The sequence below is a fragment of the Zingiber officinale genome, chromosome 9B (genome assembly GCF_018446385.1).
Source record: "Zingiber officinale cultivar Zhangliang chromosome 9B, Zo_v1.1, whole genome shotgun sequence".
Taxonomy (NCBI): domain Eukaryota; kingdom Viridiplantae; phylum Streptophyta; class Magnoliopsida; order Zingiberales; family Zingiberaceae; genus Zingiber; species Zingiber officinale.
Genome location: NC_056003.1, coordinates 77,213,874 through 77,285,962, shown reverse-complemented (window position 1 = coordinate 77,285,962; position 72,089 = coordinate 77,213,874). Strand labels below are relative to the sequence as shown.

Below are 72,089 nucleotides of genomic sequence, written 5' to 3'. Positions count from 1 at the left end.
TAAGTTAATTATAATCAGTCAGTGTTTGACTCGACTGATGAACTTTAATCTGATTAATATTTGAATTGTATTTAACGTCCAGACTTATACTGATGCACTGAAATAAGCATCTTAAGTCCAGACAGATGGCCTATGCATCTCACCCCTTTCTATGTTTATCAACCACAAGCAAGGTAAACCTAAGGTGTTGGTGAGATGCTCAAGAACTAAACCTATGGGTACATGCTTTCTAAGGATGTAAGACTAGTCTAAGGCCAAAACTGTTTTTGAAAGTTTAAAAATGGAAATTTTGAAAACAAACAAGTTTAGCCTACAAGTTGATAAAATCAGTTTTGAAAGTATTTATGAAGGATCCTAGTCTATTGAGCACATCCCTAATTGTCGTCGTAAGTTGCTAAATTCACTTTCAGGGAGTGGTTTTGTAAAAATGTCAGCTAAATTTGATTTAGACTCAATGTACTTGAGTTCAATATCACCTTTAGTAACATGATCCCTGATGAAGTGATGCCTAACTTCAATATGTTTGGTTCTTGAATGATGCAGGATTCTTGGTTAAGTTAATCGAACTTATATTATCAATTAATACTTTTACATTTGTGATATTTAAGTTGAAATCTTTTAGAGTATGCATCATCCATAATATTTGTGCAACACACTCGCCTATAGCTATGTATTCTGACTCAGTTGTAGATAGTGCAACACAGTGTTGCTTTCTACTAAACCAGCTGACAAGGGATGGACCAAGTAGTTGGCATCCACCACTTGTGCTTTTGCGGTCTAATTTGCATCCGGCATAATCTGAATCAGAATATCCTATTAATTCAAAGTTGTTGGTCCTAGGATACCAAATACCTACATTTGTGGTTCCCTTGAGGTATCTAAAGATTCTTTTGACTTGAGTCAAATGAGATTCTTTAGCACAGGTTTGGTATCGAGCACACATACTAACTGCAAATAAAATGTCAGGTCGGCTTGCAGTTAAGTAAAGTAGACTACCTATCGCGCTCCGATAATGTTTTAAGTCTACTGATTTTCCATTAGGATCATCATCTAGGATTGTGTTTACGGCCATAGGTGTTTTTATTTCTTTAGTATTTTCCATTCCAAATTTTCTAAGTAACTCTTTAGTATATTTTTGTTGATAAATATAATTTCCTTCATTTATTTGTTTGACTTGTAACCCTAGAAAATAAGTTAATTTTCCTACCAGACTCATTTCGAATTCGTGTTCCATTAGGTTTGTAAATTCGTTTAAAAATTCTGAGTTGGTTGAACCAAAGATGATATCATCTACATAAATTTGAGCTATAAAAATATCTTCTTTTATTGATTTCACAAATAGTGTTGGGTCAATTTGACCTTGATTGAACCCTTTAGAGGTTAAGTAAGAGGTTAGTCTTTCATACCATGCCCTAGGTGCCTGTTTAAGTCCATATAATGCCTTTTTTAATTTGTAGATATAATCAGGGTGTTCTAGGCTTTCAAAACCTGGCGGCTGACCTACATACACTTCTTCTTTTATCAATCCATTAAGAAAGGCAGACTTGACATCCATTTGGTATAGTTTGAATCCTTTATGGGCTGCATAGCTTAGTAACATTCTAATGGACTCTAGTCTAGCTACCGGGGCATAAGTTTCATCGTAGTCAAGACCTTCAACTTGACTGAACCCTTTGGCAACTAACCTGGCCTTATTCCTAGTAATTTCTCCAGTTTCACTTAATTTGTTTCGAAATACCCATTTGGTTTCTATTATTTTCTTATCGGTAGGTGGAGGTACTAGGTCCCAAACTTCATTGCGCTCAAATTGAGCTAATTCTTCTTGCATAGCTATGATCCAATCTGGGTCAAGTAGAGATTCAGCTACAGTTTTGGGTTCAATATTTGAGATTAACGAGATTTGACTTAGGTTTCTGAAAGATGACCTAGTTTGAACCCTCAGGTCTGGGTCACCAATTATTTGATTAGTAGGATGGTTTGGGTTGACTCTTATGGTTCTAGGAGGTTGACTTTCTTGTAGTTGTTCTTCTTCTTCATTATTTTGGGTTTGGTTTGTTCCCTCAGAATTGATATGTTCGTGAACAGAGTCAACTGGTTGAGGTTGGGCTTGTTCTAGGTTTTGATTGGATTCTTTGAATTTTACATTGGTGGTTTCTTCAATTCTTAAAGTGACTTTATTATAAATTTTGTAGCCTCTGCTATTCAGAGAGTAACCTAGAAAAATTCCATTTTCTATTTTGGAAGTGAAATTGCCTAAGTGTTCTCTAGTATTTAGGATAAAGGCTGGGCAACCAAATACCTTAAAGTATTTTATATTAGGTTGCTTGTTGTAAAATATTTCAAAAAATGTTTTATTGTGGTTTTTGTTTAGTGTTGTTCGGTTTTGTACATAGCAGGTTGTACTAACAGCTTCTGCCCAAAAATATTTAGGTAAGTTGTATTCATTTAGCATAGTTCTAGATGCTTCAAGTAAGGTTCTATTTTTCCTTTCTACAATTCCATTTTGTTGGGGAGTTTTAGGGCAAGAAAATTCATGATGGTAGCCATTTTCAAGGCAAAATTTATCAAAATTATGATTTTTAAATTCTCCTCCATTATCACTTCTGATTCTTTTAATTTTTATGCCTTTTTCATTTTCAATTTGTTTGCAGAAATTCGTAAAAATTTCAAAAGTTTCATCTTTATGTTTTAAGAATTTGACCCAAGTGAACCTAGAATAGTCGTCTATTATAACTAAACAGTACAGACTTCCATTTATTGATTTGACCCCGTGGGAGTCAAATAAATCTAAGTGTAAAAGTTCTAGGACTGAGTTGGTTTGGGATTCATTAATTGGTTTGTGGGTAGATTTTGTTTGTTTGCCTTGTTGACAAGCATTACATATTGTTGAATCTAAGTTAGGTAATTTTGGTAAACCTCTAACTAGACCGTTTAATTTACTTATGTTTCTGAAATGAGTGTGTGACATTCTTCTGTGCCATAACCAGGTTTCTTCTTTTTGCGTTAAATAACACTTGACTGAAGAAGTGGTTAAGTTGATGGCATAGATATTGTCTTTTCTAAAGCCTTTTAAGCTTATAGTTGGATTATCTAGATGTTTGATCAAACATTCTGTGGATAGAAATTTTACCTTATACCTAGTGTCACACAATTGACTTATGCTCAGAAGATTGTATTTAAAATTTTCAACAAGTAGAACATTTGAAATTATGAAATCTATTTTTAATTCAATATTACCTATACCAATTACCTTGAGTTTACCGTTGTTTCCAAAGGCAACTGTTCCTAGGCTTTTGTAGGTTAATTGAGTGAACTTGGTGTGATCTCCAGTCATATGTTTGGAGCAACCACTGTCCAAAATCCACTTGGTTTCCTACAACAAGTAGGATTTTTATGTTAGTCTTAGTTTATCAATTTTTTAATCAATCATTTAAGTTAAATATATATATATATATATATTTTTATTGAGATTAAAACTAATTTAGGTTTTAGAATTTTAAGTTTTAAAATTTTGAAATTGATTTAATTTTTAAAATTTTGAAATTAATTGAAGTTTTAAAATTTTGAAAATAATTTTTTAAGTGTAAAATTAAAATTTTGAAATTAATTTTTAAAATTAAAATTTTGAAATTAATTTTTAAGTTTAAAATTAAAATTTTTGAAATTAATTTTTAAGTTTAAAATTAAAATTTTGAAAGTAATTTTTATGTTTAAAATTTTGAAAATCATTTTTTAAGTTTAAAATTAAAATTTTTGAAATTAATTTTTAAGTTTAAAATTAAAATTTTTGAAATTAATTTTTAAGTTTAAAATTAAAATTTTTGAAATTAATTTTTAAGTTAAAATTAAAATTTTTGAAATTAATTTTTAAGTTTAAAATTAAATTTTTGAAATAAATTTTTAAGTTTAAAATTAAAATTTTTGAAATTAATTTTTAAGTTTAAAATTAAATTTTTGAAATAATTTTTTAAGTTTAAAATTAAAATTTTTGAAATTAATTTTTAAGTTTAAAATTTTTGAAATTAATTTTTAAGTTTAAAATTAAAATTTTTGAAATTAATTTTTAAGTTTAAAATTAAATTTTTGAAATAAATTTTTAAGTTTAAAATTAAAATTTTGAAATTAATTTTAAGTTTAAAATTTTGAAATTAATTTTAACTAAATTTTAATTTTAAAATTAAAATTTTGAAATTAAGTTTAAAATTAAAATTTTTGAAATTAATTTTTAAGTTTAAAATTAAAATTTTTGAAATTAATTTTTAAGTTTAAAATTAAATTTTTGAAATAAATTTTTAAGTTTAAAATTAAAATTTTTGAAATTAATTTTTAAGTTTAAAATTAAAATTTTTGAAATTAATTTTTAAGTTTAAAATTAAAATTTTTGAAATTAATTTTTAAGTTTAAAATTAAAATTTTGAAATTAATTTTTAAGTTTAAAATTAAATTTTTTTTTAAATTAATTTTTAAGTTTAAAATTAAAATAAGCCTTATTCATCTCACCCGATCTATATTATCAATCAGGGAATCCTATGATTTTGTGAGATGAAATTGGTTTGATTACAGACTTTTGGTTTAACTTGTGTTAGATTCAGATTTAGTTTTGGTTTCCACAAATAGGCATTCTTCGGATAAACTTCTAAGCTTGGTGAGTCACAGGGACATCATTAGAAGTAACCAACCTTTCGAAGTTTTCCGAATAGTCCTATCCACGGAATTTAGTACTAAATCTTGGTCTAACTGGTTAGGATTCGTTTAAGGGTAGCTTCGGTCAGTTCCACTTGGCCAAATGCACCAGATCGAAGCCATATCTTTCTAGACATGCGATGCCCAAGCTTCCCTAACGTACTATCATCCAAAAACTTCACCAGTACCATGAGTCAAGTTAACCTCGGTCTCTTTTTAACTAATCCTGATTACCCTGTCGGGTTAGTTTGTTTTGGGTTACCCTGTCGGGTATGTTAGTTTTGGAGGTGCCAGCTATTCTGGAGCCTCCCCCTGAATTATTGGCCATTAATTTAGATTTTGGGTTTGTGTCGATTCTTTTTATAGTTATAATCAACTTGGTGATAGTCTAAGTTTTGTGGAGTTTTGAATTTTGATTTTAAGTTAAATTTATTTTTTAGTTTTTGATCTGATTTATTCAAGTTTATATAATGTATTTTATCTTTAGGTATATAGAATTGATTAAGTCCTACTTGCGTGGTTAAGCATGCTTTCGGGACCCAAGCTTGTTTAGTTGCTTTGTGTTGGGTTAATAATGATTTAAAGGTTTTGTTTGATTTTGACTTATATCCAAGTCCGGTTTTATTATAGCATGCCTTTTGGTTATTTAGAATTAAATCTAAATTTTTAGATCTTGTTGTGAATTTTTCCAACAATTCTTTTAACTTATTAATTTCACTTTTCAATGATAAATTCTCCTCCTCAAGTGTTCGGTCTTGAGTTGGATTCGAATTTTTTAATTGTTCCTTGAGGTTTTGATTTTCCTCAAGAAGCGATTTATTTTCATTTTCCAATTTAACTAATTTTTTATTTAAACACGAGATAATTCTAAAGAATTTATGATTTAAGTTTAGGTATACCTCTTCGGAACCTTCGGAAACGAGTGCGGACTCGTGGCTCGATTCGGGTTCGGACCCGTCTTCCGATTCCTCTGATTCGTCTTCCGTTTCAGCTTCGCGAGCCATCAGCGCGAGGTGACTTTGGTGCTTTTGCCTTTCTCCTTCCGATTCGTCTGAGGAGGAATCGTCCCATGTTGCTTTGAGGGCTTTCTTCTTTGTTGACTTTGGTTTGTCAAGTTTCAATCTTGGGCATTCGTTCTTGTAGTGCCCCTTTTTGTTGCATCCGAAACATGTGACATTTCTTGAGTCGGTTGGCGAACTGATCTTCTGAAGATCCTGTTTGCTGAAGCTTCTCTTTTTCCTGGTGAACATTTTCCTTACCAGGTTCACCAGGTGTTCTTCGTCTTCAGAGTCTTGATCGGAATCTTCTTCAGATTCGGGTTTGTTCTTCTTTTCTTTAGAGGAACCTGCGAATAAAGCTACACCTTTCTCGACCCCGGCGTTAGTTTGCTCATGAAGTTCTAATTCACAGAAGAGTTCATCCAATTTTAATTTAGATAAATTTTTTGAAATTTTGTAGGCATCTACAATTGATGCCCACAAATTATTTCGCGGAAAAGCATTTAACGCGTACCTTATTAAGTCTCGGTTCTCCATTTGGTGTCCTATCGCGTGGAGACCGTTGAGGATATCTTTGACCCTCGCGTGGAGCTGACTTGCCGTTTCTCCTTCCTGCATTTTTATATTAAAAATTTTATTTAACAGCAAATCTCTTTTTGTTACCTTCGCGTCGCTTGTTCCTTCGTGCAGCTCGATCAGTTTATCCCAGAGCTCCTTAGCGTTTTCATGCGGTCCGACCCGGTTCAGTTCTTCTCGTGTTAGTCCGCAGTGTAGAGTGTTGATGGCTTTGTTTTCAATTGATGCCTTTTTCTTTAAATCATTTGTCCATTCTTCAGGGTCTATTATTTTTCCGGAGTTGTCTACTGGAATTTTATAAGCCTTTGTGACGCTCATCCATTGGTCGTAGTCTGTCTTCATGTAGACCTCCATTCTTCTTTTCCAGTACGAAAAGTCATCCCCATTGAATAGGGGAGGACGAACTGTGTTGAAGCCTTCTTGTTGAGACATCTTATCCTGCACACACTAAATTAACTGGAAAAAATCCCAAGACTTCGTCTTGGATTAGCAGTGCGGGAAAAAAATAGAAACTCTAAGTGTAACGGGAAAAAAAATCTTCCAAAAAGATAATAATATCAGTTTGGAATTAAAAAAATTTCACCCCCTGTCTGATTGGTGGTTGCACCAAATCAGAGCGGTACCTGCTCTGATACCACTTGTAAGACCGTTAGATTCGATAGAGGGGGGGGTGAATATCGATTCGAAAATATCGAGTATAAGCGCAGCGGAAAAGTAAAGTAGACACAGTTGTTTTTACTTCGTTCGGAGCCTGTGACGACTCCTACTCGAAGGCCCGTGGTCCTTGACCACTTTCGTTGGGCAATCACTAGCAATTCGAATATAATTACAAAATGAATACAGGAAATGCTAATGAAACAAAGTAATACCGACAAGGAAATTAAGAAAAACGAAGAAGCACTTTGTCGGAGCTTTGTTAGCGTCGCAGGAACGTAGAGCAGCAGGACCAGCAGTCGAAAAGTTCTCAGTTGATGATTGATTCTGAAGCTCCTGCCTGGGGCTTCTTTTATATGCTGTCCCGGGCGCCTGGATCCCTTCCGGGCGCCTGGAATGTGACGTAGCTGCACAAACCATGATGCTCCACGTGGCGACGACTCGGCTGGATGAAATTTGCCTTCCGGGCGCCCGGACCCCTCTTCTCCAGAAAGTTATCCTGCAAAACAAAGTGTTAGCACAGTTTATAGGTTTTATATGAGCAAGTATGACCTAGATTCCGTCTTTCCGAGACCGGAATCTAGTCACGATCTCGACTTAGAAATCCGAAATGGATCTAAGCCGGATCGACGCCTAATGTTCCCTACCCGGGAACGCGTCCTCGCAGTCACTCCCCTCCAGTGACTTACCTCACTTACCTGCCAGACGTCCGGTCAGCCCGTCGACCCGTCTGGACTTCTCGCCAAGCGTCCGGTCAGCCCGTCGACCCGCTTGGACTATCCGGTCAGCCCGTCGACCTAGCTGGACTTCTCGCCAAGCGTCCGGTCAGCCCGTCGACCCGCTTGGACTTCTCGCCAGCTATCCGGTCAGCCCGTCGACCTAGCTGGACTTTTCCTGCACACTTGATAAAAGTGTCAGACAACAACAAACCTAACTTAACCTGATTTGTCATTCATCAAAACCTGAGTTAGACCGTTAGTGCTAACCGCACCAACAGACCCAAGGTACTACAGAAGTGTAATAGGTAGCTTACTGTACCTAACTGCAAGTCGACCGGACATTCTTTTTGCAGTAGGTATGTGCGCAAGATATCAATCTTGCGCAAAAGAGTCACACTTAACTCACGTTAAAAGAATACTTAGGTATATTAAGAGAACCTTAAATGTAGGCCTATGGTATCCTAGGACTTACACCCTTGAACTAACTGACTATTCTGACTCAGACTATGTTGGGTGCAAACTAGATAGAAAAAACACAAGTGGCAGTTGTCAATTTCTATGTCAGTGCCTAGTAAGTTGGTCAAGTAGAAAGTAACATTGTGTTGCTCTATCTACCACTGAAGCTGAATACATAGCTCTAGGAGAATGTGCATCTCAATTATTATGGATGATGCATACCCTAAAAGACTACCAATTAGAATATCAAAATACTAAAATCTCAATTGACAACATAAGTTCAATCAACTTAACCAAAAATCTAATTCACCATTCAAGGACTAAACACATAGATGTAAAATATCATTTTATAAAGGATCACGTAGTTAGGGGAGATGTTGTACTTAACTATGTTCAGTCCAAATCAAACCTAGCTGACATATTCACAAAACCCTTACCTGAACTTGAGTTCAGTGCACTTAGAAGATAAATAGAAATGCGTTTAGTAGAATAGAACGTATTCAGCTTGATTTTTGTAAAATCTAAGAAAAATGTTGATTTCAAAATCCCAACTTTATTAGATTTCTCAAATTTTGGACTTACCATAGAAATCATGTTCCCCTAGATTACAGCCAGAGCATCTCACAAGCACCCTAGACTTAACTTGCTTGTGTTTGAATTAAACTTAGAACAGCGTGAGATGCATAGGGTACAGCCTATACTTCAGTATGCTTATTTCTGTGCATTGTAGTAAGTCTGGGCGTTAAATACCAAAAATATAGTAATCAAGTTAAGTGATCTTGACTTAGTCAAATCTAACTGGATTTTCAACTTAACTTGACTAACCAAGTGAAAGCTGTTACCTTCTAGGTAAGCAGTTAATAGCTAATGGGTTAGACATTTGGCCCAGGGGATTAAATGATTAATTTTAATTTCAAAATTATTTATGCTTGGACTTTAGGACTACTTGAATGTGAATGAATGACCTTAATTAAATTTTTTCGAGTTAAGCTCCTCCCTCTTTGCAGCTAAAATTTAACTAAGTCTTTCAAACTAAATAATCTCTTCTTAAAAACTTTTCAAAAAAAAAATTCAGTATCTTTCAGTTCAAAATCAAGCTAAGTACTTTTCCAACTTTAGCTATATTTTCTAATAACATTTCCTTATTAAAACTTCAGCTAAGTAACTTCTATAGTTGTTTTCAAATATACAAACTTAGCCAATTTTGAGAAAAGTTCTAATATAAATTCTTTCGAACCTAACTAACTTTTCTCAAAAAGGCTTTTTCAAAAGTTACCTAAGTACTTTTTTGAATTTTGCTAAATTACCTTTTAAAGTCCAAATAATCTTTCTTAGTTAAAGTTACTCTTCAAACTATCTCAAAAGATCTTCTCTGAATCCTTAATATTTACTTAGCTAAATGTTCCACAAAGAAAATTTCTTCTAAGTGATTGTGTACTTCTAAATTTAACTAAGTATTTTTTTAAAAGCAAAAAACTTTTACAAATTTAACTGAGTGTTTTGATATCACAAAATTAGCTAAGATAGTTCTCAAAGTTGAAATAATTTATGACAAATATTTTGTCACTTAGCTAAAAGTCTTACATCTCTTCTAAAAAGCTAAGTATTTTTCAAAGTTTCTCTTTTTACTCTCTTTTTATTTTGATGTATGGCAAAGGGGGAGAGTAGCATAAAATTTAAAAGAAAGGTCTAATTAAGGGGGAGCTTTACACTTTAAAATAAAAAAAAAAACTCTAATTAAGGGGGAGCCTTACACTTTAAAGTTTTAGCTTAAGCCTTGTGTGCGTCTAAAATTGGCTACTTATGCTTACTTACACTAAAACTTTAAAAAATTGTTACTTATGCATCTGTTTACTTATGCCTGTTTTTACTTAACTTTGAATTTTAGTTGCCATAATCAAAAAGGGGGAGATTGTTGGTGCAGGAAGCATCCGACGATCGAACCTGTGTTTTGATAATGGCAAAAGGTTCAAAGTTATGTTATTTTATGATCTAACAGTTTGAATGAGATTGCAGGAAAGTCCTAAGTGTACTTAGGTAAAAGTCCTAGCTGCGATTAGGCAGGTGGAAACCCCTAAGGGGTGGTAACCCTAGGTCATAGGGGGTGGTAACTCTATGTGGAAAGTCTTGGCGGGTCGAGGGCTTCAGGCAAAAGTCCTAGGAGTGGTAACCCTAGGTGAAAAGTCCTGGTGTCGCGAACCAGGTGGAAGACTGGACAGGTCGGGGAGCAGGCGTCCAGCAGAAAGTCTGGAAGCATCGAGTGCCAAGCAAAAGTCCAGTCGATCTGGAAGATCGTGCTGGCATTAGGTAAATCTCTTGCGTGGAGTATGTGAGGACGCGTTCCCTGCAGAGGGAACAGTAGGCGTCAGGTCGACCTAGGGTTTTCGGTTGGAAATCTGAAGTCAGACCCGGACAGTCCGGAGACCGTTAATATTGTATTTATGACTATTATGTGCTAACTTTATTTTACAGGGTATGTGTTTGGGACTAACACATTTTGCAGGAACAAATGAGCAAGTCACACCTCGGATGAACAGTGTCCGAGGCGCCTCCATGGAGCTTGAAGGCGCCTCCATGGAGCTTGGAGGCGCTTCCATGGAGCTTGGAGGCGCCTCGGGTGCAAAGTGTGAGCTGGCTGCAAAGAGGAGCTGGAGGCGCCTCGGACGGAGCTGGAGGCGCCTTGGACCAGGGCTTGGAGGCGCCTTGGAGTGGCCATGGAGGCGCCTCAAGCAGGATAAGAGATGAACTTTTCAGCATTAATCCACGCAGCTGACTCAGCGTGTTGGAGGCGCCTCCAGCAGTGCATAAAAGGGGGTCTCGAGACAGCAACAAGAACACAACTTTCTAAGCCATCTTTATGCAATAAGCTGCTCAAGAAACGACCCCGACAAAGCTACAACTCAAAGTTGACAACCCGAAGCTCTGAATCTGCTATTTCCTTTTGTTGTTGGTAAATTTAACAACTTTTATTGTACGTAATTTGTAACACCTTTCAAGCTTATAGTTGTTGCCCACTGGAAGCGATCAACGATCGCGGGCCTTGGAGTAGGAGTCATCACATGCTCCGAACCAAATATCCAACTTGAGTTAACGTTTGTTCTTTTCTTTTCCGCTGCGTTTATCTACTCTATACGTTTTAAATCGAACGAAATAGCCACGAGCGCTATTCACCCCCCTCCCTTTAGCGCTTCTCGATCCAACACAAATTTCATCCCTCTTTATCTTCCTCTCTCTTTCTTCTCCATCTATCTCCTCGTTTACAATAGCAGGTTCATTATTACTGTATTTTCTCCATAACTATAGTTTCTTTTTTAGACGACCAAATAGTAAGCTTTTTTCATTGCTCAATACACAATAGCAGATTTTTTTTCTCTGCTCTAGCATATGCAACCACCAAAATGCAGCATTCTTTCTTTGCTGCCTTTATTCCGGAGATAGATCAGATTTCAGCTGTCAAACAACAACTCCTCGTCTCCTTCTAGTTGTTGTCTTCTTTCATTAAAGACAAAGTTCAACAAATCTGTCATTTCGTTGATCGTACTGGTGGATTTTGCTCTAGAAGATATGATTGGTTAACAACCAAACTCAACGTTCAAGTATCTCCCGTTGAGTTTGTCGGGGGTAATGACGACAAAGATATCAATTCAGGAGATTCAGAGATTGATTTTAATTATTGATGATTTACCATGTTTGGATTATAATCCAAAACTATATTTTTCATTATTTCTATATTTATTATTACCATATTTATAATAATATATTTCCATATTTATCATTATATTTTTCATATATTATCTTGATAATATGTATAAATAAGTGAGTTATCCTATAACAATTATCAATCAATAATAAAGAAGTAATTGTCTTTTCTTTCCTTGTCTCTCTAGTTCTTTCTTATGTCTATGTGCTTCCGCATTATGTATTTCAACAAAGAGTTGTCCTTGTGTGAGAGAAGAAAATCATACCTCTACTTAGCTTTATGAAACCTTATATAGTCGTAAAGGTGGAAGGTTCACGTAGACCACCACGCAAGCCCTAGGCGAATCGCATGGACGATCACACAAGCGAAGCGCCATCCACTAGCCAGCCACACGAGCGAAGTGCCATCCACAGGCCAGTTGCACGAGTAGGCCATTGCAGTAGGGGTGACAGCCGTTGGTATGTACTACTGTTACTATTTGGTCATTAGCCTAATGTTGCTTTTGAAGTAGGCAACCTCACTAGATCTCTTTTGCATCAAGGACTGTCGAAGGTAAATGTTAGAAAGAGCTTGCTCAGCCAAGATTTCTCATTATCATGTATCTCCTATGGCCACACGAGGAGAGAATGTTGGAGCTTGATGAAACCCTATTATCGTGGAGGGTGTTGGTCTAACATACAAAGTTATGGTAGAGCGATGATCTGATCGGGTTCATTTGAATCACATCAATTTTAAATCTCTTTTAAAATTTATAATTTATATTACAAATTTGAACATACTTTGGAGTTTTTTAGAAAAAAAAGTTTATTTAAAATTAATTAATTATTAGTTGTTTAATCCAACGCGTGGTATAAGTTATTATTATTGTTATTTTAATAATTAAATGAGTATCTGCATGATTTTAATTTTGATTTTTGTTTTTTTTGTTTTTTTTGTTTTTTTTTTTTGACAGGAATGAGTATCAGTATGATTATTAATATTAAGTTAATATAAGTTAAGTGGCCAATGGAAACTCTTTGCTTTATTCGCATGTTGATGGCCGAGGCGCTAAGGTTGTCTTGCTTTCCTTGACCGCACACGGGATTGATTTTCTTTCCTGCACAGATAGACTCGTGAAAAGCGCCTCGCGCGCTGCCCGTCTCTCTGACTCGACTCGTACGGGATAGAATTGGGCTCCACGCCTCCACCACAAATTAACAAAAAGCAGCGCTTATGTTTTTTTTACCCATACCGATGAAACTACTTTAAAACGAAAGTAAAGAATAAATATCCTCCCCTCTTTAATAAACGGCAAGTTTCGCAAAGCATCCTTCGTCAAACGAATTGGGCAGTCCGAGTTGCTTCCCCCTCCAGTCGCTCCACCAAGCAATTGAAGCGCTGGGAGCCCCTTTTTGAGCTCTTTCTCTTGCTGCCACAGCTCTGCCGTTAAACTTTTTGCTGGGAATTCGCTAAACTTTTTCTAGGGTTTAGCGATGGATCCGTTCGACAACAGGTGCCGATCAATTACTTTACCTTTCATTTTTAGAGTTCTATTCCCGTTGCAACTGTTGTTGATGTCTGACAATCAGCAGGCGCGACGGACTATTTTAGGGTAATAAGCTAGTGACGATAGGAGCTAATATTGAGAAAATGATATTTTTTTTGCTATATATAAATTATAAGAAGAGTGTGGAGGTGGAACAAAAAGTTAAAGAGTAGAAGTCGAAAGAAGTTTTTGACCTCATTTTGCGCTATTTTTGGTATATTCAAACTTCAGTTTTAACCTTCCGGTACTTTTAAGTCTTTTAAATTTATAAGGATAAACCCTGATTTTTTTTTTTTTGAAATTTCATTCAACTTTGCTGGTAGTCCTAATTCAACCTGTGGCATAGAAGGGAATTTTTTGATATTTGTCCAGTTAGACTGCTTTAGATCTATTTGATTGACTAGATTTGGTTCAATGGTGAAGTAGCAATCCTATGTTGAAAGTTAGATGAATATCTAAATTGGTAATATTTCCAAAGCATGTTCTCTTCTTTCCACCAGCTCTCTCTCTCCCCCTGTTCTACCCATAGTTAGCAAATTCTACAAAATCATTTTTTGAATCACATAATTCAATTTGAATAACACCCAAAACAGATTGAACCTTATGGGAGATTTGTTTGGGTCTAGAATCTGTCCAATTCAATTCAATTTAGACCCATTTGATACCAATCAACTAAGTTTCTATTTTAAACTTAGCCATTAATTATGTGTTATTAGCCAAATAAGTAGTTCTTCATAAATAATATAGGTTAAAAAATCTTGTGCCTAATTCTACTCAATGATTCAACTTCAACATGTAGGATTGAAGTGAGCGCTAGAGGGGGAGAGGGGAGAGGGGGGTGAATAGTTCACGTCGCTTTTCGTTTTAAAATTGTTCTTTCTTTTTCAAACTTAAGAGTAAATACACAGCAAAAATTCAAACACGAAAGACATGATTTATTTTTACTTGGTTCATAGCCTCTGGCTATTAGTCCAAGGCCTTCGATCGTTGATCGCTTTCGATTCGGCAATTCACAAATAATCTCTTTTTTTGAACGATGGTTCTTATTCACCTTTTGCACAAGATCAAAAGTGGTAACAAGTTTACTACTCTGTAGATTCAAAAACACGAGTAATGTACCCTAAATAAAATACTGACAAAGTAGATTGTAGTAGCGCTTCTTTGTCAGAGTAGCACAACGGCATTACCTCAGAGTTTTTGAGCGAGACGAGAGCAAGAGGACATATGACGATTGAAGTCAAAGCCTCTGCTGGAGCCTAGTTTTATAGGCTTGGGTCGGTCTACCAGTCAGCCTATTCTGTTGCCTGATCTCCTTACATTCTTTCGTCGGTACGTTAGCACCTTAACGTCAATCCTCTTCCATGTTAGCTTTGCAACCCTTATCCTTGATCGCGCCTCGTGCTATGCTAGCCAAATGATTCTTATCTCATGCCACGTCAGCCAGATGATCCTTATACCCTGTCACTTCAGCCATCCGAGACTTATTCTTGTCCACCTTGGATGCCACGCCAGCACATAGGACATCTCAGCTGCTAAGTCACATAGTGCCATCTTAGCTTCCGGTCGGCTGAACATTACCATTTGGTTGCCCGGACCGTTCGATTGGCCAAACCTTGCAATACAAGGTTAGCATAGAATATGCAATTTATGTAATTGTATTTTACATAGTTACTCAACTGTCCGTTCTCAACTTCAGAATTCGAGTAGGATCCATAGTTGGATCGTTGCCTAAGGTTGCCTAAGGTTATCCTCGTAACGAGGACTCGACCTTACTCGTTCTTCTTTTCAGAAGAACCTCTTCTGTCTAGGAGCTTACCTTTACTTATCATTTGCTAAACATCAATCCTCCAGTTCTGTTTGGGCATCCTCTGCTAAGCGTCTGATCACTTAACTCACTATGTCTTTCTTTTATTTGATGTCCCGTCCTCACTGATTCATTGAACTTGTTTTGCCAGATGTCCGGTTCTGGACTTTATCTCTGGTGTCCTTGATCCGTTAAGACTTTCATCGCCTAGCATTCAATCTACTTGACCTACTAGGACTTTCATTTGCCTAGTATTTGGTCAACTTACCTACTATGACTTTTTTGGTTAAGATACTTGCTGAGCCATTAAATCACAACATAACTTAACTTTAAACTTTTGCCAATATTAAAACTTAGGTTTGATTATATGTTGCTCTCTGCACTAACAATCTTTCTTTTTTGATGTCTGATAACCTGATTTAAAGTTAAGGAAAATATGCTTAATAAAAAAATAAATTTTCAAACCCCCCCCCCCCCCCCCCTTCTTCAATTTAAACTCTCCCATGAATTTAAAATTCCCTTGAGGTTTTTGAAAAATATTTTAAAATTTTCAACACTTACTTAAAAATCAACAAATCAACACTCTTACAAATTTTAAATTAATACTTTAAACTCATTTCTCCTCCTTTGACATATATCAAAAAATGAGAAGCTTTAGTTTCAAGTAAACAACAATTTTTAGAAGGTTTTTAAAAATAATAAAAAATAAGTTTATGAAAGTATTTTTTGAATACTTTAAAAAAAAAATTTAAAGCACACTTTGCAAAAAAAAAGTTTTCAAGGTAGTTAAATAATTAAAACACACTTTAAAGAAAATGCTCTTTGAAATTTGAAACAAAGTGTTTTTCAAGTACTTAACATATTTTCAAAAAAAATAATTTTGAAATTAATTTTTTTTTTTTTCAAGCACTTAAAAGATTTTCAAAAAAATATTTTTCAAGTACTTAAAAGATTTTTCAAAAAAAAAAGAAAAGAAAATTAAACCCATTTTTTCAAAAAACACTTAACCATGTTTAAACCAGATGAGGCTTGAAAAATTTAACAGTTAGTTAAACAAATTAAAATCAAGCAAATTAAAACTAAGTAATTTAACTCAAATTAAATAAAACAAGATACTAAGTGGGAATGGTTAAGTCCTTAGAGTCTAAGCATGCATTCCATTTTGTGAATTAAATATTGCTAAAGCATGGTTAACTCACTCTAGATTTTTTAAAATATAATATTTGAAAATAATTCATCTAATAAATTGTCCTTAAAAGAATGTCTAACTTCTTTTTCCTCGACTCAAATGATATTAAATGATCATCAAGTCTAGTTGGGAAGTTAGTCACCTAAGTGATCAATTTGCATTTATACTCCTTGATTCATGTTGATGCACTTAGTCTACATCTAGAATCAGGAGTCAAGTTCTAACATCTCACGCTCATCTATGTGACTCAATACACAATCAAGTTAAACCTAGGTGTTGTGAGATGCAACTCCTTAAATCTATAGGTGCATGATTTTTAAGGTAAGACCTTAGCTAGTTCCATTATGCAAGTAAATGAATAAGTAAGCTATAAATACATAAACTTGTAAGAAAAACAATAGTCTATTCTATTAAGCACATTATGTTGGGACTTTCGAGCCGTAAAAATTACTTTTTGTGTTGCGGAAACCTCGAAGTCTTGCCACGGATCCGTGCGAAGATAAATAAAAATTCATGTACATGTTTGTTTATTCTAGATCTACCTTAGATCTACATGATAAGAGTGTTACCCTTGTCGCGATGCCCTTCGCTTATCCCGCTCGTCCAAACGGTTGCCGGATCTCGTAGAGTGTCAAGTGTACACTCCTCTACACGTATCCACACGGACAAAATGTGGAGAGAACCACTTAGAATGTGCTAGCACCCTTGAGTGGCTCGGCAATGGAGGAGAGGGAGAAGGAAGGAGAGGAGGAAGAAGAAGAATTGAATTGAGCATACACCTTGCTTCAATTCACCATAAAGTGGTCGACCACTTCATTGTGTGTTATATACCTCCATGTAATACCAAGAGTCATGGCTCTTGGTCTTCCTCATGAGGTGACACACAATGATGTAGCCATGATGATGTGGCCATGATGATGTGGAACACCATCATTGGTCGGCCCATGACAAGTCACAAATGAGGTGGCATTTGGGCAAGTCAAACTTGACCCTTCATCTTCCCTCTCAAGTCAAGTCAAACTTGACCCATTTATCTCCCATGGTTGATCAAATCTATCCTTTGATTCAAACCAATTTAATTTAATGAATCTAAATTCATTGGTTTAAATTGACTCAATGAATCATAGTCTAAACTAGACTCATTCGACACATGAATCAAATTGAGTCCAATTCAATTAGTCTAATTTGGATTACTCTTAATCCAATTTGGTTTATCACATGAACCTAATCCTCTTGGTCCATCATATGGACCTAATCTCCATCTAATTGCCTTTTGTGTGTGACCCTATAGGTTCTTGTAACGTTGGCAATGCTCCTAAACCATTTAGAAACATAAGTAATGAGCGGTATCTAGCAACACATCATTACTACCCAAGTTACAAGAATATTGAGATCCAACATCACCTTTGTGACTACTAATTGTGACTCTCACAATATGTGACAATGTCCTTATATCCTTGACATCTAAATTGATCAATTGAGGCATAGACCGTCATCCTCTAATCAATTTATGTCTTGAACTCCAAGTAGACTCACTTTAATCAACTGAGCTCAATATCTCATATTGACTCATTTGGGCATGGCCATGCATTTAGTTGTCTCACTCTATCAAGAATCATGATGTCACTCCTGTCATATAGGAGGGATAGATCCCATCTACATCACTCACATCCCTCCGCATAATTTGTTACATACCCAGTAGTCGCCTTTATAGTCTATCCATTTGCGGGTGACGTTTGACGAAGCCAAAGTATGCAACTCCTTATGTAGGGAACCATGGTGACTTCAGGTCCAAGGACTGATAGTCATACTAATAGTCACATGAGAAAGTATATGACACTCATATAACGATCCATGATACTTTGTCATGGCGAGTCATTCAGTATACATTCTCCAATGCATACCCATGTGTCAACTTGATATCTCTATATCCATGACTTGTGAGATCAAGTCATCGAGTTAACCTACATGCTAGTCTCATCGTATTAACATTCCCTGAATGTTAATACTTGACTAGGAATGATTAAGAGTAGTGTTCTCTATATCATCTCATTATCGATTCAATCAATCGATTGATATAGATAAGAATCTTCTACTCAAGGACGTTATTATACTTAGTTATTTGGCACCAATACAAGTAAGTATAATAACCATAAAGAAATGTCTTTATAAATATATAGGAATATGATACATCGAGTCCATACAACAATCATCATATGATTGACTCTAGGGCTCTCACTAACACATTACTAATTGCCTTTGAACATGCTAAACTCAGCCTTTGGTATGTGTTTTGTGAAAATGTTAGCTAGGTTTGACTTGGATTCAACATAGTCAAGTACAATGTCTCATCTAGCTACATGATCTCGTACGAAGTGGTGTTTCACTTGTATATGTTTTGTTTTGGAGTGATGTATGAGATTTTTTGTTAAGTTTATTGAACTTATGCTGTCAATTAATACATTAGTGTTTATAGTTTAATTTAAAGTCTTGTAATGTGTGCATCATCCATAATAATTGGGCTACACATTCCTCCATTGCTATATACTCTACTTCAGTAGTTGATAATACAACATAATGTTGCTTTCTAAACTTTGACCTAAAAGTTGACAACCGTCATTTGTACTTTTTCTGTATAGCATAATCTGAGTCGTTGGTCTTATGGCACCAAATTCCTACATTAAGTGTTTTTTTAATGTATGTAAGTATTCTTTTTACAATTGTTAAGTGTGATTTTATAGCACAAGATTGATATCTCACGTACATACCAATTACAAATAAAATATTAGTGATCTGCATTTAAGTAGAGTAGACTACCTATAACATTTCTATAATATTTTAAATTTTCCTTCTAGGTCATTATCAAATTTTGCATTTATTTCCATAGGTGTATTAATTTCTTTAGCTTTTTTCCTTCCAAAATTTTTAATTAATTCCTTAGCATATTTGTTTTGAAGTACATAGTTTTCCTCTTTTGTTTGTTTTATTTTTAATCTTAAAAAGGAAGTTAAAGGCTTATTTCAAATTCACTTTCCATTAGAGTTGTAAATTCGGATAGGAATTTTGTATTGGTTGAACTAACAATTATGTCATCTACGTAGATTTGGGTTATGAATATGCCTTTTTGAAGGTTTTAACAAATTGGGTTAAGTTAATTTGTTCTTGTTTACACCCTTTTGAGACTAAGTAGATTGACAACCTGTCGTACCAAGCCTTAGATGTTTGTTTTAGACCATATAATACTTTATTTAGTCTAAATACATGGTTTAGGTGGTGTAAGTCTTCAAATTCTGGTGATCGACTTACATAATCCTTTTCTTTTATAAAACAATTAAGGAATGCGGATTTGATATCCATTTGATCATAACTTGAATCCTTTATATGTTGCATATGCTAGCAGCATTCTAATGAATTCAAGTCTAGTTACTGGTGCATAGGTTTCACCGTAGTTTTGATCTTGTACTTGGCTAAACCCTTTAGCTACTAAACAAGTTTTATTTCTTACGATTTTACCTTTGTCGTCTAGACCCTTTAGCTGCTAAACTCTTCTACTTGGCTAAACTCTTTAGCTACTAAACTTTTTTTTTTTTTTTTTTTTTTTTTTTTTGGGAGAACTTTATCTCAATTTCCTCTTTTTGTCCATTTTTATATCTTTCTCTCTCTCTTTTTTTTTTAAATTTTTTTTCTTTGTTTTTCCTATCTACTATAAAGAACTCCTTATGAGATTGTATATGATGCTAGAGGGGATGAATAGCGCAATAAAAACAAATTCAAATTATGAGTGATATGCACAATAAAAATAATAAATGCAGTAAGAAAATAAAGAGATAAAAAAAATGCTTAAGGATTTATGTGGTTCGGAACTTCGATTCCTATTCCATGACCTATGAACTCATAAAGGTGAGGTAAGTTACTCAAGCCACTTGGAGAAACTTTTTTTGTAAAACTTTTACAAAAGATATTAAACAAAGTGCAGCCTTACAAAATATGGAGTTTAGAGGTAAAGAACTTAAAGTCATGAAATAAAAATGAAAGATAATAAGTAAAGACAATAATTTATGAGACAATTGTTGTAGATTGTAGTGTAAGTGTTGATTCTTGTATACGGTTCAAAGTGTATCTGCTCGTTATCATATGAAAATTGAAGCTAAATTCTTATTCAACTTAATCAAAACAATACCATATCAAGTGAATAAATAATACCTGGCCATTTCCTCAAGGATCTTCTAGAAGATTAATTGGCTAATTAATAATTGTAATTATATAAGGTAGTAAGAATATCTACACTCCCCTAAAGTTCGGTAGTAGATGCTGATTAAAGCTGGCTTAGAGTTTAAATCTTCAAAATTCTTCCTTGCTAGAGCCTTAGTGAGGATGTTGACTGTTTGAAGACTAGTCAACATATGTAGTAACTTGATTATTCCTTCTTTTGTCTTTTCCTATGTGAATTAACAATTAATCTCTGCATGCTTCATTTTATCCTGTTGCATTGGATTCTTTGCAATAATCATAGCTAATAATTTCGTAGAACATCTTTATAGGTTCTTCAACAACAATCTACTTATAAATGTATATTGTACACCCTACTTATAGATGATACCACAAAAACAACAACAGGTAAAATGAATGAATATATATATATATATATATATATATATATATATATATAGAGAGAGAGAGAGAGAGAGAGAGAGAGAGAAAGTAACCATATTACTTTCAACATCTATTTAGGTCTTCTAATTTATATGTACTTGTTGAGGTACTATTTTCCCCTTGCGTTATGATATTATTTAACCAGGAATTAGTATTTGCTTCCATTTGTCCTCTTATTGTTTGTGAGAAACCTGAAAACGGCTGTGTTCTAGATTGTAGTTGACTCATTGTAGGTTAAAAATTTATATTTTTCTAGTTTCTTTCGGGAGATTATGGCTCCAGTAGAGAGCTTACTTAAATCTTTTATTATAGTATTGATACTTTCATATAAATCAGTGGTCTTGGGTGTATTTTTAATTTGAGCTTCTAATTGTAGTAGTTTGTTATCTATTATTGTGAGTCTGTGATGTAGGGATGTGAGTAAGGCTAATATTGTGTTATTTTGTTGAATAAGAACTTGGTCACTTGTTCCTACTACTTCAAGTTTACAATATCCTGTTTATGATGTTTTAGCAAATTGTTTGGAGAATTCTAAAGCCTCTTCGTAGTAATTATTTTCAAAGTGCAATTTGCTCATTTATATTTAACTTCCTCAAGGGTTTGTTGTAAGTTATCCAGTTTGTTTGTGACTAAGTCGGTGTAGGTTATAAGTATCTCCTTAAGTTGCACTAGTGTGTCTAGTGAGTCAAAGCTACTTACTTCCTTATTCCTTAAATGTCTTTTAAAAAAGTTATCTTGAGATTCTTTTAGAAAATCTAAGTTTTGTCTGATATTTTTAATCTGTTTATTTTGTTGTTTTAATATTTCGGTTATTGTTTCTAGGTGTAACTCTTGTTGCCTTATATGCTCTTGAATTGTTAAGAGAGACTCTTTGCTATCTTTTAATTCTGGACCATGATTATATATCAGGGGTAATTGTTGTTTAGGCATAAAAGGTCCTTAAACGTAATCTTTAGGCTCTGATACCAATCTTTTTCACTTTTTGAACGGTAATTTTGAACAGTAATGTTGAACAGTAATTGTGAACAGTAATTTTGAACAGGGATGGTGAACAGTAATTGTGAACAGTAATTTAAACAGTACTTCTGAAAGCCTTATTATAATGTAGACAGTTCATTTAAACAGTGATTTTATTGTCTTAGTTTTATGTTATTCTTCCTCCCAGTGAGCCTCACCTGTAGAGAACAACAAACTTGCAACCCCGACTTGTCTATTGGTATTTTGGGATTTTCCTGTTAACCTTAGATAGTCAGCACAGGTTTTACGCAAGAATTCTCATACAGTTACAGTTCGCCTGTGGTTACTTAGATAAGGACTAAGGAAAAAGAACATAAACAAAGAATATAAACCACTGATTTTTTTTTTTTAATTTTCAAACTAGTACAGAAAGACTTCTACTGATAAACATATATAAACAAACAGTTTATACAGGACGCTTAATTGTTTACAGATAGAGACTGCTTACAGACTTGGGAGAAAAATAAACACACATACTTACAAAAATAAAAGCTAGAGGTTGCAGCACACTTGAAAACTTGCTTTCAGAAAGCGAGGGTCGCAGTCTGAAGAGCCAGGGTTGGTGAGGGTTTTTTATAGGAGAGGGAGAGAACAGAGAGGGGGCCGGTTCCTTCGGGGAGAAGGAACCTTTCATCCGCGCTTTCAGGGAGAGGTTGAGGGGACCCGTCCATGAGAACAGAGAGAGAGCAGTTGGAAAGTGAGAAGCTGTAAAGTCCACCCAGAGTGGTGGCTGCCAAAGTAATGGAGAGAAGCTGTAAAGTGGAGAGTAGTGGACTGAAAAGAGTGGGTGGACAGTGGAGAAGGACAATAGAGGAGCTGTAAAGTGAGGGTAGTGGGCTGAAAAAGAGTGGTTTGTAAGTGGAGAAGGACAATAGGGTAGGTTAGTTCCCTATGGTTCCATCATGTTGGTGAGATTATGCTCGCTAACAGAATCCAATGAAGGAGTATAATTTGTGCCCTGGGCTTCTTGAAAGTGGGCTTCTTGGAGATGGGCTGGAGGTCTAGATTGGGTCGCCTGACTTGTTGTGGAAGTATCTACATGTTGCTCTTGGGCTGCATATTGTTGTGATCTGGCTAAGGAGGCTTTGTAAGCTCTGGAGGTCAGAGCAGAACTTGCCAGCCTTTTAGTGGCCCATCGGTCAGCCTTCTTTTGATAATGCTGTAGTAGAGTTGAATGTTGTGTTGTAAAAGAAAATGGAAGGAATCAGGTGTCCATATCTCTTGGCCAGTAGATCTTTTCTGTATATGTTTCTCCTGCTAGAAGATACTCATTTGGGTCTTCTAATTTATCCCATGACCACTTAGCCCCTTGGACCGAAGCTCTTCAATGTTTCAATTGGTCTGGTAATGGTGAGAAAGCTTCCCAATCGATGTCAAAATCAGAAGTATAATCATCAAATTCTGGTTGCCGACCATTGAGGTCATCAATATTTATTTTGATAAGGTGTCTAGCAGGCTCAATTTTTAGACCTACCCATTTTGGAGGTGAACTTTCAAAAGTGCAGATAACAAATGTTTCTTCCTCTTCTAGGGCAATAGCTTTGATTTGTCCAAGTTTCTTTGGAAAGTCCTGGAGAGAGTCAGGGTCATGTACCCATAGTTTGTAGAGCAAACCATAGTCCATTAAAAGGAATGGAGTAATGACTCTTCCTTTAATTGTTGGTGGTTCATATGTGTCCATGTTTATATGTACCTTTCGGAAAGCATATAGGAGATGACATTGACATCTATATTTTTGAAGTTTCACAGGCTTTGGTTCTTTTGTTGCACTTCAATTTGGGGCTGCTTTCTCCTTCATATATGATTGTCATCCCCTTTGGGACTTGTTCTTGATGTAATATTTTTAAGGCTTCACATAGTTCCGCAAAGGTTTGGAAAGTAGAGTCCTCTGCAAGACGCCTTATGTATATGGAGATCTCATCTGGAATAGTGGTGGGTAGGCTCAGCAGAATTGCTTCCGAATTTCTTTGTCTGGAGGTAGCAGCTGTAGCAGTTCTTAATTGTCCCAATGTTAAATAATTAGGCCTATGAACCTTAGGCTGTGCATTATTTGAAAAGGTTGTAATAGCCTGTGCATATAATTTTTCAGGTCTTTCTTGGGCTTTTTCTGGCTGATCTGTTTCCATACGTGATTTGCCCCCTGTTTTTAGTAGGGTACTGATAAAGAAATTGGGTCCAATGACTGTTTTGGCAGAATCAAAAGCATCTTCTAGTGAGTTGAAACCTCGAAATGAGGGAGTTGCACATCCTTGAATAGCAATTGTAACTTCTTCCCAGTCATAATATACTCCTGCTTGGGAACCTGAGTAAACTACATAACAAGAGAACTTTTTCCCAACTGGTTTTTGTATTGTTGTTTGGAATTAATTAGCCACAACATTGATTATGGCTATCTTGTATTTTGTTCCACCAGGGATTGTGGGAATGTTCCATATGTTGTCCAGAAGACATGTTTGCATGTGGTCTAATTTTTCTCTGACTGGAAAATAAAATTGTTCTTCATAACGGATGAATTGTTGAAATTCTTGATTCCCGAATCTCATAGTTTTCATTGTAAAAGTGTTGACTTTCTTTTGTGTATCCATGTCTGCAAGACTAATGTTAAAGTTTAGTGTAATAATCGAGATAATGTATCTGCCAAAGAATTGTTACTCCCCTTAATGTGTTCCCATTGGATGGTTAATCCCTTGTTAATAATAGTGTCTGTAAATTTTAACCATCTTTTTGTACTAAGGCCTTTTCGAAGGCTTTTGGTTTGTTGGCTATATTTTACAATAGCTTCACAGTCTGTTCTGACTGTGATTTCTCTTTTGCTGCAAATAAAAAGTCTGAAAGCATCTGGGCAAAAAATTACAGCTAAAATTTCATAGTCTAAAGAAGTCAGTCGGCCTTTTTCTTTGTATTGGCCTGAAGCATACATGCATAGTGCTTCTGTATTTTTAGGATCATATTTGTTGGATTTTCTGTAAAGAGCGCCTCACCATCCTGTTTCACAACCATCTGTTTCTATAATCAGATAGTCTGTATCAAGAGGTAGTGTTAATTCAGGCAAGTTTTTATCATATTTTTTATCTGTCTAACCAGGTCTATATCTTGTTGGTTAAAATATTTTTGTTCTCTTTGTGATGTTTTATTGTACAAAGGTCCACTGATTTTTTCAATATCTTTTAGATATTGCCTGACATAGTTTAAAAGACCTAAAAGGGATCTAAGTATTTTTGTATCTTTCATTTTATCGGGAAAATTTTGGATTTTAGTAGTAATATGTGGCTGTAGTGTTATTTTCCCTTGTCCAATTTCGGCTCCTAGGAATTCAATGTGGTTTACAGCTAGTTTCATTTTACTTCTAGAAATAATTAATCCATGGGTTTCAAATAAGTTAAAAAGAAGATGTAAATGTGCATAATGTTCTTTTGTTTTAGAAGAAACTAATACATCGTCTATATATACACATGTACAATTAGATAGGTTTCTAAATATATTATCCATTTTTCTTTGGAATATTTGTGGTGCTACTTTTAAACCAAAAGGCATTACTAGCCATTCAAAATGTCCTTCTGGACAGGAGAAAGCTGCCCATTCTATTGAGTCTGGATGCAATTTTACTTGCCAAAACTCAGATTTCATGTCAAACTTAGAATACCACTTTGAGTCTTGTATTTTATTTAGTAGTTGATCTTTGTCTAGAATTTTATATCCATCTTCTTGACAGTTATCATTAAGCCTTTTATAATTGAAAACCATTCGGGATTGCCCTCTTTTTTGTTCAGATCCTTTGTTTACTATGAAGGTAGGACTTTTATGTCTAGAAGTAGAACGTTGGATAGCCCCAAGTTTTAATAATTGTTGAATGTGATTTTTACATTCTTCGGCTTCCCAGTTTGTATATTGCAATTCTTGTGCTTTTATAGTTAAGTCTGGGTTTATTATTGATAAGTGACAATATATTTTATCTCTATCCCAATATTTAGTGGGGTCGTCTCTTATGATTTCTAGCTTTTCTAATCTAGAAATTATATCATCTAGATTTTCTTGTTTTAAAATAAACTGGATTAATGTTTTTGGTGCTAAAAAGTCTTTTGGTATTTCTAGAGAATTAAAAAGATCCTCATCTAATAAGTTATCAAAAATGTTATCCTCTTGAAATTCTTGGAAAGTTAAGTTATAAATGGGTTGTTGGTGTATTAGGCAGGAGCCTTTACACGTATTTTGGTTTTTGCAATTGCAAATTATTTGACTATGTGTTTTGGGAGGTACTACTTTAGGTGGAGGTAGTGCTGATGAGGCAGGGATATTTTGAGGAGTACCTCCATATTTTTGTACTGATGTTGAATAGTCAGAGACGATAGGGGATACAATAGGGGTAGAGAGAAAAAGAGCATAATCCTTGGTCAACAGGAGAGCACGATCGGGTTGGACAAGAAAATTGAGTCCTAGTATTAAGTGAATATCTGAGTGTAGTAATGGTTTTATCCAAAGTTTAGATAGTGATAGGGGTGGACTAAAAGTGTCACAGTTATTATAAAAACGGAGGTGTATATTTGTAACAAACTTCGTACTGGTTAGGGTTTGACCATCAAACTGAGTACTTATCATTGGATGAGTAACAGTCTTGATGAAGGAAGAGGGCAGAACTGCTAGAAGGGTTTTTTCATCAATTGTGGAGTTAGTAGCTCCACTATCTAGAAAGGCATGAAGTGTAAATTCATGACCATGAATATCGGCCAAACAGCGGACGCGAATGTCCATTGTACGACCGGTATTACAAACACTGGGTGTTTTAATAAATACCATATCTAATTTTTGTTGAGATTCAATGACTATTATTTGTTTACCTTTATCTACTCGATGTATCTTATGTGACTGGTCTTTTGGCCTGATTAAATTTATTTCATCTTTTAGGTTGTTAAGTCTGGTTTCTAAGACTGCAATTCTTGTCTCAAGAAGTAGATTTCTCGGGGATCCTGAACTTATAGATGTTGGTATAGAAATACCAAAATTTTGCTCTAGGCAAATTGTACAACATTGTTGTTTACACAAAGTACACCTTCCTCTTTTGTCTATAGAAGGATAATAACCACAGAGAAAACAAGGTACATTAATGGTTCCTGATTTTAAAGTCCATTGATGTGGACAGTCGGGATATGTATCTAAAGCAGGTGATAATACCTGTCTGAGTATCATATCAAATGGTTGATATGTCTCATCCTATTGTTCTTCTAAGTCATTTAAATTTTCTTGTAATGTATCTATAGTGAAATTATATCTTGGTGGTTGTAAGAAAGAATTTATTAAGGTATAGTCTGAGGATGATGGGATTTCTTCTATGTCGTCAATTGAAACTATTGAGTATATTGAAGATGTGTCTGAAACATCTGGTTGGATTTCTACTAAATCCATGTTTGTACTATTTATTAACTGTGTCTTTCTTGTGTTAAGGTTTTTCTTTGTAGAACATGCTGAAGAAAGATGTCTTGGTTCGTGACAAGCGAAACATGTGATGGTGTTTGCATATGTTTTCTTAGGTTTATATTTTCTTACATGTTTGTCTTTATTTAGGTAGGGTTTCCGTTCATTACTTTTTCGGACAAAATATGTTTTCTTTGGTTTTCCCTTATGTCGTGTTTGTATATTAGGTTTATGAGGCTGTTTTCCTTTTCTTTTTTTTTGTTTATGCGGATTAGCTCCATATTGTTGTGGAGTATAAATTTGACTACAAAAACCGTAATGTTGGTTTTTAAGTTGTTTTTGTATTTGTATGTAGGTACATTTTTCTTTTAGTACTGCTATAATGTATTGTATTTTTATTCCTATGTTATCATATTGTGGAGGTACTTTCATATCTGCCCATGCTTTATGGATTTCTTTTCCTAAATCTCCTGGTAATTTACTAAACAATCTTTCTCCTAATTCAGGATTACAATAATTTCCTGAGATTGCTGTTAGGGCCAAAAAATCATTACAAAATGGTTTGATCCAGTTCCAACTTAGAAGCTGTAGTTGCTCCAAGTCTCTCAGGCTAGCATCTTTAGCTGTTAACACGCGATGTATAGTATGACAAAAATTTAGTATATTATTTCCTTGAGCTGCTATTCTAGCAATGCCTTCAGGAAATTTTTGTTTATATGATTCCCATGCAGCTCTTACTACATCTCCTAAGTAATTTTCTCCTATTCGCATCATAGCTTCACCTGATTCAATGTTAAGTTCATGTTTTGCTTGATAGTCCCTTTGGACTGAAACAATCCATTGTTCTAGATATGTGTCATACATTTGGGAATCATCACATTCTGTTATATTTAATAGTACAGAGTTTTTTCCGAAATAAGTAATTTCTGGTGGTCGTCTTTTTCCTATTGTTCTAAGTAATGGATTATTATTAGTGTATGGAGCAATCCTAGTTCTAGGGGATGTCCTTGGCCATAATCCCTTGTTCCCATGAAACTTTCAGGATACTGTGTGGCTAATGGCGGTATATTTAAGGGTGTTGGCCCAGATGGTCGAGATGTCCCTGATGACTCGGCGGGATTCATAAGATTTATTTGTGGGAGTTTTCTAGCAATTATATTCTTTGAAAATAATTACTACGAAGAGGCTTTAGAATTCTCCAAACAATTTGCTAAGACATCATAAACAAGATATTGTAAACTTGAAGTAGTAGGAACAGGTGACCAAGTTCTTATTCAACAAAATAACACAATATTAGCCTTACTCACATCCCTATATCACAGACTCACAATAATAGATAACAAACTACTACAATTAGAAGCTCAAATTAAAAATACACCCAAGACCACATATTTATATGAAAGTATCAATACTATAACAAAAGATTTAAATAAGCTCTCTACTGGAGTCATAATCTCCCGAAAGAAATCAGAAAAATATAAATTTTTAACCTACAATGAGTCAACTACAATCTAGAACACAGCCGTTTTCAGGTTTCTCACAAACAATAAGAGGACAAATGGAAGCAAATACTAATTCCTGGTTAGATAATATCATAACGCAAGGGAGAAATAGTACCTCAATAAGTACATATCAATTAGAAGACCTAATAGATGTTGAAAGTAATATGGTTACTTTCTCAGATAGACAAATAATAACTTTAAATCCAAGACGATTATATTAAATCCAAGACGATTATATAACCAAGGATTACTAAATTTTTCAACAGCACTTTATAGGCATCATAGGACACAACCACTACATTTACCAGATGAAAGAGAAAACACTTGACTCTCATGACCATAGAATCAGCAAGGGCACTATCACAAAGAAGGCATAAATATATCCATCTAGAACTATTGGTAATAAGACTTAGAGGACTTAGAAGAAAAAGATAGGGGCTAAAGTATTTTTAGTCCTCTATTATTCTCGTTTTTCAGAAACAGAACAGGCAATTATTGGCCCTATAGAAGTAGATATGAATAACAACCTTGGAATAATATATTTCTGTCCGAATTTTAATATGACTATAGAGGATTTTATTAAACATATCAAAATAAACATTCATGCAAAAGGATATGGAAATTTTCTAAGAAACAACATACAAATTGACATAATCTTCTTAGGAAAAACAATGACACAAATTAATAATAGTTACAAAGTCCAAATAAATTCTATTATAAAGGCCTTGACATCAAAAGGGATATCCTTTTTGGAACCAAAGGATTTCTCTTCTGAAAGCTTAGCAGGATTAGATTGGAATCTGAACCTAGACCTCAATACACAACAAAGAACATTAAAACCAAAAGAATCTATTATGTACAAAAATAAGCATGGAAAAACAATAGTCAGGTTTAATGACTATCAACCCTCTACTTCTCAAGATGAAAAAGAAGAAGAAGAAGGAGAAAACTTTAATTTAATGAATATTGAAAGTATACTTGAAGAAACCAATACTCAAGAGTTTCAAGGTTTTTATGATGACCTAGACGAATACATGTATACTCCTACCGGATTAACATCCCATAAAAATACAGAAGAACTGTTAGAATTTGAACACAATGAAAAAAAATTACATAGATTAGAATGGGATTGAGAGCTATATTTTGATGATGATCAGAATATAATTGCTAGAAAACTCCCACAAATAAATCTTATGAATCCCGCCGAGTCATCAGGGACATCTCGACCATCTGGGCCAATACCCTTAAATATACCTCCATTAGCCACACAGTATCCTAAAAGTTTCATGGGAACAAGGGATTATGGCCAAGGGCATCCCCTAGAACTAGGATTGCTCCATACACTAATAATAATCCATTACTTAAAACAATAGGAAAAAGACGACCACCAGAAATTACTTATTTCGGAAAAAACTCTGTACTATTAAATATAACAGAATGTGATGATCCCCAAATGTATGACACATATCTAGAACAATGGATTGTTTCAGTCCAAAGGGATTATCAAGCAAAACATGAACTTGACATTGAATCAGGTGAAGCTATGATGCGAATAGGAGAAAATTACTTAGGAGATGTAGCAAGAGCTGCATGGGAATCATATAAACAAAAATTTTCAGAAGGCATTGCTAGAATAGCAGCTCAAGGAAATAATATACTAAATTTTTGTTATACTATACATCGCATGTTAACAGCTAAAGATGCTAATACAGGCTTAGACCTAAGACAAAGAGAAGCAATGAGAGACTTAGAGCAATTACAGCTTCTTAGTTGGAACTGGATCAAACCATTTTGTAATGATTTTTTTGGCCCTAACAACAATCTCAGGAAATTATTGTAATCCTAAATTAGGAGAAAGATTGTTTAGTAAATTACCAGGAGATTTAGGAAAAGAAATCCATAAAGCATGGGCAGATATGAAAGTACCTCCACAATATGATAACATAGAAATAAGAATACAACACATTATAGCAGTACTGAAAGAAAAATGTACCTATATACAAATACAAAAACAACTTAAAAACTAACATTACGATTTTTGTAGTCAAATTTATACTCCACAACAATATGGAGCTAATCCGCATAAACAAAAAAAGAAAAGGAAAACAGCCTCATAAACCTAATATACAAACACGACATAAGGGAAAACATATTTTGTCTGAAAAAGTAATGAACGGAAACCCTACCTAAATAAAGACAAACATGTAAGAAAATATAAACCTAAGAAAACATATGCAAACATCATCACATGTTTCGCTTGTCACGAACCAGGACATCTTTCTTCAGCATGTTCTACAAAGAAAAACCTTAACACAAGAGAGACACAGTTAATAAATAGTACAAACATGGATTTAGTAGAAATCCAACCAGATGTTTCAGACACATCTTCAATATACTCAATAGTCTCAATTGACGACATAGAAGAAATCTCATCATCATCAGACTATACCTTAATAAATTCTTTCTTACAACCACCAAGATATAATTTCACTATAGATACATTAAAAGAAGATTTAAATGACTTAGAAGAACAATAGGATGAGACATATCGACCATTTGATATGATACTCAAACAGGTATTATCACTTGCTTTAGATACATATCCCGACTGTTCACATCAATGGACTTTAAAATCGGGAACCATTAATGCACCTTGTTTTCTCTGTGGTTATTATCCTTCTATAGACAAAAGAGGAAGGTGTACTTTGTGTAAACAACAATGTTGTACAATTTGCCTAGAGCAAAATTTTGGTATTTCTATACCAACATCTATAAGTTCAGGATCCCCGAGAAATCTACTTCTTGAGACAAGAATTGCAGTCTTAGAAACCAGACTTAACAACCTAAAAGATGAAATAAATTTAATCAGGCCAAAAGACCAGTCACATAAGATACATCGAGTAGATAAAGGTAAACAAATAATAGTCATTGAATCTCAACAAAACTTAGATATGGTATTTATTAAAACACCCAGTGTTTGTAATACCGGTCGTACAATGGACATTCGCGTCCGCTGTTTGGCCGATATTCATGGTCATGAATTTACACTTCATGCCTTTCTAGATAGTGGAGCTACTAACTCCACAATTGATGAAAAAACCCTTCTAGCAGTTCTGCCCTCTTCCTTCATCAAGACTGTTACTCATCCAATGATAAGTACTCAGTTTGATGGTCAAACCCTAACCAGTACGAAGTTTGTTAAAAATATACACCTCCGTTTTTATAATAACTGTGACACTTTTAGTCCACCCCTATCACTATCTAAACTTTGGATAAAACCATTACTACACTCAGATATTCACTTAATACTAGGACTCAATTTTCTTGTCCAACCCGATCGTGCTCTCCTGTTGACTAAGGATTATGCTCTTTTTCTCTCTACCCCTATTGTATCCCCTATCGTCTCTGACTATTCAGCATTAGTACAAAAATATGGAGGTACTCCTCAAAATATCCCTGCCTCATCAGCACTACCTCCACCTAAAGTAGTACCTCCCAAAACACATAGTCAAATAATTTGTAATTGCAAAAACCAAAATACGTGTAAAGGCTCCTGCCTAATACACCAACAACCCATTTATAACTTAACTTTCAAGAATTTCAAGAGGATAACATTTTTGATAACTTATTAGACGAGGATCTTTTTAATTCTCTAGAAATACCAAAAGACTTTTTAGCACCAAAAACATTAATCCAGTTTATTTTAAAACAAGAAAATCTAGACGATATAATTTCTAGATTAGAAAAGCTAGAAATCATAGGAGACAACTCCACTAAATATTGGGATAGAGATAAAATATATTGCCACTTATCATTAATAAACCCAGACTTAACTATAAAAGCACAAGAATTGCAATATACAAACTGGGAAGCCGAAGAATGTAAAAATCACATTCAACAATTATTAAAACTTGGGGTTATCCAACGTTCTACTTCTAGATATAAAAGTCCTGCCTTCATAGTAAACAAAGGATCTGAACAAAAAAGAGGGCAATCCCGAATGATTTTCAATTATAAAAGGCTTAATGATAACTGTCAAGAATATGGATATAAAATTCTAGATAAAGATCAACTACTAAATAAAATACAAGACTCAAAGTGGTATTCTAAGTTTGACATGAAATCTGGGTTTTGGCAAGTAAATTTGCATCCAGACTCAGTAGAATGGGCAGCTTTCTCCTGCCCTGAAGGACAATTTGAATGACTAGTAATGCCTTTTGGTTTAAAAGTAGCACCACAAATATTCCAAAGAAAAATGGATAATATATTTAGAAACCTATCCAATTGTACACGTGTATATATAGACGATGTATTAGTTTTTTCTAAAACAAAAGAACATTATGCACATTTACATCTTCTTTTTAACTTATTTGAAACCCATGGATTAATTATTTCTAGACGTAAAATGAAACTAGCTGTAAACCACATTGAATTCCTAGGAGCCGAAATTGGATAAGGGAAAATAACACTGCAGCCATATATTACTACTAAAATCCAAAATTTTCCCCATAAAATGGAAGATACAAAAATACTTAGATCCTTTTTAGGTCTTTTAAACTATGCCAGGCAATATCTAAAAGATATTGGAAAAATCAGTGGACCTTTGTACAATAAAACATCACAAAGAGGACAAAAATATTTTAACCAACAAGATATAGACCTGGTTAGACAGATAAAAAATATGGTAAAAACTTGCCTGAATTAACACTACCTCTTGATACAGACTATCTGATTATAGAAACAGATGATTGTGAAATAGGATGGTGAGACGCTCTTTACAGAAAATCCAACAAATATGATCCTAAAAATACACAAGCACTGTGCAGGTATGCTTCAGGCCAATACAAAGAAAAAGGCCGACTGACTTCTTTAGACTATGAAATTTTAGATGTAATTTATTGCCTGGATGCTTTCAGACTTTTTATTTGCAGCAAAAGAGAAATCACAGTCAGAACAGACTGTGAAGCTATTGTAAAATATAGCCAACAAACCAAAGGCCTTAGTACAAAAAGATGGTTAAAATTTACAGACACTATTATTAACAAGGGATTAACCATCCAATGGGAACACATTAAGGAGAGTAACAATTCTTTGGCAGATACATTATCTCGATTATTACACTAAACTTTAACATTAGTCTTGCAGACATGGATACACAAAAGAAAGTCAACACTTTTACAATGAAAACTATGAGATTCGGGAATCAAGAATTTCAACAATTCATTCATTATGAAGAACAATTTCATTTTCCAGTCAGAGAAAAATTAGACCACATGCAAACATGTCTTCTGGACAACATATGGAACATTCCCACAATCCCTGGTGGAACAAAATACAAGATAGCCATAATCAATGTTGTGGCTAATTACTTCCAAACAACAATACAAAAACCAGTTGGGAAAAAGTTCTCTTGTTATGTAGTTTACTCAGGTTCCCAAGCAGGAGTATATTATGACTGGGAAGAAGTTACAATTGCTATTCAAGGATGTGCAACTCCCTCATTTCGAGGTTTCTACTCACTAGAAGATGCTTTTGATTCTGCCAAAACAGTCATTGGGCCCAATTTCTTTATCAGTACCCTACTAAAAACAGGGGGCAAATCACGTATGGAAACAGATCAGCCAGAAAAAGCCCAAGAAAGACCTGAAAAATTATATGCACAGGCTATTACAACCTTTTCAAATAATGCACAACCTAAGGTTCATAGGCCCAATTATTTAACATTGGGACAATTAAGAACTGCTACAGCTGCTACCTCCAGATAAAGAAATTCGGAAGCAGTTCTGCTGGGCCTACCCACCACTATTCCAGATGAGATCTACATAAGGCGTCTTGCAGAGGTCTCTACTTTCCAAACTTTTGCGGAACTATGTGAAACCTTAAAAATATTACATCAAGAATAAGTCCCAAAGGGGATGACAATCATATATGAAGGAGAAAGCAGCCCCAAATTGAAATGCAACAAAAGAACCAAAGTCTGCGAAACTTCAGAAAAATATGGATGTCAATGTCATCTCCTATATGCTTTCCGAAAGGTACATATAAACATGGACACATATGAATCACCAACAATTAAAGGAAGAGTCATTAGTCCATTCCTTTTAATGGACTATGGTTTGCTCTACAAACTATGGGTACATGACCTTGACTCTCTCCAGGACTTTCCAAAGAAACTTGGTCAAATCATAGCTATTGCCCTGTTCTCATGGACGGGTCCCCTCAACCTCTCCCTGAAAGCGCGGATGAAAGGTTCCTTCTCCCCGAAGGAACTGACCCCCTCTCTCTTCTCTCCCTCTCCTATAAAAAGCCCTCACCAACCCTGGCTCTTTAGACTGCGACCCTCACTCTCTGAAAGCAAGTTTTCAAGTGTGCTGCAACCTCTAGCTTTTATTTCTGTAAGTATGTGTGTTTATTTTTCTCCCAAGTCTGTAAGCAGTCTCTATCTGTAAACAATTAAGCGTCCTGTATAAACTGTTTGTTTATATATGCTTATCAGTAGAAGTCTTTCTGTACTAGTTTGAAAATAAAAAAAAAATCAGTGGTTTATATTATTTGTTTATGTTCTTTTTCCTTTCTCAGTCCTTATCTAAGTACCCACAGGCATGAGAATTCTTGCGTAAAACCTGTGCTGACTATCTAAGGTTAACAGGAAAATCCCAAAATACCAATAGACAAGTCGGGGTTGCAAGTTTGTTGTTCTCTACAGGTGAGGCTCACTGGGAGGAAGAATAACATAAAACTAAGACAATAAAATCACTGTTTAAATGAACTGTCTACATTATAATAAGGCTTTCAGAAGTACTGTTTAAATTTACTGTTCACAATTACTGTTCAACACCACTGTTCAAAATTACTGTTCACACTACCGTTCAAAATTACCGTTCAAAATTAGCCAATTAATTGTAACTTTATAAAGAAGCATACAACTACTACTAAGCCTTATCCCACTAGATGGGTCGGCTATATGTATTTTTCTATGCCATTGAACTTATTCCCTATTATATCATTATTTATATTTAAATAATTTTTTTTTGTTTTTTTGTTATTAACAAGGGGAGCTCTGGCGCAACGGTAAAGTTGTTGCTTTGTGACCAAGGTCACGGGTTCGAATCCTGGAACAACCTCTTGCAAAAAGCAGGGTAAGGCTGCGTACAATGGATCTTTCCTTGAGACCCCGCATGGTGGGAGCTTCGTGCATCGAGCTGCCCTTTTTATTGTTATTAATAAGTTTTTTTTTCTTCCTCGTTTGATGTGTATATTTGTCAAACTATTTAAAGAAGCATAAAGAAACTAATTTGCCTCGCCTCTTAGTCTTCTCTTTTGCCTAGTATTTGTTTGACGTCAACCAACCAATATTTCTCATTTGCTAAGCGGCTTTGCCTTTCGAATCTTCTTTGTCTACCAACTACTGTTGGCCTTCCAAATGTGCCACCACTTGCAAGACTTCTAGTTTACCAAATGTCCAATCAACGATCCTATTTGGACTTCACCAATCTGTCAAAGCCTGATGCACTTTCCTTTTCTGCCAAGTGACTAACCAGTTTTGACCCACTTAAACTTTACTAATTTGCCAACACTTGGACTTCACCAATTTGCTAGTGCCAATTGGAGTCTCCTTTTCTACCAAATGTTCAGTCAACGTCTACCCATTTGGACTTTAGCCATTGCTACTACAAGTAACGCACCTCTACAGTTAACGCATAGCATAAGTAACACCATATGAACTTAACTTTAAATCTTTACCAAATATATCAAAAGTATATGATGCACCTATAATTGCACCAACGCCCTTTTTCCTTCTTTTTTTTCCTTTATTTTTATGTCTTTTTTCCATCAATTTATTTTTACCTTTTTTTTGTTTTTGTTGCTACAATAACAACCAAAAAAGACTTGGTTAGTAACAATAAAACAAGATAAAATTTATTTAAATATAGATGATGATATAATAGGAGATAGGGCTCAACGGCGTAAAAGGATTCATACAGCCGACCCCACGTAGTGGGAAAATACTTGGTTGTTGTTGTTGTTGTTGTTGCTGCTGCTACAATACCAACAATTTTTCTTCTTTATTAATGGGTTAAAATATAAAATTATAAAGTTTTTGGCTAAAAATGCGAAAAATTTAGTTGTAATAAAAATTTGAGATTTGTTTTGTTCATGGTCCACTGCGCCCCGTGTGATTAGCTAGTGACGAACTGGTATTGGAAATACAAGGGGAGTGTTGTTAAGGAGGTGATATGCTATCGATAGTGTTGTTGGGAAAGTCCTAATGGTTCTTTGTGCAAAAGGCGGGTCCCGCCGCCCAGCGGCCCCCTAGGCCTGGCCCCACAGGGATCCTAGGAGGAGGTAAATCAGCGGTGAATGCTGGCCCGGGTAAAGCGTGGTGTCTCCGGAATTTAACACAGCCGGCCCAGATTATTCATCCAGTGCGCGTCCGTGGACCTTCGACCCTACGACTCATTGTGCAAGGATGCCACGCCTTAACCGGTTGATCCAGCCGGGTCTTGCTGCAATTGTAGGTGGAGTTGGGGAGAGAAGTAGAGAAGGTGAGAGTGTCCTCGCTCAGGTAGCTGACAGAGTTGTTACCAAAGTTGGCCTTGTAGATGAAAACTCTGATGGTGGAGTAAGCAACAGGGTTTGAGGGTGACTTCCCAACAATGTGTTGTGTGACATGTGGGGGAAAGGGAGTTGCACTTCAGTTGGTGTGCTTGTGGGAATTGATTAAGGATCAAGTGTTGAGTAGTAGTGGCATCCACTCATCGATGATGGTCCTCACAAGGTAGCGGCAGGAGTCTAACAATGCAAAAAAGAAGGCGATCAACAAGATTGCACGAATTATGCAAAGAAGGTGCAAATATAATGCATGAAGTACATTTCCTATTAAAATTTAGTGCAGGAAGAAAGGGTGGTGGTTCAAGATCTTGTAGTGATTCATTAGGTTCTTTAGTAACAATGCAAAGTAGATTTGGGATAATATGAGGATGAGTAGAGGTGCCAGTGGAAGACAACAACACGACAAAGGAGTTGGTAATTCTAAGGTTGTAGAATTTTCCTCTTTCTTCAATTGTTTATTTTCTTAGGTGCATTTTTTAAATCAACTTTCTTTTTATTTCAACCATAATATATTTCTTTTTCATTTTCTATTTTTTTCACACTACAATAATGTTAATGTTCTTTTGGTTGCTGCATTTTTTATGGATAGGAACCTATAATTGGAAGTGATCAGATATATAAATTGTATGATACAATTTTTCTTACGCAAATGGGAGTGGCTTGCACTGTTTATCAAGCAATTTTTATCGAGTTTGGTGTGATTCAGGCACTCATCATGAGGTTGCTAGATGCTGAGGCGGCCGATAGTCATAGAGATAAGGAGAGAGCATTGTAGTTTTACTATAATTTGATCGAAGGAGATCAGTAGTAAGAAGAGTGGTGGATAAGGGTGACATCTAAGCTTAAAGATGATTGAGAATGAAGGGGTAAATACTATAGAGATTGAACTACCAAGTTTTGACTTTGATATCAATTGATATAGCACCAAAATAAAATTGTTGTACAATTTAGAAACTTAGGATGAAATTGATGAAGAAAAAGAGTAAAATATCTCAAATAAAAAATAAAATCTCAGCCAAAGGAAAACTCCTTCACTAAAAAGAAAGTCTCACCATTAGAATCCAAAGAGAAATTGTATTATCTCAAAAACATTTTTAATGCAGATTATAACCCTTTTATGAATTGAGAATAAGATTTTTTTTTTTTTTGTAAAATAAAATCTCAGTTAATTCTAATAAAAATTCTAATTATTTTAATAAAAACTCCATTTTTTTTTTGAAAATTAATAAATTTCTAAAAATTCTCTTGCTGTTTTCTAAGAAATATAAAAACGTATTAAAATTTAATGATTTAGACATTTTAAACTTTTCAATAATATTTTAAATATAATTTAAAATTCTGAGTGTGCTAATTAGCAAACAACAATATATATATATATATTGTATGCAAAATCAAGATGTCTACATCTTTGGAACTCCTACTAATGTCTCACCTTATTCTCTAATGGCCCTCTTGTTCATTTATTCTCTACCCTCTTTTGCAAATCTATAAAAATATTTCAGATAAAAAGTCCTATGAACCAACATCAATGTTGAGGTCTAGAGGTTCAAGAATAATTGCTACATTCCTTTTATTGGAATTTGAATATTATATAATTCTAAACTTGTAGTTCTATATGCTTGATCTAACAAATGTTTATAATAATTTCCTTTTGATTTGGATTATTTAAGATGTTCAAGAATCATGCAAATACAAATGAAGTCCTCTTTGTTAAGTTCATGTACCTCTTTTATTATCAAGTGTATATTCCTCTCAGTCTTGCTTGAAGATATTTGAAAAAATGATTTAAATTGGTTTATAAATTTTTGTCTATTCTGAGAAATTTCTATTGGTGTAATCATGTCCCAAGTGGTTATATCCGACCAGTTTGTTTTGATGTGCTTGAAAAAGGATTAAGTTAGATTTATTTTGTAATTTTGATATGTGCACTCAACCAAGGGACATATGTCTTAGGTCGTAGTCAATGAATAAGCTCGATCTAAGTAAAGTTGAGATTCTTGAGTAGTTTTAGCAGATATAGTTGAGTCAACTTGATAGTTGACAATAAATGTTTTGCTCACGCAAAAGGGTTTGCTTCAGTTTGAATTGACTAAAATTTACTTCTAAATTCACTTAAGTCAACTAGGCAATTGACTATTGAAAATAGGTTCTCTTCGAGTTGAATTCATAAAAAAATCTAGACTACTCTAAAGTATCCATTAGATATATAATATTTCAGTGCACTTGCTCCCTAAATGGATTGTGTTCGACCAAGGTGTTTACATGTTTTCGACAAAGGGTTTAAGTTAGATTTGCTTGTGTTATTGATGCGTGAACTTTAGAATACATACAAAGCTCACATAGCTTGACTCGGTGCTAGTATCCATTAGATATATAAGATTTTAGTGCACTTGCGCCCTAAATGGATTGTGTTTGACCAAGGTGTTTACATGTTTTCAGCAAAGGGTTTAAGTTAGATTTGCTTGTGTTATTGATGCATGAACTTTAGAATACATACAAAGCTCACATAGCTCGACTCGGTGCTCCCAAGTTGGCATTGGCACGATGGTTTAGAGGTCCATCGAAGATCAAAGAAACATGGTATGAGAGATCCGAGGGACCGTTACATGAGGAGAATTAAGTTGTGTTGGTGAAGCTTAACTTGGCACAACCAAGTTACTATTAGCTCAATAACTTAGAGGTTACTCATGGAGCTTGATTTGATGCAACCAAGTTGGTGTTGGCTTGATGGTTGTAGCTCCATTGGAAATTAGAGAAGAATACTTTAAGACATTTGAGGGATCACACGACGAGTAACATTGAGTTAACAATTGATGGGAGCCACAAGATGTGGAATACATAGGTGAACTAGTAAAGGATGACATGCGGATAAGTGGAGGACTTGGTGCATTTGAGGGACTATGAACTTGACAAGAGATGACCTCCTAGACAAAGCAAAGTTGCAATAAGAAAACTCTTAAGTGAGTTGTGAAAGTTGAGTGACCTTTACTTTAGGGTTAAAGTAGATCTTAACTTAGGCGATGACTCGACTATAATTTAGTCATAGTCGATATTCCTATCAGCTGGATGTTGATCTGCTTGTGAACAAGATATTTCTACTTGGAGTAGAGTCTGTTGAAAATTTAAGTTCCCGAGTGGTTTTGGTGCGATCATAAGTTTTGATGTCCGGGTAAAGGGTGCTTATGTTAAAGTGTGAAGTGACTTAGATATACACACATGGAGTATTCTACTAGCTTAGAATCCATGGAAGATTAGTGAAGAATCAAGGAGCATCAGAGGTAGCTGTTTCTGCAAAGTAGAGTACACAACTGAAGTGAGAAGGATGAAATGATGTTGGAGGGCTTGGTGTATCCGAGGGACAAGAAGCTTTACAGGAGCATGTTGGACCTGCATTATGTAAGTAGAGCGAGAAGGATGACATGGGAAGAGAGCTAGTGGGCTTAGTGTAAGGTCTCGTGGCAGAAGGCAGTAGAGTTGAGTGAAATTATAATTGGGAGCAGTGTTCTAAATGGTGCTTGAGGTGGTCACCTAGGCGTGAGGCGTTCGCCTAGGCGGGAGGCGGACATCGACCACCTCGCTTTTGTTGAAGGCGGCCTTTTAAGGCCATCAAAGCAACGGTAGGTTAAAAAAAACTTTGATTTTTAAAAAATTCACCTCCTTCTGTCTTAAACCGTCGTAGCTACTGCCGCCTGCTGCAACTACTCTCATCGATCATCGCCTGTTGCCTGCCATCATTAGGTTAGGCTAATATATATATATATATATTGTAATCTTGCCTTGTTTCACCGGGACCGGTGCCATACGCAAGGCATTTGCGCGCCACGACACGTCGTCGGAGCCCGGCAAAGGGTCCGGACCAGTCGTGCAAGCCTTGCGATGGGTCCGGACCTATTACACACATGTCGCCTGGGCCGGTCCGGTGACAGGCCCGATGAGGCGTCCGTCATGAGACGGTTGAGTCTGGCAAGGAGTTCATCGCGTGAGGCCTCCGAAGTAGGAAGCCGAAACTTCAAAACTTAATTTTTTTTAACTTCAGGTTTAATTGAATATTTTAGATAAATAATTTTAATTAACTTCTAACTATGATTTTGGTAATTTGAATAGGCTTAATTAAAGTCTAATAAAATTATCCCATATGTATATACAAAATTATTTTTTAAAAAATATTTAGACTAGCTTTTTTATTTTTAGTTAATATGTTTTATATTGAGCTATTAAAAAAAAAAAGGCAGTCCGGTGCATGAAGCTCCCGTTATGCGAGGTCCGGGGAAGGATCTATTGTACGCAGCCTTACTCACTTTTTGCAAGAGGCTGTTTTCAAGATTTGAACCCGTGACCTTTTCGTCACAAAGCAATAACTTTATCGTTGCGCCAAGGCTCCCCTTCTATATTGAGCTATTAATATAGTTAATTATTTTTTATTAATATTATGTATTCAAATAGTAAAAAAAATTCAACCGCCTGCTACTTGAGTGTGGGTAGAACTCAACTTAAGCGGACTCGACTATTAGATGGATTGGAGTCAATTGCACTAAGGCAGTTGATTGGAGCATTCAACTAGGAAACTTACTGTATGGTTATTTTTAATGGGTCAAGCGATTGATTGTTTATGAGTAGTTGATTGATGGTCTATTCGACTAATACAATCGATTAAGAAACATTCTGTATTGAATGTTTCGTGAATTTGTTAGGCTAGCTAACTAATTAGTTGTGATTAATTAACTAATGTAGGTGTTATATGAGGAATCACAGGAATCAGTTGCAAGCCGTGGGATTCGACTAAGACGTTGAATTTCAATCGGTGGATGAACCCTAAATAAAGTAGTTGTTGCAAGAATAAGTTGCGATTGGAAATCAGTATATGAGTTAACTGTTGGATATGTATCAGTCGACTGGTGATTATCATGTCAGCCAGATCGTGTCAAGATTTCGTTGCTTGAAGGAGGCTTTATAAGAGGGTTCAAAGGCCATGAAGACAATAACAAGAGAGATTGATTCATTGTTTTTTTGTTGAGCCTTCTTGCTAAATCCTAGAATTCTATTATATTCCTAAAATTTTTCTTGATAATTTTGCATGAGGTTTCATCTTGGGAATGATCCACCTAAAGGATAATGATTCACTTGTGTCATTGTGTGTGGGATAGGTGATTTTTTCTATTATTTTTGTTGCAAATTTGTTTTGTAAGTTTGCTCGGATCGTAGCAAGAGGAAATAATTATTTTTATTTGCAACGTTATTTACCTCCTTCGATGCTTGTTAGATCGGTATGCTAGCGTGGTAGAGGGGGGTGAATACCATAACTTGCCTGCGTGTTAGTGTTCTACAAAAATAGTGCCTAGCGGAAATAAGGAACACAAATACAAAAGCAAATCAGAGTGATGCTTTCGATTTACGTGGTTTAGTCCCCAAGATGCTACATCCATGACCTATCCTTAAAGAGTCCACTAACTTTCTCCTCTTCAATTAAGCATTGGAGGTAGAGAAATCTCCTACAACAATCAACAAATACAAGAGAATAATAAACATAATGAAGGCTTAGATAAAACATAATATAGGCATGATTGAACTATGTGGATTTCAATTTCGCAACCCCATGGTCCCCTTTTATAGCTTCTCGTTGAGTCCTCTTATTTGTTGATTTGGCGACCATCAGTCAATTGAGTGTCACCCATCACTCAAATGCTCCGTCAATCTTATTCTAATCGTGCTGTTGGAACTTCCATCCTTCGGTCTTATTTGAATTGGTTGCTACAACATCAATCGGCTGGGACTGGTCTGAACCATTAGTCAACTCCTTAGTGCTTAGTCGATTGCTCCAAGCGACTCTCGGACATTCTATGCTCTTCCAATGAAATCTAGTCGACTGCTTCAGTCACTTCGAAACATTCTATTTCTTGAAATGAACCTCAATCGACTGGACATCCTTTTGTTTGCTTAACAAGGTCTGAAGCAATGGTTGACAAATCCTTACCCTTCAATATCCAACCATAATATCCCAAACAGACCTGGGGTACATAAATATTTGGATGACTAGTAAACTGAATCTCACCATTATTCAATTGACATATGGACTCTGGCTAGTTCTAATGTCAAGTCTGCCTAAGTTACTTGTTTACCTTTCACCCTTTGTATACAGGTCACTTCCTCATCTTGAAGTACCTTCAAGTCTTGAGGTTTTCTACTTTCAAGCTGCATCCCTCGGATGCTCTGACCCTCCTTAGCCGGCCTTCTCGCCTTTGCTCATGGCCAACCATAGGTTGGGTTTGAATCAAACTTGGCTTGGACCCTTAATTGAGTTAACAGTCTAGTTATCTATTGACTTGGTTAGACGGGTTATAATCGTAATCGCCTGTCCCTTGTGAGTCATTTACGAAGCACAAACTGCTCACAACATATCTGTATGTTTAATTTTAGAAGAATATGAGTTAACTTCTAAAATATTTTCAATATCATTTGATAATATCCTAATAGTATAAGTATTGAAGAACTTAAAATTGTCTGTCAACTTGCTATTAGGGATTTGTACTTCCATATTCGATATGTATGCTATATTTTAAGTGAATGCTTCCAAGATGGAATACAAATTTTAAAATCAAATTAGATCAATTAAAATTGTTATTTTTTATTTATGGTCATATCCTAGTATACTAAAACAATGGGGTAGATTTTGTAAAATAATTGAATGAGACCAAAAACATTTTACATGATGTATCAATACAGTGGAATTCAATTTATAATTTATTACAAGATTCATTTCTTTTTACACCATTGAGCTCTATCTCTTACTATATCATCATTTATACTTAAATGAATTTTATCTTATTTTATTTGTTCTAACCAAGTCTTTTTTGGACTTCCTCTTCATCATTTGATATGTGTGTTTGGCATAGTTTCACATTGCCTAACTAGAATATTTATTGGTCATTTAACTACATGCTCGTACCATTTTAAATGCGTTTCTTGGAGTTTTCCCTCAATAGATGCAACTCTGACTTTTCCTCTAATGCTCTAATTTTTATTCTGTCTATCCTCGTATGTCCACATATCCATTTTAACATCCTCATCTCTACAACTCTCATTTTTTGCTCATGTGCTCGAGTCATAGCTCAACATTAAACTCCATATAACATAGCAGGTTTAACTGCGATTTTGTAGAACTTTCCTTAAGTTTTAGAGGTACTTTACGTTCATATAAACACCCGACGCTCTCCATTTCAACCATCCTGTTTGTACTCTATGTAAGATATCTTTCTTAATCCCTCTATCGTTTTATAAAAATAATTCTAAATATTTAAAGCTCTCAGTTCCGGGCAACTCATCATCTTCTATCTTAACAATTGTCTCATTACGTCTAATATTGCTAAACTTAAGTTTCATATATTCTGTCTTTATTTAATTAAGCCTAAAACCTTTTCCTTCTAGTGTTTTCTGCTAAGATTCTAGTTTAACATTTACTCATTCACGTGTTTCATCTACCAAAACAATATCATCTGCAAACAACATATATCATGGTACTGCCCATAATTAATATAAAAAGATAGAGACTTAGAGTTAATTCTTAATGTAACCTTATCTTTAATGGAAATATTTCAGTTACTCCGCCTGAAGTCTTTACTCTAGTTATTACATCCTCGTACATATCCTTAATTAGTTCAATATATGTTACGCTAACCTCTCTTTTTTAGAATTCTCCATATAATTACTCTTGAGACTCTATCATAACTTTTTTCTAAGTCAATGAATACCATGTATAGATTTTGTTTATGCTCCCAATATTTTTTCAATTAGCTGTCTGGAAAGATGTATAACTTTTATTGTCGACCTTCTATGCATGAACCCAAATTAATTTTCGATCACTGTGGTCTCCTTTCTTAATCTTTTTTCTATTATTTTTTTTTCAAAGTTTTATGGTATGACTCGGTTTAATACCCTGATAACTTGCACAATTTTGTACGTCTCACTTATTCTTATATAAGGGGACTAGAGTACTTACCCTCAGTTGATAAGATATTTTTTTCGTTTTTAATATCATGTTAAATAATTTTGCAAGTCATTCAATACTTGTTTCCTAGGCACTTCCATATCTTTATCAGAATATCATCTGATTCAACGATTTTTCCATTATGCATCCCATTTAAAACTCGTTCTATGAAGTTTGAACTTTACGCTAAAAATTTAAAGTTCTATATTTATTTCACCTCTACTTAAATTACCTAAGTTAAGTTGGTCACTTAAACCTGTATTAAAAAGTTGATGAAAATACCTCTTCTATCGCTCTTTTATTTCTCTATCATTTATTAGTACTCTATTACATTTATCTTTAATACATTTTATTTGGATAAGATCTCTTGTCTTCCTTTATCTCCCTTTAGTTATTATGTAAATGTCTCTTTTCTCTGCTTTTATATCCAATTTTTGATATAATCATTCAAAATTTTCATTCTTTATTTCGTTCACTGCTTAGCCTCTTTTTTTGGATATTATATATATTTTTTAAAATTTTTCTCGTTATTATAAATATATAATTCTTTATAAATTGTTCATTTTCCCTGCACTTTCTCTTGTATTTTCTCATTTCACCATCAAGATTCCTTATTTAGTGATGCATGTCCTTTTGACTTACTTAGTACACTCTTAGCTGCTATTTTCAACTTTGATATCATTTTGTCCCATGTTGTATTAGATTCATCATATATTTCACCTAATACTTGTATTCCTAAAAAAGGGCAGCCCGGTGCACGAAGCTCCCGCCATGCGGAGATCCGGGGAAGGATCCATTATACGCAGCCTTACCCTACTTTTTGCAAGAGACTATTTTCAGGATTCGAACCCGTGACCTTTTGGTCACATGGCAACAACTTTACTGTTGCGCCAAGGCTCCCCTTCTAATACTTGTATTCCTACCTTCTCTTTAAATATATTTTGCTTTCCATCACTTAATTCTAGGAGTCGTATATATTTTTCTTTTTATTGATTTTATGCTTGAAACGTATATCCAATACTACTAACCTATGTTAGGTAGTTAAGCTTTCTCCAGAGATGACCTTTTAATCTTTAAAAATCTTTCTATTCTTCTTTCTAACCATAAGAAAGTCAATTTACGATTTATTATTCTTACTTTTGAACGTGACTAAGTGTTTTTTTATCTTTTCTTAAAAAATGTATTAACTAATATAAGGTCATATGCTATCGCAAATTCTAATATAGTTTTTTTTTCTTCATTTCTCATTTTAAACCCATAACCCTCATGCACCCTTTTATATTCCTCATTTTTTACTCCAACATGTATATTTAGATGACCTCCTATTAAAATCATTTTATTTGGCGGAATGTTTTGTAATACGTCATTTAAGTTGTCCCAAAACTTTGATTTGATAGCTTCATCTAATCGTACTTGCAGTGCATATACGCTAATTATGTTCATAGTTTCTTTCGCCACGATTATTTTAAGGGATATAATTTGATCCCTTTTCTAACTACTCCTACAATTTCTAAAAGTATTTTTCACTAATGGAATATATATATATATATATATATATATATATATATATATATATATATAATAGTATTTGTAAAATTATAAAAGTATTTAATAATATAACTGAGCAATTATTAGTGTATACTATCCTACTCATTTAGTTGTAATGAATTTTTATAATATAACTTTAATTTTAAATGAATATATCATGAGTGATTTTTATCTCACATGTGTTAGTAATGAATGTAAAATGGAAGAAATATTTTTATTATTTTTTTGATATTTATTTAGTTGTAGCTATTTTAGATCCTTGACTTAAATTAGATTATTTGCATAAAATGTCACGATGTATTATAATGCTTTAATATCATTTAAAGATTCTTTTTCTCTTAATCATGCTTTTATGGTATAAAATACCCCAAATAATTTATATGATATTTACAAATATTATAGTTTAAAATATGGATTAGAAAGTAATGTGGTTGAAACGCACAATATTAGTGGTATTAATAATTTAAAATTAAGAAGGTATAACTTTTATTATAAGAATGGACGAAACGTTCACAAGGATTCTCAAGTTTCAAAAAAAAACTTGAGAATTATTTTATAACTTATTTTGATTTCAATGAAATAGACAGCGAGCCGAATTTTAATATTTTATGATGGTAGTCATGAAAGCCCCAAAGTTATCACATCCTCTCTATTATAGCGAAGGAGATTCTAATTTATCCAGTGTCAACCGTTACTATCGATATTTAGTTTTGGAGGTAATATCTTAGATGAAAGATAATCTACTTTGTCTTTTAACTCTTTGGAAGCCCATGTATTACTTGTTGATTGGACGAGAGTTGTAAAAAGAATACAATGATTGCAACTTTCATAGGTGATAGGATGATGTTGATACTAGAGTAACTATCACTATGGGAATCAGATATGAAAGTAAGTAAATAATGCCACTTTCTAAGATAATAAGGGTAAAAAAGCAAGCAAAGTATGTGAGTTTTGATTATCTTATATTCTAAGAGGATACATAGGCAACTTCAATACATTCAAGTCTTTTTTTTATTATTTTTTCCAAATTTGTTTTTTAAAAAATTAAAATATAAATAATAATCTTGAATTGTCATGAATCCTAAACCAAATCGTAATTAGCGATTCCAAATTATGAATCGTAATCACCTTTAAAGGTTTAATTCTGAATTATGGTTGAATCTACTAGTGGTTCGAAATTGTGGTCGGGTATATTTCAAACCAACAGAGTCATGAGAATTGACTGACGAGAGTTGATTAGGAAAAAGTTGACAAAAGGATTTGTTCCCTGATAATACACTCGATTGGATTCCCCGATACCCTAAGAGGATACGTAGACAACTTTAATAATTCAAGTCTTATTTTTTTAAAAGTAAAATATAAATAATATTCTTGAATCGTCATGAATCGTGAACCGAACTGTAATTAGCGGTTCCAAATCATGAACCATAATTACCTTTAAAAGTTAAGGTAAATTAAGGATCGAGATTCTTTGAATCGCCAAACTAGTGGTTCCAAATCGCGATCAGGTACACTTCAACCAATAGAGTCGAAGTTGATTGACGAGAGTTGAGTTGACTGCCTAGTTAATTGAATTCCGAATATAAGTCATAACACAAGATTGTTGATCAAGCAAGGAAGAGGAAGGGTTTAGTTATCAGATGCCTTGTGCGAAGCTACAAGTTGATTAGGAAAAAGTTGACTAAAGGATTTGCTCCTAGGTAATACACTCGATTGGAATCAGGTTGAATCTATTGAAGTATTGGTTGCTAAGTTGAAGCTTACATAATCAAGAAAACAATTGACAAAAAAGTTAAAAGTCAGAGCTTTGTATTAACTAGAGTGCTACAGGGTAATGGATTGAAGCTTATTAAAAGGAAACTTGAACGTTATAAATAAAGAGACAAAGGGAGCTTATCAAGGCTAGCAAATAGTAGTGAAATAGTGTTAAACTCCAACATTCTCGTGCTCTCTTGTTTAATTTTTAGTCTTATATTGTTTGTTTCTTACAAACTTTGCTTTATAAGACTTCTTGTAAGAAGTTTCCTACCTCTAGGAAGTAGAAAGATAGTGGGATTTGCGGAGTGATTTTCCATTTGAGTAATAGCCCGTGGAATAGGACTAGAGTTTCGAAACCCCAAAATCTATTGCGTTAATGCTTGTATAGTTTCTTTTATGTTCTCTACAACTAACTTAATTGATTGGTGTTGCTAAGTATTAGCAAGAGAAAATTTTTGAAGCGTTATTCACTCCCTTCTAACTATTTGATATACATCATCAATTGATCCTACATAAGTTTGTTGTTGAAGCCAGTGGAATTGTCTTAAATTAGTTAAATTGATTAAATCAAGTTGGAGTTGACTAAAAATGTTATCTATGTTGGATCGTTGATCAGGTTAGGGGGGAGGGGATGGTGAATAGCCCATCACTCATTTGCATTACTCAATTCTATAATTGTGTTACTACACAGTCGAATATCAAAACATAGACACAACACAAAAACAAACACTTGTCGTTTACGTGATTTAGAACCCTTACTCTATTATCTATCATTCATTAGTGAGTTACTCTCAAAATCCCTCGATACTTTTTTCTTCTCGAATGTCTTCTTAAGGTGAAGAAACCTCTTATAACCTTCCTTACAATGAACAACAAAACAATATAAAATAATATCATGAATTACAACAATAAAAAAGTATAACAAGATTGGAACTCTTCTTTGTCTAGCCTTCACTTACTGTTATTTGCTTTCTATCTTTTTTAACTGCTCAAGAACGCTGTCAAAATCTCCCCTGGATTGCTTGTTCTTGAACCAGTTCTTATAGGCTTTTTGTTTCCAACTATCTCTTATAATCCAATCGACTCTTAACTTACCTCAATTGGTTGATCCTTTGCCTAACTCACTACGACTACTTGAATCAATTGAGTCTCCATCCAGTTGATTATATACTATAGCATTTGAGCCATCTGACAATCACAATCAATCCTGGTATTCCAGTCAAGTGATCTTACCTGTAACTAATCTTGCTTCAGTCAATTGCCTAGTCGACTGTCCCAGCCTGAGTTGATAGCTTGGTTGACTCAATCAATGTTGACTGAAATCACTCTTTAGTCAACTAACACATTGACTCTGGCCAACTCTAAGGTCTAGTCCTTGTTTGAGTCATGTTTAGACTCTCATCTCGCATAGATTTCCTAACTAAGAGGCCCATGCTTCTAGGACTCATCTTTCCAAGAGTCCTAATCTATCATCGACTAGTAAATCAATTCAGTGTCATTTTAATCCTTATTTTGTCACTTGAAAAAGAGGATGATAACTTGATCTTGATGCATTAGCTTGGAGGTTTAATTTGGAAATTTGTTGTTCTTCCTCCTTGTTCCTGTTATCGTTGTACTAAAGATGGGTAGACAAAGAGAATCTTATGGTTCAACCCCAGTCCAAGAGTAATACTATAGAATTGTTCAAACAAGGAAAACGATTGCAACTCGGAACCTCGATTAATTGGCTTGTAGGAAATGATAAATTAAACAATACTCAATCCTGGTCCAAGAGTAATACTGTAAAAGTATTCAAACAAGTAAATGGATTGCAACTCTCAACCTCAATTAACTGTCTTGTAGCCTTCTGCGCAAACCAAGTTAGAAGTTGCTCTAATGACTTCTAGAGCAGAATGAAAATTTCAACAAAAAGAATGTGACTTGTAAAACTTGCTCTGGAGACTTGTGCTTTAGATGCATCCTGCAGATTGATATTCTATATTTGTTTGATGAGCTTTGGCTATGCTTGGTCAGACCAAGAAAGAATCTCTGTTCAGTAAAGAAAACCTGTGAAGTTTCTCAAAGTTAATCTCACGATGTCAAAATTTCAGAGGAATGTTAATAAGGTCAGAATAAGTATTGCTTATGCTGTAGCTTATTTCCACAGGGCATGCTGGACTTAATTCTAAGTGTGTAAGTGTTGATATGGTAAGCATGCTTTTATGGGAAGTTTCAACAATAGCATGCAACATAGGGCTACAATATGTGTTAGGCATGGAAGGCATCACAAATACATTTCTTGTTACAGTGTTACACCATCAAGGTGCTAATTAAGTTTCTGCATGATATTCATTGTACTGTGAGGTTATGCGATTTGTTTCTTACACTGCTTAGATATCATTTAAATCCATCATCATCTTGCTAATACTTAGACTGATTCACCTCTCTTCTGACCTTTTCAGATTTGAGAAAGATTTGGTTGCTGCAAGGAAGGTCCAGAAAGCTGGTCGAGAAAAATTGAGGAGAGAGAAACTAAATGAACAGTTCTTAGAGTTGGGAAATGCGTTAGGTAAAATTTCTTCCTTGGATTAATGCGTAGTCGATGCATACACGGTGAACAACCAAATTCTAGAATTGACTCTTAAATCAAAATGGAATAAAAAAATTTATACACAATAGACTAGAAGATGGCTACCTGACCTCAAAAACTTATCTCAATTAAATATGTTTTTGAGGTGTTGATTGAATGAGAGTATCTATTGTTCAACCGTTATTAGTTTACAGTGCTGATATAGCCAATATAGATCATTGTTTCATTTTTCAAATTTAAATGTTTCAAGGTTCAGAGAACTAACATGAAGATCATAATAAAGACATTCCTTGTAATCTTTGTTGTGTTTGATATAAGATACCCTTATTTCCATATTTGCTTCTATTCTGTATTTAAAAGAAAGGTTTCCTTGGTAAACATAAAATATTTCTTTGATCTCATCCATAATTTGTGACTATAATTGACAATAAATTCCATTGAGTTTGACATATTATATAAAGTGCCTTTAAATTGATTATTGGCATATATCTTTTTACTAAACTTGTCTTCAATTTATATATATTTTTAGCCTTTAGGGGTGACATTTGGTTTTGTATATAGGTGATTTAAAAAATAAGATCCATAGTAGAAAGTGATAGAGAGCAAAGGTGAAGTTGAATGATTGGTAAAATTACCAGGTAGTTTTGCATATATATTATTGTACAAAGCAAAACCTAAATTCTCGTGTATTGGGAACCATGAGTTAGGTCTTTATATAGAAAAGAAGATATACACCAAAAGACAAAAATACCCCTATAATTATTCTAACACTCCCCCTCAAGCTTGAGAATATAGATCATATATACCAAGCTTGTTACATATGTAATCAATCCGGGGACCTCTAAGTGACTTAGTGAATATATCTGCTAGCTGATCATTTGAGTTGACAAAACTAGTAGATATTTCTCCAGATATGACTTTTTCTCTGACAAAGTGACAGCCAACTTCAATATGCTTTGTTCTCTCATGAAAGACTGGATTTGAGGCAATATGCATAGCGGCCTGGTTGTCACATATGAGTGACATTTGTGTAACCTCTCCAAACCTTAGTTCCTGAAGCAACTGTTTTAACCATATAAGTTCTTGACTAGCAATGGCCATGGCTCGATATTCTGTCTCTGCACTGGATCTTGCCACAACATTCTGTTTTTTACTTTTCCAAGAAACAAGGTTACCTTCGACAAATATACAAAATCCAGAAGTGGATCTCCTATCAGAGGGAGATCCTGCCCAATCTGCATCAGAATACCCCTCGACTTGAGTATGTCCTTTGTCTTCATATAGAAGACCCTTTCCTGGTGCACCCCTGATATATCGAACAATGCGAGTCACGGCATCCCAATGTTCTTTGTATGGAGAGCTAAGAAACTGACTTACTACACTTACTGTAAATAAGATATCCGGACGAGTGACAGTAAGGTAGCTTAGTTTCCCTACCAATCGCCTGTACCGTTCAGGATCTGAAAGAGGCTCCCCCTGATTTGGTAGGAGCTTGACATTAGGATCCATGGGATTGTCGACTGTCTTTGAGTTTAGCATTCCTGTTTCTTCCAGAATATCCATTGCATACTTCCTTTGGGATATAATGATCCCATCTTTAGACTGTGTCACTTCTATCCCTAGAAAATATTTGAGTTTGCCGAGATCCTTTGTCTGGAAATGTTTAAAAAGGTGTTGTTTTACTTGTGAAATCCCAAGATGATCATTACCAGTGATGACGATATCATCAACATAAACCACTACATAGATGCAACCAGTAGATGAGTGGCGATAAAAGACAGAATGATCAGCTTCGCTTCGAGTCATGCCAAACTGTTGAATTACGGTACTAAATCTACTGAACCATGCTCTGGGTGACTGCTTGAGACCATATAAAGATTTCCGCAAACGACATACAAGACCAGAAGACTCCCCCTGAGCAACAAAACACGGAGGTTGCTCCATGTAGACTTCTTCGAGTAGGTCACCATGTAAGAATGCATTTTTGATGTCCAACTGATGAAGGGGCCAATGGCGAATTGCAGCAATAGACAGAAAAAGACGCACAGAGGACATCTTGGCAACAGGAGAAAAAGTATCTCCATAATCCAATCCAAATACCTGAGTATAGCCTTTAGCGACAAGACGAGCCTTAAGTCGATCAACCGTGCCGTCTACACCAACTTTCACCGTAAACACCCATCGACAACCAACCACTGACTTCCCAGGAGGTAGAGGAACGAGGTCCCAAGTCCCACTGCTCTGTAAGGCACTCATTTCATCAAGCATAGCCTGTTTCCATCCTGGATGGGCAAAGGCATCACCTGCAGTCCTTGGAAGAGAAACAAACGACAAGGAAGACAGACAATAATAATAGGATGGTGAAAGACGATGATAGCTTAAAGAAATATAGTGAGGTGAAGGATTACGAGTAGAACGTATACCCTTTTGAAGTGCAATAGGAACATCAGAGTCAGGAGATGAGACCGGAGGAAACGACGAAGGACTTGGCTCCAAAGATGTGCCCACAGCAGTGTCAGTGTTGGTCAGCGGCAAAGCAGAACGAGGACGACGTTGATAAACCTGCAAAGGAGGAGACGAGGCTGGAGATGATAGAGGCGCCTCCGGAGGACAAAAGATAGTTACTGGTGCAGGTGGAGAGGGAGAAACCTCAGCCTGTGAAGTGGAAGGACCAAAAAAAGAAACCGACTCAAAGAACGTGACATCAGCAGAGATGAAGTACCGACGAAGAGTAGGGGAATAACATTTGTACCCTTTCTGAGACCGTGGGTACCCAAGGAACACACACTTATGAGACCGGGGAGAGAGTTTGTCAATGCCGGGATCAAGAGCATGAGCAAAACATATAGAACCAAAGACCCGAGGTGGTAGAGGATGAAGGGACTGATGCGGATAAAGTACCTCATGAGGTATTTTACCCTGGAGAGTGGTTGAAGGCATGCGATTGATGAGATAACACGCAGTAAGTACGGCATCACCCCAAAACTGATGAGGGACATGAGAATGGAGAAGAAGAGTCCGAGTGGTCTCAAGAAGATGACGATTCTTGCGTTCTGCAACCCCATTCTGTTGAGGGGTATGAGGGCAAGACGTGCGATGCAACACACCATGAGATGTCAAGAAGCTACGAAACTGAGTAGACAAATACTCGCGTGCATTATCACTTTGCAAAGTTCGAAGGGAAGTACCAAATTGAGTTTTTATTTCAAGGAAGAAGGATTCAAAAATAGAAAACAATTCTGAACGATCCTTCATCAGATATAACCATGTACAACGGGAAAAATCGTCTATAAAAGTAACAAAATACCTTGACCCCATTGTAGAAGAAACACGACTCGGACCCCAAACATCAGAATGAACCAAAGCAAAAGGAGACATAGCCCGACTCTCAATGCGAGGAGAAAAAGAACTACGAACATGCTTACCTAATTGACACGACTCACAAGATAAAGACTCTAAGTGAGAAAGACTAGGATGTAACTGTTTCAATTTATGAAGACCTGGATGTCCCAACTGAGCATGAATAAGTAGTGGAGATGCCGCCGCCGAACCAACAAAAAAGGGTTGTTGAAGTCGATATAGGCCATGGGATTCACATCCGAAGCCAATCATCCTCCCCGTACTCCGGTCCTAGGAAACAGATGTGCTAGTAAAAGAAATGACACAATCAAGAGATCGAGTAAGTTGACTTATTGACAATAAATTAAATGGAGCGCCGGGAACATAAAGAACATTGTGAATGGAAAGAGATGGAGAAGGATGAACAATACTAATACCTAGGGATTGAGTTTGAGAACCATTGGCCATGGTGACCATTGGTAGAGTACCAGAAGTAGTGAGAGAGGAAAATAAGGATTTATTACCAGTGATATGATCGGTGACCCCAGAATCAAGAACCCAAGGACCCGAAGAACGAGATATGCCAGCAAAGGAAGTACCAGCGTGTGCAATGGTAGCAGTGGAACCAGAAGCCTGACGATCCTCAAACCATTTCAGAAAGTCAGTATAGGAAGGTGTTGGAGTCGAATCAGGTGGTAACTGTGAAGTGGAAGCTGAAGAAGCAACAGAACTCTGAACGATCTGAGCAGCACAAGGAGGACGACCATGTAGACTCTAGCACTTATCAATCGTATGTCCCGGTTTGTGGCAATGATCACACCACGGAGGCGGTGTTGGGCTGAGGCAGCACGACGTCGAGCGAAGGTGGCGCTGCTTCGGACGGATGAAAATCGCGAGGGAGTCGCTGGGAAGAAAGACGGCGCGAGTAGAGGAAAGACGACGCAGGGTAGAGGAAAAAAATTAGGGTTTTAACCTGGCTCTGATACCATGTACAAAGCAAAACCTAAATTCTCGTGTATTGGGAACCACGAGTTAGGTCTTTATATAGAAAAGAAGATATACACCAAAAGACAAAAATACCCCTATAATTATTCTAACAATTATGTTAGCTAAACATCCATAACGATACCATCAACCCAGATTCAATTCACGCTAATAGCATTTATGAGGAATTGTATATTTAGAAGGATAGTAAGACTTAAAGAAGGAGAATAAAGTTGAATTGGTTATCACTAATCTATAGTCTAGAACTTCTTAGTAGCTAGTTCTACACTATTTCAGAGCGTCAATCTGTCCAATTTCCAGAGCTGAAGAAGGAACTGTTAATGAACATTATGGTTCCTGTAAGTTCATAATGCTTCAAACTGGAAGACAATAAACTATTAGTGAACGTGAACAATGTTTGTCACTAGCAAAAGCAACTGTTTGTTCTTAGTTCGAAGATGTTACTAGATTCACACTAATTAAAAGAATCTTGAAGCAATTGTTAAGAGCATGTCCTAGAATCTAGATATCCTAAAACAATATGTTCTTTTTTTTTTGGAATGATAAATATATATATATATATAGATGTCACGCTCCAGAGGAGTCCCTGTCAGACGAAAATCCGACAGCATCTTCCATGTACCGGTGACAATCCGAAACTTGCATACATAGCCCTCAGGACCTCTCAATCCTCGGCCAACACGGTCGGTACATAAGCAATAATTTAAATATACATTCCATGCAGTTATAATGGTACAGCCTCAGGCTGACTATACAACAAATTTCAACCACGTAGTTTAATATAAAATCTACTCCACTACAACAAGGAAAACACCACCCACAACAGAAAACCATCGCAGCGGAAAGCATGGATAGCACACCAAAAATCTCGATATAGAAAACACGAGTGCAAGAACTATACATCACAAGTCTAGTTCACATAACAAGGAACTAAAGTCCGGAAATAGAAAACCATATCGACACAGAGTGGGGACTAGCAACTAGAACCTCTTGACAGTTTTAACTTGAAATAGGAAATAATCAACGGAGTGAGTTCAAGAACTCAGCGGGTATCGATCAGACATGCATAGTAAGATATAGCTATCGGCAATAATCATGCAGTATAGTCTTCTGAATAATAACTGGAAATGCAAAACTGAACAACAGAATAAGCTGTACTCACCAGGACTTCCTATCCGGAGACAAGGGTTGTCAGAGCAAATACCTCATGTCTCCTGTATGTATATCAATCATATGCAACCACTAAAATGTAGCATCCAAAATGCAACAATCACAAGCAATAAATGCAATCCATGCATATGATGCAAATGACATGATCACCCTTGACGCCAGTTAGCCACCTCACACGCGATCGTGAGGTCGAGTGGGTAGGGCTATGACAACTGTGCACTCTGCCATCACTACTCTTGAGTGACCGAGTGGACAGGATGTTGTCGGAGTATACCTATCCTCATACTCCAAACATAGTGGGGGAGCCTAAGCTCTCATTTCCCTATGTCATAGTCAAGAGGAGGGATCTCTGCCCGTTATCACGCTGCAGTCACACTACCCATGAGCAGACCGGAGTCCTGACAGAGCAAACTGTACACACCTTGCCTGATGTACCACTAACCCATGAATGGTTGTGTGTGCAGATCATGTAACTAGCGATGTGCTCAACTATAAAGAAGCTGACAATCGCTCAGCATGCAATCATGAAAAATGGTGCATGACACTTAAGCATGTAACTCCTGAAAATATCAACCTCCATATAATATGTACCAAAAGGAAAATCGAGTCCATAACAAGGATCTAGGTATACACGCTAGATAATAAAACTAGGTACACATGCCAGATAATAAATCTAGTAGCTAGGCCTATACCCGGTAATGCATTGTATATCACTACTTCTATGAACATAAATACACATGGCAAGAATCAAGAGGCATAAACATAAATGCATAACAGATAACAATATGGGCATACTACGGGTATCAAGTAGTGACATACTAAAATTCAGCAACCATCAGGTTATGAAGTTCAAGGACAAGTAGACAGAGTTCTAAAATTGAAGAAGGCTCTCTACGGGCTAAAGCAAGCACCAAGGGCTATGTGGAAGAAAAAAGAATTATAGAAGAAAAAATGTGGAAGAAGAGAAATAACTCTATGTGGAAGAGGAGTAGAAGAAAATAGAAAACTCAACTTGTTCATTCATGAAAAAGAAGTACATATTTATAGGCTTATTGGATAAGCACTAATATGAGATAATCATGATATTTAAAAAAAATAAATAAATAAATTCTATCTCCACGAACTCTTATCAATTCATCAAGTTCTATCTCTATCCTATCTCTAGTCAAGACTTGCCACATCACCATTTTATCTCCATAAAATTTTATCAACATAAAAACAAGTTTAATTTTCAACACCCCCTCTTAAACTTGATTTTGTGACTCCAAGCAAATATCGCATTTTGATAAAGTCTTCAAATTTGAGTGGCTTGGTAAAAATATCAGCAACTTGATCTTGAGATTTTATATATTCCACTTGCACCTCTTTTCTTGTAATACATTCTCTGATATAGTGAAAGCGCGTATCGATGTGCTTGCTTCTATCATGGAAGACTGAATTTTTTGCTAGTGCTATTGTAGACTTGTTATCAACTCGTATCTTGGTTGCCTCTTCTTGTGGTAAACTTAACTCATTCAATAAATTTCTGAGCCAAACAGCATGACAAACACATGAAGTCGCAGCCACATACTCTGCTTCACAAGTAGAAAGTGTGACAATAGACTGTTTTTTCGACATCCAAGTAAAGGCTGTATCTCCCAAAAAGAACACAAATCCTGTAGTGCTCTTTCTATCATCTATATCTCCACCCCAATCACTGTCACTATATCCTTCAAGTTTGAAGTGGTTAGATGTTGAATAAAATAATCCAAAATCTATCGTACCTTTGATATAGCGCAAAATTCTCTTAGCGATCTTAAGGTGGGTAGTAGTTGGATCTTCCATGTAGCGACTAACAAGTCCAACAGCATAAAGAATATCAGGCCTTGTGCACGTCAAGTATCGTAAACTTCCAACCAAACTCTTAAAAAATGTTGGATCAACTTTTTCTTCTTCATCATGCTTTGATAGCTTGACTCCACATTCTACTGGGGTATTTATAGACTTACTGTTATTCATCCTGAACTTCTTTAATATCTCTCTTGCATAACCTGCTTGTGAGATGAAGCTTCCATCTTCCCTTTGGTTCACTTCAATGCCCAGATAGTATGTCATGAGCCCAATATCAGTCATTTCAAACTCTTTAGTCATCGCTTCTTTAAATTCTCCAAACATACTTGGATTGCTTCCTGTGAAGATCAAGTCATCGACATATAGGCATACAATCAAAACATCTTTATCCTTACTCTGAATGTATAATGCATGTTCATAAGGACATTTGATGAAGCCTTTCTCTTGCAGGTGCTTGTCTATTCGGCTATTCCATGCCCTTGGTGCTTGCTTTAGCCCGTAGAGAGCCTTCTTCAATTTTAGAACTCTGTCTACTTGTCCTTGAACTTCATAACCTGATGGTTGCTGAATATAGACTTCTTCTTCAAGAACTCCATTTAAAAAAGCAGATTTTACATCCATTTGATGTATTTTCCACTTATTTTGAGCTGCTAAAGCAATGATTAGTCTGATAGTTTCTAATCGAGCAACGGGAGCGAATACCTCATCATAATCAATGCCAGATCTTTGACTGTAGCCTTTTGCCACCAATCTTGCTTTATATCTTTCAACTTCTCCTTTGGCATTCTTTTTTATTTTGTACACCCATTTCACACCAATCGCCTTATGTCCTTTAGGAAGTGCCGTTAACTCCCATGTGTCATTCTTCTCTATCGCCTTGATTTCTTCATCCATTGCATCTTTCCACCTTTTGCTTTTTATAGCTTCTTGGAAATCTATAGGCTCGCAATCCGCAAAGAGACAAAATAGAGTAAGATTATCTTGATTTTCAGTTACCTCATAAATTTCCCGTAAGCTTCTAAAGCGTGGTACTCTTTCACTTGAAGTTGATGCAGATAAATTCTCTTGAGTACTTGATGTTGGTGTTACTAGTGGAGTAGTAGGCTCCTCTCTTGTTTGCTCTACCCTTGGTTGCTCCACCCTTAGTTGCTCCACATCTTCTTCTTCAAAGCACGGGAAAAAGTTGTAATCTTCATTTCGAGATTCCCAATTCCATTCTTCTTCTTCATTAAATATGACATCTCGGCTGATGATTGTCTTCCCAGTATCTGGATTGTATAGCTTATACCCTTTTGAGTTAGTATCATAACCAATAAAAATAAACTTCTTACTTTTATCATCCAATTTGCTTCTTGATTGATCAGGCACATGAACGTGAGCTATACTTCCAAAAACTTTTAGATGAGAAATCCCAGGCTTCCTTCCGCTCCATGCTTCTTGTGGTGTCTTGCCCCACACACTCCTTGTTGGTGATCGGTTGGATAAGTATACTGCACATGCAACCGCTTCTGCCCAAAGTTCCTTTGGTAGCCGCTTGCTTTTGAGAATGCTCCTTGCCATGTCAAGGATGGTTCGATTCTTTCTTTCCGCCACTCCATTTTGTTGAGGGGATCTTGGAACTGTCAAGGGTCGTCGTATTCCGTTGGCTTCACAAAATTCTTGAAACTCCTTTGAGGTAAATTCTCCTCCTCGATCAGAACGCATAGCTTTGACCTCGAGACCGCTCTCCTTTTCTATGGTAGCTTTAAATTTCTTGAATATGCCGAAGACCTCCGATTTTTGCTTCAAGAAGTATACCCAAGTTTTCCGAGAAAAATCATCTATGAAAAGAATGAAATAATTACTCTTACCAAGTGAACTTGGCTTTATCGGCCCGCAAACATCTGTATGTATAAGTTCAAGAGGCTTTTGAGCTCTTGAACTTGACTCCTTTGGAAAACTTCTTCTAAATTGCTTCCCACGTAGGCATGCTTCACATACTTGATCAGGATGTTTGATGTAAGGTAGTCCTCTCACCATCTCCTTCTTTGAAAGCAGTTCTAGTCCTCCGAAATTCAGATGTCCAAATCGAAGATGTCATAGCCAAGTGATGTCTTTGTAACAAGCTTTGAGACAGTTGACGACATCATTTTGAATATTAAGTAAGAACATTCTATTTTTTGACATAGGCACCTTAGCAATTAAGCAACCAATATGATCTTTCAAGATGAGCATACCATCTTTTAGATGAATATCATACCCTTTTGCCAAAAGTTGTCCTAAGCTTAGGATGTTGCTCTTCATATTTGGTACAAAGAAAACATTTGAGATAAATTCATGTTTTCCATTCTTCAAACGGATGAGAATGTTACCTTTGCCTTTTACCTCAATCTTTGATTCATCTCCGAAGGATACATTACCACCAACTGATTCATCAAGCTCTACGAACATGTTTCTTTTCCCACACATATGATTGCTTGCACCAGTGTCGAGATACCAAATTGTATCTTCTTCTCTTTCATTATCTTTATACGCTAGCAGTAGGGTGCCATCTTCTTCTTTCCTTTCTTCCATATAATTTACTCTTTCATATACCTTATTCTTGGGCGATCTATATTCTTTTGCATAATGTCCGAATTTGTCACAATTGTAGCACTTAACTTGAGATTTATCGTACCTCGAATTTATATACCCTCTTCCACGTCCTCTTGTTGAATGTTCTCCTCTTTCATTGTTGTTGTTGGAGACCCATCCTTGCTCATTAGAACGGCCTCGTCCATATCCACGACCTCTTCCCCGTTGACTTCTATTATTACTGGAGCTTTCATCTTTCTTTGTCGGTTGAAGAGTCGTCTTTAGGAGTTATTGAGTAATTTCTTCATTTATCTTCTTCTTTTCTTCATGGTTCATAATGAACCCAGCAGTTGCTCAATCGTCATGACTTGTAGATCCTTGGTCTCTTCGATGATGGTTGTAATGCTATCAAATTTTGAATCCAATGATCGAAGAATTTTCTCAATGATAGTTACTTCTTCTAGTTTCTCACCATTTCTTTTTAGTTGATTGGAAATGGTAGAGACTCTAGAAAAATAATCTGATACTAACTCACCTTCTTTCATACGAAGAGCATCAAATTGACTTCTTAATGTCTGAAGTCGTACCTTTTTTACTTTTTCTTCTCCTTGATATAAGACTTGGAGCTTTTTCCATGTTTGCTTGGCTGAAGTAGCACTTGAAATCTTCTCAAAACCATCTTCATCTAAAGCTTGATAAATGAGGAAGAGAGCCTTCTTGTCTCTCTTTCTTAAATCTCTCAGACTGTCTTTTTCAGTTGAAGATAACGTCGAGTCGTCACGAGGCTCAATGTAGCCTTTTTCTATAACTTCCCAAACATCATGAGCTCCAAGAAGCGCCTTCATCTTGATATTCCAATTGTCATAATTACTCGTTTTGAGTACTGGAACTTGGAAGGGAACCATACCTCCATTAGCCATAGCTCTGATACCACTTTGTTGGAAACAGAAATTATGGGAGAAGAAAAAAGAATTATAGAAGAAAAAATGTGGAAGAAGAGAAATAACTCTATGTGGAAGAGGAGTAGAAGAAAATAGAAAACTCAACTTGTTCATTCATGAAAAAGAAGTACATATTTATAGGCTTATTGGATAAGCACTAATATGAGATAATCATGATATTTCAAAAAAATAAATAAATAAATTCTATCTCCACGAACTCTTATCAATTCATCAAGTTCTATCTCTATCCTATCTCTAGTCAAGACTTGCCACATCACCATTTTATCTCCATAAAATTTTATCAACAAAAAAACAAGTTTAATTTTCAACACATACTACGGGTATCAAGTAGTGACATACCAAGCAAATATAAACATAACCATTACTACTAGCTATAACCTATTACGCATATCAGAATTACAATATCAAAGAGATAAGTCAAAGGTATCCACCTCAAAAAGAAGATAGTATCAGATAAAGTTCACGTTGTGATGCCGTCTCAAACAGATCCTGTATCAAAGTATTTTACTTAGCTAAGTTCCTTTGAAATAAATAGCTAAATAAAATCCCCTAAACTAGTTAGGAAAAACCCTAATCGATATGATCATTAACCCTAAATATTGATTACCCCACTAATCTAATCCATCGATAAACGACCAAATAACCATCAAAATCAACACTAAAACTTACCTGATTTCATTGCCCTCCACTGCTAGAAAATGGTAACTGAAGGTGTCTGCTGTTGGAGATCTGTGGCCTGAGCTACTACGAAGCTACTGCTAGGAACAATCACTCCGGGTTAGCACAACATTCCACAATGAAATCAAACCTTTACAAGTCAAACACCCACCCTCGGAACTAGATCCACAGATTCCCCTTGGACGAAATCTGAATGCTGTTGTGATGGCGAGTCAACCAAATGAAAGATGATGGACCTAAGGCTAGGGCATGGCCAAAGGTAAGCTCGACGATGATGGTGGCGGATTTGAGTGCGTCCATGCGGAGATGGCAGAGGAAGAAAGGGAATCGACAGATTGGGTGTTGGCGTCGTGATGGAAACTAGGGCACGACTCAGAAGGGTAAACGACGACTCCTATGCTCGGGCGTCGGCCCACAACAGCCGATGGTGGCTCCTAGCAGTGGGCGCTGATAGATTCGCGCCGGCGATGAAGAGAGCTCGGGTGAAGAGGGAAGGGAGCTGGCTGTCGTTGCTATCGCTAATGACGAAGGCTTCACTGGTGGTGGTTGGCCGGTCGTGGACTTCGGCGTCGAGGTCGGCGGCACACGGACAGAGACAGGAGAGAAGAGGGGATCGACATGAGGAAGAGAAGGCTTGAGGCTTTCCTCGGCCGAGGGGTTTTGTACTCATGGGAGACGAGGCATCGCGAGGCGTCGTCGTCGTCGGGTTGAGGAAGACGATTGGGTTGGCGGCGGTGGCTCGGCGTCGTGAGAGGGGAGACGGGAGAAGAAGGGGGCTAGTGCTAGGGCATGGTAATGGTATTAATTTTATAAAATTTAACTTAGGTTTAGAAAAAATCAAAACCTAAGTTTATTCCTTAATCAACTCCCGCTAAATGGTTATTCTAAACAGGAATTCATCCCCTTAAACTCGTCAAACGAGCTCCGATAAAATCCCAGAAAATTTTTAAAAATTCCGTTAAGGTTATTCGTCCATTAAACCTTATTATTTTATTATTATCTTGTTACGGTATTTTACAATAGATGTCAAAATGACATACAATCAATGAAGGTCTACAAACTGGTAGACGTTTCAGTAGTTTGCACAACATCCTATCAATATCAGGTACATCACTCTCAAAACGACATCTATTGCGACATTCCCACCGAAGATAAATCATACATGAAACCACTAGGTATCGTGCCTTCATAATGCGCCGATTGCCTCTATAATGTTGCTGAAAAATCTGCAGCAGTCCTTCAATCGTTTGTACCTTGTATCGGATGTCAAGCCATCTGCTCACCTTGTTCCATAGGCCACGGGTGATGGTGGACTTGAAGAAACTGTGTGCATTTGATTCATCTGCTTGCCGGCACAATGCACAGCTCTTGTAAGACTCATGCAATTCTGTCTGCTGTCTGTAGCTTCCTTGAGCAAGTAGCCAAACACTAAATTGATGTTTGGGCTGTATTCCTGGTCTCCAAATCACTGAGGCCCACGCTACCGTTATTCCCTTTGGCTAGAAGAACTTATACGCATTGACTGCCCCATTTTTCTCTGCGGCAAACCATTCCACGTTCCTTGTCTGTTCAACCCCTAAACCAACTGATCTTGAATGTCAACAAGTCGTTTAGCTAGGGGGAAAACTAGGGGGAATCCGAGGCTTTTGAACGCCATTGCCAAAAATCAGCCCCTTTGATGTAGTGATGATGGACCCATCACACCCATAATGAATCTGTTTTGCATTGTATATTCCATAGTATTATGCATAATAAGGCACTATTCCATACTTGTAAGTCCCGAAGTCCATAACCTCCCTCTTGCTTGGAAAGACACGTTTTAGCCCAAGAAATTGGTGGGTGTTTCGAAGACCAAACGAAAGTCCGGCAAATTGCATATATTTTATCTATTACCTCACATGGTATTGGAAGAATGGAGAGCCAATAACATTCTACACCTTGGAGGATTGATCTAACCAACTCTAATCGTCCAGCATTAGACAATATGTGCTTTGGCTGTACAACTATCTTCTTTGTTATCGCATCTAGCAAGGGCCCATAGTTGGTAATCCGTAGCTTCTCCCTAGCAAGTGGGATACACAAATACTGGAACGAAAAAGAGTCCTCCTGAAAATCGATAATCTGTAGTAGTTGTGCTGTGTCATCTACTCCGGTCATATACATGTTGGACTTCATGGGATTAGCTCTCAGACTTGCTTCATCCCCAAAATCCTCCAGACAGCCTGCAATCAGTTTGATAGAGGTAACATTAGCTCTTGCAAACAACAATATGTCATCAGCATAGGCTAGATGAGTGATCGAAATTTCTCCACACATGGGGTGAAAATGAAAAGATGGCAACGATGAAATTACCTTCAATCTCCTTGATAGCATTTCAAGACAAAGACCGAATAATAGGGATGATAGTGGGTCTCCTTGCCTTAGTCCCCGCCGTCCACTGAAGAAACCGTGAATGCCACCATTTAGGCTCATAGAATATGAAGCTGTGGTAACACATTCACTGAAGAAATCCTGAATGCAGACTGAACAATATGCTCTTTTGAATCTACTGAACAAATAATCATTCTTTGCGATCTATAACTTGGTCTGATACTCTTGTTGTTTCATGTATATCATCATGCCTTTGAGTTTTATTAAGCTTGCTGATATTTTTCATATCAAATGTGGAAAATTGTTTCAGACCCAGAACAACACAAGAATGACAAGGTCACCATTCTACGCGACACAATTCAGATGCTGAAGGACTTGACTGCTAAAATTAACACACTGAAAGCTGAATACAACTCTCTTTCAGAAGAATCTCATGAGGTAAATTAAATTGATTGGAGCAACTTTGTAAATTTGACAGACTGTAAGTGCAAATGTTTATATTAAAGTATTGTTCTTTTGTCTGTAGCTGACACAAGAAAAAAATGAGCTCAGAGAAGAGAAAGCAAACCTGAAATCAGCAGTTGATCATTTAAGTGTCCAATGTCAGCAACGGCTTGCAGTTGTACATCCTTGGGCAATATGCGACTCTTCACTTATCCTCCATCCTCCTTACCCAGTTCCAATTCCCTCAGCTCCAATTCTAATCCACTCAGTACGTCCTTACCCTCTCTTCCATAATCCAAGTCAAGGAACTATTCATTATCGATGTTCTACTGGCATGGTATACTCTTCTTGCAATTCTCAAGCTAAGCGATCATCAATTGAAAGCCAAAATTCATGTAAAGAAGCAGCCAAATGGCAGACATCAAGCCATCAGTATCCTGGGAACAAGCCATGTCATGATGATCATCAGGACTCTGGAAAAAGAAATAGTGCCCTTTCTGATGTTGCAACAGAGTTGGAGCTCAAGAGTCTTGGTTCTTCAGTTTCTATTCGGTCAAAATCAGCACATAACTTGGTTGGTGCTAATGTGCTAGAATTAGTTTCTACAAAGTCCATGTTGATATCTGAAATAGTTCTAAGCTTCTGTTCCCCAGTTTGTAATGATGGCTTCGATGGTAGCAAATGTTAGGAAGAACTAACTGGAATTTGTTCTGCAGGATGTGGTGCCTTCTGGAACGAGGAAGAGGCCACAACTCAAAGATATCCCTAGCAGTAGCAGCTCAAGTAGGTGTTCCTCTTGCAGTGTGGCAGTTGACAACTCCAGTGTTGTGGGAGATGGCCCCGTCTCTGAGAATAAGTGACTTTCTAACTGTAAGAAATAATAGAGAAGAAGGAACAAAATGCAGACCTTCAATTGCTTGTAAAAAACAGATCTTCCGTTGAGAAAAAAATCACCGGAATAGGAAATCTTCTATTGATCACCACCTCTTCGTAGAGAAAGTAAGGAGAGTTAATTATCATTTCACGTATTGTTCCATTTGATATAATGTCTAATGTATGTATATTCTAGCTCCTGGGGTTATGGTGCAGCGGCAGGATATTTAGGTTGTTATCTAGGCATCCGTGATTCAAACCTTAGTTATGATAAATTTGTAAGAATTTTTCATCTAAATGGGACATGCAATTAAAGGATGTTGAGTCTCTGAGCTGTCCGTTGTGAGTACTTCTCGATTTATCCTGATGGTCTGTGGTAAATTTTGATGGGATCGGATCGATCATTTCAAGTTTGACGTTATCTATTTTGATTAATCATTTTTAATGTATGTATATTCTATATGAAATTACCACGCAACTATTTTAATCAATACTTGTCGATCATATTTGATACTCCTAGTAATAATCACTCCAAGTCAGCTATACGCTAGCTCACATGATCCAAGATCCTGACCCAATGGGCTAAACTCTTGAACTGGGTCAGTTCATAACATTTATATGTTGACCTCGACCTAAATCGGTACATGTTTGTTTCCCTAGTCTGAGTTTTTTGAGTTACTCCCAGCTCCTTGAGATCATTTTGAGTTCCTTGCTCTAAGCACTCTTGAGTTTTCTAACTTGGCTCGTGCAATTATTGGCCACTTATAGATGTGGCCGATGCTTATTATTTATGAAGATAATGATCAGTAACAGTTGAGCAATTAACATTAATCGAGGCGGTTGTGATTAGTGAGATTAATAGCTGAAACAGTTAAATTTATTCCTAATTTCCAGGAGAACGTTACCATGACCTTACTCTGAATCTACACTTACAAATAACAAGATATGTTGGTATAAGAGGATATGATGTCTAAATTTCTGCTAAGGAGTTTTCCTTCTCTTGTACCTATTCTCTGAATCGGATGGCTAAGCTAGAGGGGATAAATATTTACCCCCTGTAGACATGATTTTGTCTACTCTTGCTATTGAGCTAATAACGTTATACAAGAGTAGGACAACGGAAATGAAATAAAAATAAAAGCAAGCTTATCAATCCCCAACAGGGTTGTTTTGTTTTAATGTGGTTTGACATAACTTAGGCTTGTATTCCACAGCCTAGAAAACTACTAAGTTTCTCCTTCTCAATCAACTAGAGATGGATAAATGATTTACAAAAGATTACAAAAGGGAAGCAAATAGGAATAACAAGGTTTTTGTTAGAGTTTGATCAACTTTAATTCGCCAACCTTCAAGCTATCCTTATAACCGTCAAAACGCTACCACCTAGTAGTCGACTCATCCAATTTCACCGGTCAATTGATTCTTGCAATCTGATTGTTATTGCAACAACTTTTTATTTTTTATACTTTTCACATGAGCCACTAATTAACTGATGCTATCAATCAAGTACCCAGTTGACTTAGCCATGAACAGAATCATTCTTCTTGTTGGTTCCTTAGACCCAATTGATTGATCCCTTAGTCAACTTAAATTCACATTTAGTTGACTACTAAACCTAAAACCTTGAGTCCATTTACAGTATTAGTTTTCCTTAGCCACTAGTTCACTAGTCTCCAATACCAGTCGACTAGTAACCCTAATTATGATTTTTAAAGGTCGAGTTTGCCTTTATTGAGTTCTATCCTCATCCCATAAATACAAGTCACTCAACAATCAACTCGTCAGAGTCTTAAAATTACAGTTGACTTCACCTCGATACCATCTTCCTTGAGGCCCCACGTCCTTCAGATGCACTCGAGCTCACGATTCCATTTCAGGCCATTCTTCACACCTTTGCCTTTGAAGTCTACTTCCCTCGGTTGTCATCTTTGTAGTGTGCGTAGATCATATATACTTTTATGCATGTTTTGACGTACATTTATGTACTTTATTTACACTTGATTTGTGTATTTCTACACCTTTATCATACTTTCAGCATAATTACTCTTCTTTGTTGGAGATCTTCTCTTTGTGTATTTTTCGATTGATAGGAGCCACTTTTAGGGTAAAAATGGTGCTCGTAAATGATTCGGAGAACAAATAAAGACAAACCACTCTGACAATGTGATTCCACATGATCGTGTCAAGGAAGCAAAGAAGGAGATGGCTATGGCTGTGTGGCTCCACACGACCATATAACCTTCTAGAAGAGGAGCAGATCTTGGTTGTGTGGAATCCACATGGCCGTGCGGATAGTCCAACGACCAAGCATAAAACGACCATGTGAATCCACAAGGCCGTGCCACCTGACTAGAGGCCAAGCAGAGGTTGGCCGTGTAGATGTCACACATCCATGGCACGGCCCGTGCTAGGCCCGTGCCAAGCACTATTTAAGGGGATCTCTTCCCCTTTCCAAAGGGAGAAAGGTTCTCCCTTTGGGAGATCCATCTTGGTGCCGATCTACATTCTTCTCAATCTCCGTTCGATGATCCAAGGCCATATTCATCATCTCATCGACTCTGGAAGTAAATGATTGGATCCGAAGATCACTCAGCGCAATCAGATAAGCTTTATTCACCCTTCCTCTTCTAGTTGGGTTTGGATGCTTTCAATTCTTATGTCTTTGAATTCTTTCCTTCGTGCCATGGAGTAGATCTATTATTCTAGGATTAAGGAAGTAATTGTGATGTGGATCGATGTAAGTGTTAGTGAGAGCCCTAGAGCCAATCATGTGATGGTTACTTTTTGGACTCTTTGTATCATATTCTTGTACATATATTTCTGATATATAAATAAAGGCATTGTGATTATTATACTTGTGTGTATTTGTGCTATATAAATAAGTATAATAATGTCCTAGGGTAGTAGGTTCATATCTATATCAATCGATTAGTTGAATCGATAGTGAGATGATATAGAGAACACTACACTTAATTATTCCTAGTCAAGTATTAACATAGAAGGACAATGTTAATGCATTGAGACTAGCATGTAGGTCAACATGATGACTTGATCTCACAAGTCATGGATATGAGATATCAAGTTGACACATGGGTATACATTGGAGAATGTATACTGAATGACCCGCCATGAGAAAGTATCATGGATCGTTATATGAGTGTCATATACTTTCTCAAGTGACTATTAGTATGACTTTAGTCCTTAGACCTGAAGTCACCATGGTTCCCTACATAAGGAGTTATGTACTTTGGTTTCGTCAAACGTCACCCGTAACTGGGTGGACTATAAAGGCGATTATTGGGTATGTAACAAATTATGCGGAGGGATGTGAGTGATGTAGATGGGATCTATCCCTCCTATATTACAGGAGTGATATCATAGTCTTGATAGAGTGAGATCACTAAGTGCATGGCCATGCCCAAATAAGGCAATATGTGATATTGCGCTTATTTGATTATAGTGAGTCTACTTGGAGTTCAAGACACTTAGATTGATTGGAGGATGACACGGTCTATGCCTCATATAAGATCAATCTAGATATCAAGGATAGAAGGACAATGTCACATATTATGAGAGTCACAATTATTAGTCATATTGGTGATGTTGGATCTCAACATTCTTGTAACTTGGGTAGCAATGATGTGTTGCTAGATACCTCTCATTGCTTATGTCCCTAATTGGATTTAGGGACATTGCCAACGTTGACAAGAACCTATAGGGTCACACACATAGAGCAATAGATGGAGACTAGTTCATATGATGAACCAAGAGGAAAGATGAAGTCAAGTTTGACTTGGCTAAATATGGAAAGTCTATAAAAGGCAAGTTTGACTTGACCTAAATCCACAAGTTTGACTTGACTATGAGTTAGACTCAAGTATGATCCAAATGTTGGATAAATCAATTAAGGGAGTTAATTTGGTCATGTTTGACTTTGGCCAAATTAGGAAGGTTGAAAGTCAATATTGACTTGACTTGGATGCCACCACATTTGATGAGGTGGCATGGGAGAACCAATGGGGATGCTACACATCACCATGCCACCTCATGCTTGCCACCTCATGGGAGGTTACCCATGAGTGGCCGGCCACATTAAGGGGGCAATTAAGAGCATTAATTGCCCACTTAATGACATTTATGTGGCCGGCCACATGATATGGTGGATTGATTGAATTTTTGAATTCAATTTTTTTGATTCTTCTTCTTCCTTGGTGCTCTCGGCAACTTCTCCCTCTCTTCCTCCTCTTCTTGGCCGAAAACCACATAGGTGCTAGCACACCTTGTTTCGGTCATCTTCTCCACCTAATTGCTTGTGTGGACACATATAGAGGGGCTCTACTTTGTGCCCTCTAGATCCAACTTCAACCTTGGTTGAGCGGGATAAGCGAAGGGCACGCATCAAAGGTAGTTTTTCTTTAAACTATAGATCTAGGAGTAGATCTAACATATTCGGGTATTAAGCATGATATAAATACGTGGAATTTTTTGAATCGGATTTTTTCTTTGCACGAGATCCTTGGCTAGGGTGTTTCGGGGTTTCTGCGACGCGAAAAGCGGTTTTCGCTAACAGTGGTATCAGAGCCATCGTGCGATGCACGTATTTATTTTTTTTTCTGTATTAGATACAAAATTTAGATGCTTTTAAGTTTCTGTGATTTTTCTAAATTTTAGGAATTTTTGGGTATTTTTCTCGTAGAGGCGAAAGAACGAGTGCGAAGCACTTGTACACTTTTGTCACCGAGAAAAATTTCTCCGAAACGGCAAGTTTCACCCAAATAGATTTTGGGACAGCGGGTAAGGGCGCTGTATAATCGCAAGAGGACACTCGCGAAGGTTATTTCGTGAATAGGGCGCTGCCCCTAACCCAGGCCTATTCCCGCGATTACGCCCGAAACCCGCTTAGCGGGACCGCCGTGGAGAAGGGACTCAAAAAATTCAGAAAAATCAGTAGAAAAATTTTAAATAAAAAAAAAATACACAATTCTGAATTATGTACAGTATGTGTTGGTCATGGCCCAAGTCCCAAAATTTTTATGAAAAATTATGCGTGTAATTCATAATACGGCCTGCGTGCCGTCATGTGTTGTGTGTGCTGTATTGTGGATGCGACCTGCGTGTTGCCTTTTTCCATTATTTTATTTCTGTAAAAATTAGTTTTAAGACTCGAATGTAACTCGAGTATAAATTTTGTAATGTACAAAATTTGAAGATGACGAAATTCCGGAGAAGACGGACTCGCGGGAGCATGCCGGCAACACATGGGGATCGGAAGGAGGAGCTTGGAGAAGCTGCCACCTAGACCCTAGGATGACCATTGGATCTTCTCTTTGGCTAGAGAGGATCCTAGTAGGGCCATGACCAATCACATAATTTAAATGTATATATTTTATTTTTGCTTATGTGTATGTGATGCATGTTTGTGTAGAATAGAATATGCATGAGTGTATGTGATGCACATGTGATGTGGGAACCACATCTTGATGTGCACAATACACATTTAGGATTTAAATT

The 72,089-nt window shown here is 36.1% G+C and overlaps 1 protein-coding gene across 3 annotated transcripts; it reads left to right on the top strand.

Annotated features, from left to right (window-relative positions):
- Positions 1-13,050: 13,050 nt before the first annotated feature.
- Positions 13,051-66,905, top strand: LOC122024673 (transcription factor bHLH121-like). Of its 3 annotated transcripts, XM_042583343.1 has the most exons (6): positions 13,052-13,278; positions 51,227-51,333; positions 65,572-65,699; positions 65,788-65,973; positions 66,068-66,279; positions 66,422-66,905. In XM_042583343.1, exons 1-6 carry the CDS (start codon positions 13,259-13,261, stop codon positions 66,645-66,647), a joined length of 879 nt encoding a protein of 292 aa, XP_042439277.1. In that variant the 5' UTR covers positions 13,052-13,258; the 3' UTR covers positions 66,648-66,905. The 3 variants fall into 3 exon arrangements, with proteins under 3 accessions (XP_042439278.1, XP_042439277.1, XP_042439276.1); XM_042583344.1 differs by lacking the exon at positions 66,068-66,279 and having other exon boundaries at positions 13,051-13,278; XM_042583342.1 differs by having other exon boundaries at positions 13,053-13,278; positions 65,788-66,279.
- The last annotated feature ends 5,184 nt before the right edge of the window (positions 66,906-72,089 follow it).

Coding starts and splice junctions, on each gene's coding strand:
- LOC122024673 (XM_042583342.1), top strand. CDS start 13,259: ATGGATCCGTTCGACAACAG. Junction 13,279..51,226: donor ATGGATCCGTTCGACAACAG/GTGCCGATCAAT, acceptor TGACCTTTTCAG/ATTTGAGAAAGATTTGGTTG. Junction 51,334..65,571: donor AGAGTTGGGAAATGCGTTAG/GTAAAATTTCTT, acceptor AAATTGTTTCAG/ACCCAGAACAACACAAGAAT.